Source organism: Pinus tabuliformis, chromosome X, assembly GCF_031772625.1.
Source record: "Pinus tabuliformis cultivar Carrire ecotype Pingquan chromosome X, CPIR1, whole genome shotgun sequence".
In the NCBI taxonomy this organism is placed as follows: domain Eukaryota; kingdom Viridiplantae; phylum Streptophyta; class Pinopsida; order Pinales; family Pinaceae; genus Pinus; species Pinus tabuliformis.
This window is the reverse complement of record NC_142308.1, coordinates 1,311,680,810-1,311,752,898: the sequence shown is the minus strand read 5'-3', so window position 1 is coordinate 1,311,752,898 and position 72,089 is coordinate 1,311,680,810.

Below are 72,089 nucleotides of genomic sequence, written 5' to 3'. Positions count from 1 at the left end.
TTGACGATAAATACAATGACAAGGAAGAAGTTCAATATGTTTTCAACATTAATCAAATCTATGATTTTCAAGAACATAATAATAATGATTTGGTAGAATTGTTCCTTTCTCAACCTGATGTTTCCGAAGAATTGAGAAATGACCAATACCATGCTGCAGATGAAATTTTGACACAAAATTTTCAGGAAACATGCACCATTCATTCTTTGCAAACAACATTTCACAACATTTTTCCTATCCAATCCATCACAAACACACAGAGTAAGACCATAGAGATTAGTCCAGGAAAAACTTTGAATATTGGCACTCGCCTAGACTCATCTCAGGAAGAGAAATTGATTCAATTATTGAGAAAATACCATAAAGCATTTGCTTGGGACTACACCAATATGCACGGGATTCACCCTGAAACATGCACTCACCATATTTATACCGATAGTAATATCAAACCAGTGAGGCAACCGCAGAGACGAATGAACCCCATGCTTCAGGATATTGTTAGAGAGGAATTACAAAAACTGTTGAAAGTCAATTTTATCTATCCTATCTCTGATAGACAGTGGGTATCCACATTGGTAGTAGTGCCCAAGAAAAATGGCAAGTGGCGGATTTGTGTTGATTACCGATAATTTAACAAAGCAATGCTCAAATATTATTTCCCACTACCATTTATTGACCAAGTGCTAGACACATTAGCTGGGAAATCATCATTCTCTTTTCTTGATGGTTTCAGTGGCTATAACCAGATCAGGATAGCCTTAGAGGACCAGGACAAAACCACTTTTACTTGTCCCTGCGGCACTTATGCTTATAATGTTTTGCCATTTGAACTTTGCAATGCTCCAGCTACATTTCAGAGAGCTGTATTAGCTATTTTTGCTGATTTAGTTCATGATTGTGTTGAAGTTTACATGGATGATTTTTTAGTGTATGGTGATTCATTTGAGCATGCATTAACGAATCTTGAAAAAGTTTTGAAGAGATGTATTGAAGCTAATCTGTACCTGAGCAACGAAAAGTGTTTTATGATGTTAAATGAAGGGATAGTATTAGGACACTATATTTCTTCTCACGGCATTAAAGTTGATCCATCAAAAATCCAGATCATTATCGATTTGCCAACACCAAAGACTCAAAAAGAGGTAAGAAGTTTTCTTGGGTATGCAAGCTATTACAGAAGTTTTATTGAGCATTTTAGTAGAATAGCTTTACCTTTGTTTAAGCTTCTAGCCAAAGATGCACCTTTCAACTGGAATGATAATTGTCAGCAAGCATTTGAAACACTCAAAGGAAAGTTATCAACCACACCAGTCTTAAAAGGACCTAACTGGAACCTACCATTTCACATCTTTACAGATGCATCTGATACTACAGTAGGTGCCTCATTAGGCCAAAAAGAGGAGTCTTGTCATTATGCCATCTATTTCATTAGCAAAAATCTAACACCTACAGAATTAAACTACACAGTCACAGAAAAAGAAATGCTTGCAGTCATACATGCTGTGAATAAATTCCGACATTATATAACTGGCTATGAGGTTTTTGTACATACTGACCATTCTTCCATTAAGCATTTAATGAATAAACCAGTAACTAGTGGCAGAGTTACCAGATGGTTGTTATTGTTACAAGAATTTAACATCACAGTGTTAGATAGACCAGGTAAGGAGAATCAAGTGGCAGATTTTCTTTCTAGACTGCAAAATCAAGGTGAGGTTGTTCCAGTTGAAGATTATTTTCCAGATGAAAATTTATTTGCAATTTCAATAGTGAATCCTTGGTATGCTGACTTGGCCAATTATTTGTCCACGGGAAGAACACCTCCATACTTTACTCCAAAGGAAAAGAAAAGGCTAGTCAAACAAAGTGCTCGATACTCATGGGTTAATGGCGATTTATTTTACACTGGTTATGATATGATTATTAGACGATGTGTAAGAAATGATGAAATAATTGATATTTTTAAATCTTGCCATGATGAACCATGTGGTGGCCATTTTGCAGCTAAACGAACAGCATTCAAGATTCTTAGTCTTGGATACTACTTGCCATCTATTTTTAAGGATTCCAAGAAGTACGTGAAGAGTTGTGATAGCTGTCAAAAAATGGGTAGGCCAACAGCTACAGATGAGATGCCACTTCAGCCTCAAGTACACCTAGAGCCATTTGAAAAATGGGCTCTAGATTTCATAGGACCCATTAATCCAGCTTCCAATGGTAAGAAGTACATCCTAGTATGTACTGATTACGTGACAAAATGGGCTGAAGCCAAAGCACTAGTCCGGGCAACTGAACAAACAGTGGTAAACTTCCTTTTTGAAGAAATTTTTGTAAGGTATGGAGTACCAAGGGAGATAGTAATAGATCAAGGTACTCAGTTTACTTCAAAGTTAGTTAAGGACATCACAGAAAAATATCAAATCAAGCACAGAAGAAGTACACCTTACCATACACAGGCCAATGGCCAGGTGGAATCCACAAATAAAACATTGGAAGGAATTATCACTAAGACCGTAGCAATGAACATAAAGAATTGGGGGGAGAAGCTCAAAGATGCACTCTGGGCTTATAGAATCACGTGGAAGAATACTACAGGATTTACACCATATCAATTGGTGTATGGCAAAGACGTAATGCTTCCTATTGAGTTTCAAATACATACTTTTAAGATGGTTGCAGATTTGGGAATTGATCTTAATGAAGCACAACAAGAAAGAATTCAGCAGTTGAACCAGCTGGATGAAATGAGGCAGCAAGCAGAGGAGACAACACTCCTCATGCAGAAACAAAGGAAGCAGTGGCATGATGCACATATCAAAAAGAAACAGTTCAAAGAAGGAGACTGGGCTTTACTCTTTGACTCTAAATTCAGAGATCATAAAGCCAAACTTACCACACATTGGATGGGCCCATATGAAATAGTTCAAGTTTATGAGAATGGATCAGTCCATATTATTACCATTGATGGAGAAGGTCACCCCTTTCTTGTCAATGGCCATAGGTTGAAACTCTATCATAAGCCCATCACCAAGGAGGATTTTCTTCAAACTGTATCTCAGCAAAGGGAGGTTGAGATATTGCAGCCTTCAGCTGTAGTATCTCTACCTTAGTTCATTTCATTTCAATTTAGAAATTAAAAAAAAATAATAATAATAATTAAAAAAAAAAAAGTTTAAAAAAATTAAAAATAATAATAATAATAATGGTTTAGATGTGAAAACCAGACTTTGGCACACTCTAACCCAGAATTCTTACTTGAAAACCAATTCTTTAGCTGGTAAGAATTCCTTTCCTTTTTGTTTCATGTTTGATTCATCGATTCAATAATGACTTGAGGACAAGTCAAAGCTTTAGTGGGGGAGAAGCATCAACATTTTTGTTTTTTCTTATCTCATCTCCTCATTGTAAATTCTCGAAGAGTTTGTTTCAGCACTTCAGTATTTCAATAAAGAAGTTGTTTTTGTCTTTGTTCTAATCAGAGGGACCTGTTGAAGCACTATGCAGTGGGACCTGTTCAGAAGACCATGTTACCAGCACCAACATTAGAGGGACCTGTTCAACAAACATAAAAGGGACCTGTTAGAGACTACTATCTCAAGTTACTTCAGCAAAGCTTCAACAAAGTTTCAACAGAGATTCAAAGGTTGCTCGTCACCGAGGCTCCATCAAACACCAAAGATCAAGGAAGTTGCACACATATAGTTCTTTTCCAGATTTCAAAGAAGCTGCACAAACATTCTCCAGATCTCAGAGGGACCTGTTGTATCCAAATTCATCTCAGAGGGACCTGTTATGGACAGCAAAGATTATTCATATCTGAACAAGAAAGACCAGTCCTACCTATGCATGCCAACTCAACTCTTGATCAACCAATAAAAGTGTAATGTATTGTTGTAATTTTTATTTTTAACATTTAAATTCTTAGATTATTTTAGTGTTAAATGTGATGACTATGACTACTTATGATCAATTTCAAAAACACCCACATATCCATCACCCTTGTCATATTCCTAATTCCTATCATTTCCCAACACTCTAGCCTATCCCCATACTCCTCCTACGATTTTTAAATCCTCTATTATACCACCCTCCCAGCCTTGTTATTAACTCCTTATTGTCCATCAAACCTTACTATCGGTCCAACATCTCCCTATTCGGCCAAGTACCAATGAGCAAGGGACAAGTGGTGAACTATTGGAAAGCCAAATGTTACACGATTTCATTCATTATTTTTGAATCGGCTAAGTTATAACATGATCGTTCGACCAAGTCGACTCATGCAAACAACTATCCGTTATTATACTCCAGTACTCCATACATGCTTACGGCGTTCTCATGATGGTACTCATACAACCCAGTACAGCTACTCCTCTGTCATTGAAATATGAATACGCTCTGTTATTATTATAGTGAATTGGGTCAAGTCGGTTGTTAAAATTCCATTTCATTCTCAGTTGTAAAAAGGGCGTTCCATACTAGCAATTCAAGTGCTGTGATTTCAAAAATAAAGGCCGAGAACATCAAGTGCTACGAAAGGAAAGCACAGTAATTGGGCTCACAAGTTTCCACCTCTGCCATAATTCAAGGACAGTCATCCCGTCACTGCTTAAGCCATTGAAGGAGTTGATCTCGAAGAACAAAGGGCGCCACCAGGTCAGTTGTGTGGAGTGAAAAGCAAAGGTAACAAACCAAAATACCCTTGTTAAATTAGTAAGCATAAACGAAGAGGGTTAGAGCAGGAGTTTCTCTATCAAAATGACTAATAGAGTAGAGCCAAACACATTTGATAGTTCTCAGTACCACGATGACTGTATTGCAATTTTAAGAGAAAAACAATGGCTACCCTTATTGGAGAAGTTTAATGGGAGCAATGAGGAAGTATCTAAACAGTTTGCCTTTACATTTAATGGGGAGAAAGCATTGATAGGCAATTTCTCATTTAGGATCTCAGAAGACACCATAGCACAATCCTTGGGGATCAGCCCAAAAGGAGAAAAATACTTCAAAACAAAACAATTCAAAGAAAAATCATGGACCCAATTCATGTCCAGGTCAAGGGTTTCATCTGTTAACTGGAAGAAGGGTGTCCCTAGGAGCTGGCTGATGCATCCATGGGACGAAATGGTGTATATCATTCAAAAATTTGTTATGTGTGAGGGTCGTTACAGCATAGTCTATTTATACCACATCAAACTCCTGTTACATTTAAAAGGGCAATGCACCATTAGTTTACCATATTTCCTCTTGCAGAGCTTGACCAAGATGTCAAAAACTATCCAAAAGCAAAAAGGTAATGAGGACAAAAGCTTGTATCATTTCGGGTTAATTAAAATTCTCATTGAATTTGAAGTGCAGAAAAAGGGAAATACATAGAAGGAATTTCTGGTTGCCAATCAAATCAAAGATGGAGAGGAAGAGCAAGAACAGCAAGAGCACTCAGGATTTATGCTTGACATTGATGAAGAGATCCCTGTGCGCAAATCAAGCAATGTCCCTCCACCCAATAGTAGTGTGAGGACGAGAAAGATGAGACAAGAAGTTGCCCAGAAAATGGAGCAAGATAAAATTTTCACTACATATACAAGAAGATCCAGGAGAGCACAAAAGACCCAGCCACAAGAAGATCAACCAGAATCAAATGCACATGCACCGATGGACATCGAGAGCAGTGCTCACTCACAACCTAGCCTAGAAGCTGAAATGGAGGTTGAGAGCAACAATAGGCAAGGAAAAGAGTCACCACTTACAATCAAGAAACAAAGGAGGCTGGAAAAGCAAATTGAAAAGTTAAAAGAAGAACTGATAAGGCCAACATGCTGGAGAAAGTCATTAAGAGGGAGAACAAAATGTTGAGAACTCAAAGTAAGAAAACCCAGCAGAAGAATGAGAAGCTTAAGGAGCAAATCAAAGAGCTCAAGGCTGAACAAACTAACATTTGCAAGTGGGCAACCAAATGGTATACCCAAAAGAAAGCCCTCAAGGAGAAATACAAGAGTTTGAAACATGAGCTCCACATTCAGAAAGATGCCCAAGCTAAGAAGAACATAGATGCATTATTAAAGCAGCAGAGGTACAAGCAGGAACAAAGTATAGAGGCAGCACATCAGGATTAGCATGAGGACATGCTAAGTCATTGAGCTTGGGGGAGATGTTGGTACCCTTCCATTACCATCTTTTTCTTCTAGAAACACCACCATTTGTCTACCTTTTTTCCTCCATAGACCCCTTATATCCATCGAAATTGATTAATTAATAGCATTATAGTTGTTAGTTTGCATTAAAGTTAATTTATGAATTTTTATATTAGAAATTAGGAATTTTCAATAAAAAGATTACAGGAAGTCATAACATCCTGTATATGGTTTATCATCTGACACGTGGCATGACAGGCAAGCCAAAGCAATGGATAGGAACGAGACCTGGAATGTACATGCATGGTGAAAAATCGATTCTACAGCAAATCAAAAGCTCCTGGTTATGCGGTCCACGCTGGTCAAACCCCAGACTTTTGGTTACAAAGGCAGTAAAAGCCATGGTTTCCCAAACCGGTTTCGTTTTGTTTTTTTTGGAAATCAGTTTAGATTAGAAATGACCAAAAATCATTCCATTGTAAAAGCAGAAACATCTGCTTAATGAATGTACATTCGATTCAGATAGGGACAAGCAGATAAAGACTACGTATTATTTTGTTTTCAAGAACAGTTACGATTATTATCTCTGTGCATCGTTTGAGAACATAACTCTTGTATGTGATTGCAATCTTTAGCACTTAAATATAGTCACAGTTTTACTCCAGTAGTGTTTATGCGTTAATACTCTCGTTGCTTGAGTTTACTTCAGTGTACCATTGAAACATGGATGGGGCCTGCGTGGATTGGTATACTGTTAATTTCATTTCCTTAGCAGTTTTTGAATTTGAATAGAATGCATAGTGTTTAGTGTTATTTCCATGTTTATGATTTTGTCGATTTGATTAGAAATTCTCACAAATGGTATTTATGGTGATAGCTTGAAGATTTTATCGTTAGATCATTGAACCATATCTTGTAAGAGATTTGATCCATCTTTATATTTTAAATCATCTCCATAGACTCTATTTTCATGCATTTAAACTTCAGTGTGCTTTTGATTTTTCATGAATGCTTAAGTGTTAACTAGATAGAGCTTTTGTGCATAGCATCCTTGTAAGAGGATTAAAATCTCAGTCTAGCAATACGTTGTATCCTTAGGACAGTTAGATAAGTTAGGTGATCTGAGTGTTAAAGTGAGAGGAAACATATCTTAACCTTCTGTAAAGGAGTACTGTAGCCTATCACAATAAACACTTAGTTAGGAATCCTTTATGTCTATAGACTTTAGACACATGCCTCGAAGTTTACTTACCCTGGTTGATAATAAATCTAGTCTAATCTAGCACCCTATATTGGCCACTACAATATGTCCTTCTATCTTGATAGTTTGAGGAGTGGTAATTCCAGCCAACGCATTACAAGGTATGGTCAGATTCATTTCTTCTTTATCTAGGGTTTGCTCCTGGAGTATATCCTCTTCTTTTGACATTTATTGTTCCTTTTCTTCCTCCTCTTCACAATTTATGTAGAATAATTTCTTCTCAGCACACTTATGACCTTTAGTGTATTTTCTATCACAACTGTAACAAAGCCCTTTTGCTCTTTTTTCTTCCAATTGTTGTGGTGTCAACCTTGTAGGTTGTGGAAGGCTAGGGGCAACAACACTTCCATATTTATAGTTGTGAGTGGTAGGCTTCCTGGTTGCCATAATTTTTCTTTCCATTTTTCTTGCTAACCTGAATGCTTTCTCCAATGAATCAAGCTCCCAAAGGCGAACCTCATGTTGGATATTATCCTTTAAATTCCCTATGAACACATCAATCCTATGCTCCTCTGGAATATCTTTTACCCTTATGTTCAATTTTTGGAAGTCCTCAATGTGCTCCATCATTGAACCCTTTTGTTTGAGATTTATCAATTGGCTAAAAAAGGTGTTGCTTTTTGTATCCTCATAATGTGCTATCATTTCTTCCGTAAAAATTGCCCAAGTGACAATTTGTTTACGAGAGCAAAGCCATCGATACCATACAAACTGATTTGGTTCCAAATATAAAGTTGCAATACATACCTTTTGTGTGTTTTGCACATTATGGAGATCGAAAAATTGCTCCATCTGTAGTATCCATGTTCGGTATCTTTGCCATCAAACTTCCTCATATCGATTTTTGGAACATGGTGGGTCTTCAATCCAACATTAGAGTCTATGAAATCATGATTAACATTTCTTTTGTTCTCATCATGAGTTTCCTTTACTACCCTTTCACCATTAGTGACCATTTCTTGTAGCAACTTATTCAAATTTATCTTCAATTCTTCCATCTTATCATCCATGCCATTCATCTTAGCGTCCATGCCATTCATCTTAGCTTCCATGCCATCCATATTAGCTTCCACGCCATCCATCTTAGCTTCCACGCCATCCATCTTAACTTGCATGCCATTCATATTAGCTTCCATGCCATTCATTTTGGCTTCATTTACCTTTAGTGAGAGTGAAATTTGTTGTACTTGGTCTTGTAATTTTGATATATCATGTTGCATTTCTTCCTCTTCTTCACGAGTCATGCTAGATATTTCAGGTTGCTTACTAGGTGTTTCCATTTTCTTTCTTTGGGGCATTAATTAATGCTAATAATTTTTCACTATTCCCTTTGAATTCCTTCAAACTAATTTTTCAAACCAATCTTATGCAAAATTTAAAAAAACTACACACATTTTTATCACTTTGTAAGAGCTCGATATTGAATCTGTTGTATCTCTATAACTGTGGACCTCGAATATCTGAAATATCGTCCTACGATAGCCCTTTAAGTCCTCTTTTTAACCTTGCAAGTCTGATCAAGATTTGATTCTCCAAGGAAGAGTTATGCAAAATCTCCCATGGTGACCTGATTATAGACTAGTTCAATAGAGCAAACTTGTATGACGTGCCACGTGTCACTATTTCAACCTTAGTACTTGAAACTAATACACAGAACACTACAATTCGTCCTCTTTCTGAAACTTCTTACGAAATTTCAATCTAATGCTCAAAACAAAAGTTATGATGATTTCCCCAGTCACCTGTTTGGAATGTAATTAGGGAGTCTGCAAAAACCCTAACTTCCTCAGATCATATCTCCACTAATATAGCGAGACAAGCTCTGAAATTTGGACCCAAAGTTCAGAATGATTTCAGCTCAATTGGGTTTTTTTTGTAGCTTCTGAAACTTCACAGAAAAAGAGATAGCGAAAATTCCACAATGACCTGTTTGGAGCAGTGAAACCCTAGAATCCAAAGCTTTGATACCAAATGTTAGGAAACCAGCTCACAAAAAGATAGATCAACGCCTTAGAATTCAGCCTCTTCGAGGGGGCAACATCCTTTACATTACACAAATGAACAATTCTTGGATGATACAAATGACTAAACCTCCCTTCTATATATAGGAGTCTAGGGGGTCACAATATAATCAAGCCAACATAACAGTAATAACATAAGGGCACAAAAATAACAATAGTGGGTTTCTATGGGGCATAATAATAACAATATGGGGACAATAGGGGCACAATAATAACAATAAGGGATACAATGACAATAGTAATGGGGGAATCACTAGTATTATAGGGGCCTAACACAAAGACATTGAGAGATAGAGGTGGAGAGAGAGAGGGAATGATAAGGGAGAGATGAAGATGGAATGAGGAAGAGAGGAGACAAGGGAAGGGAGAGAAAAGGAGAGGATAGAGATAGGGAAAGAAGGGGAAGAGAGAGACAAAGAGACATAGATATGGATGGGGGAGAGAGAGAGAGGAAATAATGATAGAGGTGGAGGGTGGAGAGAGAGAGTGTGTGATGGGGGGAGAGAGATAGAGGGAGGTGTGAGAGAAAGGTAGAGAGAGGAAGGAAGAAAGAGAGGAGAGAGAGAGGGGGGGAGAGAGATGGATTTGGAAGGGGAAGAAAGACATAGAGAGAGAAATGAGGAGAGGGATAGGGAGATAGATAGATATGGAGAGAGAGTGTGTATGTTTTGCAGGTGAGAAGGAGAGACGAGGGGAGATAGAGATATAGATGGAGGGGGGAGAGAGGGAAGAAGAGAGAGGCAAAGAGAGGGAGGGAGGGAGAGAGATAGATATGGAGAGAGAAGGGGAAGAGAGAGGGAGGGAGGGAGGGAGGGAGAGGGGAGAGAGAGAGAGAGATAGATATGGAGAGAGTGTGTGTATGTTTGGGGGCTGAGATAGAGATATAGATGGAGGGGGTATAGAGAGAGAGAGAGAGAGAGAGAGAGAGAGAGATATGGAGAGAGTGTGTGTATGTTTGGGGGCCGAGATAGAGATATAGATGGAGGGGGTATAGAGAGAGAGAGAGAGAGAGAGAGAGAGAGAGAGAGAGATATGGAGAGAGTGTGTGTATGTTTGGGGGCTGAGATAGATATATAGATGGAGGGGGTATAGAGAGAGAGAGAGAGTATGCAGGCTTATATAGAGATATAAAGAAGGAGAGACATAGGGTGATAGAGATATAGATGGAGGGGGAAAGAGGGAGGAAAAGAGATAGAGAGAGAGAGAGAGAGAGAGAGAGTGACATGTGTTTAGGGGGTTGAGATAGAGAGACAAATAAGGAGAGATGGAGGAAGGTATATATATAAATGGCAGGGGGAGAGGGAATAAGAGAAAGATAGAGAAATGGAGGGAGAGGTGGAGAGAGAGAGACAAAGGAGAGAGGGAGGGGGAGAGAGAGAAGGATAAAGGGAGGGAGATAGACACAGAATGGAAGGTTGAGAGAGAGGGAAGAAGAAAGAGACACACAGAGACAAATACAGACATAGAAGCTAGATCTAAAAAGTCATGAATATTTTGGTTTTAGATGTAGTGATTCCAGTGTGGTTTTTGATTTCTAATCCTATTTGATCGCTTGCACTAGATGCATTGATTTCAGTGTAGATGTCGATTTCTAATCCTATTTAATACCTTACACTAGATGCATTGATTTTAGTGTAGATGTTTATTTCTACTCCTATTTGATTGCTTGCACTAGATGCATTGGTTTCAGTGTAGATATTGATTTCTAATCATATTTGACCACTTGCTCTAGATGCATTGATTTCAGTGTAGATGTCAATTTCTAATCCTATTTAATACCTTACAGTAGATGCATTGATTTTAGTGTAGATGTTGATTTCTACTCCTATTCGATTTCTTGCATTGGATGCATTGGTTTCAGTGTAGATATTGATTTTTGATCCTATATGATCACTTGCACTAGATGCATTTATTTCATTATAGATGTCAATTTCTAATCCTATTTAATACCTTACACTAGATGCATTGATTTCAATGTAGATGTTGATTTCTACTCCTATTTGATTGCTTGCACTGGATGCATTGGTTTCAATGTAGATATTGGTTTCTAATCATATTTGATTGCTTGCAGTAGATGCATTGATTTTAGTGTAGATGTTGATTTCTAATCCTATTTTATTGTTTGCACTAGATGCATTGATTTTAGTGTAGATCTTGATTTCTAATCCTATTTGATTGTTTGCACTAGATGCATTGATTTTAATGTAGATCTTGATTTTTTGTTTGATCCAACTAGATGTATGATGTACATTAATTTCAAAGTAATTAGATTAATAATGTGCATTTATTTTAGTGTAAGCATATCTCTGCCCCCTCCATCTATATCTCTATCTCTCATTTTCTTTCCTTATTTATCTCTCTTTCTCACCCCCCAAACATACACACTATCTCTCCATATCCATCTATCTATCTCTCTCCCTCCCTTTTCCACTCCGTATCTCTTTATTCCCCTTCTCTCTCTCTCTACACTTCTCTCTCCATATCTATATCTCTTCCTCCCTCCCTATCTTTTCCTTTCTCTTAATACCTCTCTCTCCCCCTCCAACTACATCTCTATTTCACCCCCAAAACATACACACTCTCTCTCAGTGTAAGCACATAAACATATTCATGACATGAATTGATTTTTGTGTTACAGTAATTAAAACATAAATACAATACTTGAATTTTCATCCTAAATAAAATGTTCACTTACCTGAAATGTCTTCTTCCTAAAAATGTAAACTATTTTAATTGGTTACATTCTTATTATTCCCATTTTCCATCATTCAACATTGTTAATCACTTTGGATTCAAACGCGGTAATAGAAAATAAGTAATAGGTGTGACATTAAGAACAACAGAAGAAAAGAGTTTCAAATTGATCGCAATGAAGATTGTTTGTAATTGAATATATTATTATTATTCATATTTTCTATCATTCAACATTGTTACATTGTTACATTGTCACTTTGCACTTAAAATTTTTATTTCATCATTTTTCATCATTCAAGTTACTAGGAGTCTCTCTCATCTCAATAAACTGAGGTAAGTAAGAAAAGTTAAATTGAATTTACCAAATGAATCTTGGACATATTTAGTATATTTAAAATGATCAAAATAATTAGATTTTCAACAAATTTGGTATGACCGCACACGAATGAAACTAGCCTAGATCCATCTTAACCCTGGATCTATCAAGCATCAGAGGGATCAAATCTCTAGAGGTGCAAACCTCTTTTTTGAGTGCAAAACTTGAGGAAAGATTTTCACCTCAAGAAATTTAATCCCTCTTCGTGCTTGATAAATCCAGGGTTAAGATGGATCTAGGCTGGTCATAAACCAATTATGACATAAGGTGAATTATGACATAGAGTGAGTATGAGGGCATGCATTTGAAGTGAAAAGAATGCATGTATCATTAGGGAACATGTTAATGATATATCAAAAGAAAGTTAGATATTAAGAAAATTAATTAAAGTTAATTAGATTATTATTTTTAATTTAAATTATTTTATTATGTAGTTTAGTGGAAAGGTAATTTACCTATGAAAATTATATTTTTAATTTACCTTCTAGTTTGTCTAATTTTTTGACATATGTCATGATATGAGAGTGGTGAGCCCTGGTATTTCACCAAGGATGTTGCAACTCCCAAGGGCTTCTCAACTTAAATTATCAACTTGGGGTTCGTACAAACATAGAGGTGACAATGATATATGCACAGTAGGTTAGGTTCTACTCATGTCACCCTCAGTCATGAGATCAAATCAAGGTGTTCAAAGACCACTCCTTTAGAAAACTACAAAGAGAAAAACATGTCACAATTACAAAGAGATGAGCATGATTCTAACTACAGAAGTGAAAGTGCCATTCATTCAATGTAAATGTTGAATTGAAATTGCATGAAAGGAAAAGGCTAGTCTAGTTGCATAAGTAAACCATGTTATTCTATTTGCAAACATAATCAATGTAACAGTCTACTTGCATGAATCATTTATCTATTTTCACTTGCTTGAAAATGAGAAATTCAACCTTCAACACAACTATAAAAAAAATGCTAATTCTAATTTTATTTATTGTCTTATGTTTGTAGTGAGCAAAAAATGGGGTTGGAGTAGTCTTAGAATCTTCCTGGATCATGAAATCAAGGCTTGTGGGCCATTATTAAATTTTAATACCCAAGGGTCGAAATATGGAGTGAATCTGGTTGAAAAAAATGCTACAGGAAGTGCTACATGAGACCCTGTATTGTTACAGGAGGCCTTGTTTTGCTACAGGAGGCCTTGTATTACTACAAGAGGCCTTGTTTTGCTATAGGAGGCCCTGTTTTGCTACAAAATGGATGTCCAAGAGCGTTTTGCAGACAGGAATGGTGTCTTGAAGGTAGAAGAAGGTGGATGTAGAAGAAGATGATTGAATGGTGTGGGAGCCCCTTGGCCAAGCCTAGTACCCCTCAGAGGTCTATCTTACACCAAAGTTTGTGCCCACGATGTCCTCCATTTACCTTAGCAGAGTGATCTCGGTGGCAGAGTTTGGAGGCAATGTGAGGTGTCTAGGAGGGAGATGGAGTGGCCTAGGTCGACACAATCCCTACAAACCAGTAAAACACATGCATCAAATCATCACTGTTAAAACAAAGTAAATTAACATGGAAAAGATGAGTTGGATTTTATTAAGATCTAATCTACCCTACAACACAACTCCAATTTTCAAACCAATGTTGTTAACTTCTAAGTTACAAAAAATAAATATGCAGTAGGATTGTAGTCCATGGAGTTGTGGAAGGGAAGCAGGGCTTATGTTCTTCATTCTAACCTCTGCATTGGTTTCTCTGATAGGGTAAAGTTCATTGATCCTATTTTCAGCCATGGTTTGGGTAAGTGAGATAGGTTTTCTTCCCCTATGGGTTCTTCGAAATTGTCAGGTTGCTCACCTATAAGGTCTTCTAGCTCCCCTATAGTTAGAGAAGGAAGTTCGCAGTCACCAAATAAGAATGAAGGTTGAATTCTTGAGGGGGTGGGGGTTTTTGGTAAGAATTTCCCTTGGTTATCCCTACTCCTATGAGGCATGAAAGAACTAGCTTTTTTAATTTTTCACTTTTTTTAACATAATAATACTGATGCGGAACAGAGAAAAAACAAATAAACTCTTAAGCAGAAACAACCCTGATCCAGGTGGATATTGGTGGCCACCCACTAATTCCACTTGTACCCCCACCATTATTTCTTTCAGTTTTTTAGTTTCCTTAATTGTAGCATAGTTTACTATTTTTTTCAGTTTTTCGGGTCCTGAACTTCCGAAGCCGTTTTGAGGCCCTAAACAACGTTTTTTGGGAAAAATGGGAGCAACATGGGTCCATGGACCATTGTTTCTCACTCAAAACTTGTAGTCCTTGGATAGATCTTTCTAACGAGGTATTGTGCGCATCAAACGGAGATCGTATGCCAAAGTTACGACCCCGGGAAGTTGATGTACCAATTTACCCAAACGGGGCCCATAGTTTGGCGCTTCATCTCCTAGGGTTAGGTTTTTGGATGTTTAGGGTTTTCCATTGTTTCTCAACAATAAATAGCCCTTCAAGCCTCATTGTAAGATAGTTCAGAGGCATGCAGCCGCCACATCTCTTCTTAGAGATAAGCTACTATCACCCGAGCTAGTTTATTTCAATTTTTGTTTGTAAGCATATTTCAGTATTTTACATCAATGAAATGAAGTATTATTTTTGTTGCATCTCTGTATTTATGGTCATATCTGTAATTTTTTGCATTCCTGTCTAAATCTCGATCAGTGGTATCAGAGTGGTCTACTCTTTCTCTGTTTTTCTTTGCATGTCCCCATCGAGGTTGAGATATAAGGAGTTAGGGCTTGAACTGTTCGAACCTTTGCAAGACCAGCCTCGCAAATCCCGACGACCTCCCATGGCTGATGAAAAGAAAGACAAGGGGGCAGGAGATCCTATCATAGTTTTGCTCGAAGAGGCCCTCGAGCAACAAAGGAATGCGATGATGGACAATTTTGCCACAGATCCTTCAGTGGCTACCCAGGGGCAACACATCTACTTCCAGCAGCTACTCTGGAAGCGCCACACCCTTTAAGGTACAAGTTAACTTTGACATTCCCATATTTGAGGGTCAGATAGATGCAGATGTTGTAGATAAATGGTTAAATTTGTTAGAAGCATATTTTTCTGTTCATGATTTTTCCGACCGGGAAAAATTTACTTTCGCTCTTCTCAAAGCCACCCCCATGTCAAGGAGTAGTGGGAAACCTACTGCAAGCAGAAGGATGAAAGTACGACCTCATTGTTTTCAGCTGCACCCACTTGGAATTCATTCTGGAATGCCATCAAGGAGCAGTACTACTCTATCAGAATCTATGAGGATAAATACATAAAGTGGACCACGCTACAACAGGGAAGGGACCAAGACATGTCGTAGTTTACCAATATTTTTAATACCCTTCACACAAAGTTGGGTATCAAGGATTCTGAGCTACATTTGGTACTCAAATACCGTGGCTTCCTACACAGGTACATCCAGGACGAGATGGAGTTCCTGGACATCTCCTTGCTCGGCACGGCATACCAATACGCTGTCAAGATCGAGCAGAAGTTTAAACAGAAGAAGCGAGACTTTGGATCTGTGAATCTGTTGTGACCACCAACAACCCCCCTCCTTCTTTAGTATTAGAAATAACACTAAAGAAGTGGGGACCCTTAGTAAAAAATCCAAAAAATTTTGTAAAAATTTTTGTATTATACTCCTCAAAAAAAATACATCACACGGAGAAGAGTGAAACATTTCATTATGAGCACAATAAAAAATTGCGAGGAAGCGACGCGAAATTCATCGCATCGCATACATTAAGAAGCGCCCATAAATGAAAATCTTAAGAAATCTTCGATGGCCGATATGCGACATCGCATATTGCAACGTCGCATAAACAGCACACAAATAACTTAACAAATTGCAACGATCTGATCTGCGATCTTGCGATAAATGCGATCTTGCGATGTTGCGACCTGCGATCTTGCGATGCTGCGACCTGCGATCTTGCGATGCTGCGACCTGCGATCTTGCGATGCTGCGACCTGCGATCTTGCGATGCTGCGATCTGCGATCTTGTGATGCTGCGATCCTGCGATTTGCGCGATTCTGTGCTAAACTGATCAGGAAACTCTACGATGACACATCTTGATAATGCGATAAACGAAATGCTGCGATGCGAGTCGCAGAAATCACCCATCGCAAATTTTCCTCGTCTCAGCATTCAAGAAAAGCTGTCCCTAAACCAGAAATTGGGCGCGCGCCTTAAATAAAATTAATGAATGTACGCCAAGGTATTCATGAAGGACAGTTTTGTGTTTTTCAAAAAGTTAGTTCACTATGAGGTGTCATGATTTTATACATTCGTAAAGCTTAAAGCTTTCGTGTCAAAATTTATTATCATCACTCTTTTCCTTTGCGTGAAGTGCAGGAATAAAAACAGGAAACAACATGAAGCAATGTGCAGGAAACATCTAAGGAAAAAGGGAAAGCGTCAATGCTCGGAGAACAGAGAAAAGATGCCCTCATAAACGGATACCGCATGCAACAGAAACGCAGATTTCAGAGTATTACTGAACAGATGCTGATATCAATAGGCGATTCGACACTCAAGGTCAAAAGCTCACAAAAGCAGCGTGCTTACAAAATTCTGAAGCTTATGCCCGGTAAAGGAAAAAGCGCTAAAGGCGGAAAACGCACCAGAAAGGCCCGGATCAAAGAATGGAGGCAGTTTTTGGTGCGCGATTAGCGCCATCGCTAAGAAAATTGTTCAGAAAGCAAAGTCCCTAACTTGCTTAGTCATCCATGAGTCCAGAAACCGAGATAGCAAAAGCAGAAGTAATTTAAGAGGAATTTGGGTTGTTACCAAGTATATACGCAGTAAATTCGCACAGCCAGAAGATGATTCCCAAAAATATCTTCTAGTTTACTAAAAAGTGGTGCCAGCGCTTGCCGTTTCTATTTTCATAGCCCAAGCAAAAGCAGAAGACAACCAGCTGACTCTTCCCAGACAAATGTTGCATGCTCGCAAACACTAAGGAGCAAATACAGAAATAGTTAGGAATTAGATTCAATTTTTAGAAATAAGTTTGCTTAGATAAAGGGCGGTCATTTAAACCGTATCCGAAATTTATGTAATTAAGTTATTTAGTTAGCAGTATTTAAACCCTTCTCATGCATTTAGAGAATGGTCCAGAAATTTGTCAAAAACTTGTCCTCAGAACATGCACTTCTGCACCCTCAGAGGAGGTTTTGATGAATGAATGGATCAAGGTTTATCAATGTTTGCATTTGATATCTGCTACTGATGTTCCACTTCTGTACTCTTGGTAGATATTAGAACAAGGAGAGATAAATCATTGTTGCTTGAAGCTTATGAGTAGGACCAGTCATAAATGGTATTTTTATCTCTTGACCATTTATGCTTATATTCTTAAAGTGATATATAGTTTTTAGTTGTTTATATGTTATTGCATGAATGTTTGAGTTACCATTTGGCACTTTTGTACGGTGGAGTCATTTATTTATGTTTGATATATGAATAACTTATTATGCGATATGCTGTTCACAACTGTTTTGCCTAACTTTTTATGCAAAGTGGTTCATCTTAATTGATTTCCATTTTTATGATAGCTGAATGATCTTTATTACCAGTTATTATTTGAAATCTCTTTAGATCGCATAATAGAAGAAATACATACCGGGTTAGCATAGATTAGATGTGCTGTTTTCATTAGATTACAATAGCATAGAATTAGATTAAAGTAGCTTAAATTAGAACTCTTAGATCAGCATCATCCAGCTCTGCACACACACAAACCCTTAGATTGGGAAACTGGTCCCATTATCCCCAGTCGGACCCGCTATACCAAACGGATAAGGAGCTGCCAACCAAGGTCCGGACCGGGTGGGTATCCCCCTTGTTGTCGACCCGATTTTTGGGGCTTCAACAGAATCCAAAGCAAGGGAAAGGTGCCCCCAAACCGTTGAAAAAAGCACAAAGCCAAGGCGGGGTGGCCCAGGACAACCCACCAAAGCCCTAAGAAAATAACAACACCGCAAAGCCGAAGAAGGACACGGGAAAGTGGTGTGAGTTCCATAAGAGCTCCATTCACAACACAAGTGAGTTTCGGGCCAAGCAGTCACTGGCGGCCAAGCTCAAGTCTTCGGAATCAAATTCATGTTCTGGTTCTGAGTAAAAACCCGATAAGGGGAATGACAAAAGGAAGCAGATTATCGATGCAGAGCCCAACGCCATTATTGCCACCACGAAGATCTAGAAGGAGGAACCCAAAGATCCAGAGGAGAAGGAGTGCCTCTTTCACTCCCAGATGTGGGTAAAGGGTTCCCTGCTACAGTTCATTGTTAACAGCGGGAGCCCAAAGAACCTCATTTTGGCAGAGGTCGTGAAGCGGTTGGGCTTACCAACCACAACACATCCACAACCATACACCATCGGGTGGCTTCACCAAGGTCGGGATCTTCGCATGAGCCAGCAGTGTCACCTTCCATACAACATCAAGCCCTTCACGGATAAGGTATTGTGTGACATTGCTCCCCTTGATGTTTGTGATGTATTATTAGGCGAACCATACATGTGGAAGTGACATGCTATGTATGAGTCAAGGCCTCGTGTTGTTATTGTTACTTTGGGAAATAAGTTGTACAGGATACCGAAGGTAACACCGCCTACCGTCATCTCTTTGGTTACTGCAAAACAATACAGTAAGCTCATTTCCAAAACCGGAAAATTTGTTTTACTGATGATATGCCCTTAATGAAAGAAGAAGACGGTGGCCACGACTTCCAGACAGGGCCCCTCTGCACAACAACAACAAATGAACAAGGTTGTGGAGGAGTACAAGGACATCTTCACCTCTCCTGTAGAGGTGCCTCTACACTGTCAGGTCAAGCACTCCATCGATCTGACCCCAGGTGCACCACTTCCCAATGGACCAATCTATCGGTGCTTCGTTTTAGAGAATGACGAAATCAAGAGGCAGATTCAGGAACTGCTACAGAAAGGTCACATCCGACCGATTTCATCACCATGTGGGAGCCCGATCGTGTTGGTATAGAAGAAGGATGGGACTTACAGACTTTGTATTAACTATCGGGCGTTGAACAAGATCACTGTCCAGAATAGGTACCTGATCCCACAAATTGATGACCTTCTGGACCAACCGAAGGGAGAAAAATATTTCAGCAAGATCGATTTGAAGTCAGGATATCACCAAGTACGAATTGAACCCTCCACTGTGTGGAAGACTACCTTCAAAGCCAAAGATAGCCTTTTCGAATGGTTGGTTATGCCTTTCGGGTTGGCGAATGCTCCTACAACCTTCATGAGGCTGATGGATGACATCTTGCAGCCATTCACCAACTTATTTGTAGTGGTATACTTTGATGACATCCTGATATTCAGCCAGAGTTGGGAAGAGCACCTCCATCACATCCAACAGGTTCTCCAAACACTGCGGCAACACAAGCTATGTGCCAATTTGGAGAAATGCACTTTTGGCATGACCCAAGTTCAGTATCTGAGATACATTATTAATGAACGGGGAGTGCATGTGGATCCAACCAAGATCCAAGTCATTCAGGATTGGCTAGATCCAACCACTCTGACAGAGCTCCGCAACTTTCTAGGTCTTGCCAATTTCTACCGCAGGTTCGTGTTGGGATTCTCTCATATCACTTGGCCCTTGAGTCAAGTCACCAAGGGAGGATCGAAAGAAAAATTCTTTTGGTCTGAATCTCAATAGAAGGCATTCACAGAGTTGAAACATCACCTCTGCTCAGCACCACTACTCGTATTACCAGACTTGCAACACCCATTTGAGTTCGAAACATATGCCTTTGACTATGCTATTGACGCAGTCCTTACTCAACACGAGCATCCAGTGGCATAACACAGTGAGACACTTTCAGACACAGTCCGGAAGTATCCCACTTATGACAAAGAGATGTATTCCATTGTGTAGGCCTACCGACAATGGAAGCATTACATTTTGGGGAAGGAAACGGTCATCCACACAGACCACCGGCCCTGCAGTTCATATAGATGTAAGGGAAGTTGCAGAATGATCGCCATCAAAAGTGGTCCACAAACCTGCAACAGTTCCATTTGAATATCAAGTATAAGAAGCGCAGCACCAATAATGTTGCAGATTGCCTCAATCGACCACCGATCATGGCATTAACTATCGTGCTCAACTCTTGTGGGCACGAGACTTCTGATTGGCCACTTCTCTACAAAAGTGACCCAAAATTCGGCCACACATACCAGACACCCTTGTAGGGTCAGCATGTTCCAGATTTTCACCTCCAGGATGCCCTGTTATGCCACCTGGGTCACCTTTGTGTTCCTTCAAGCAAGCATGCCAAAATGATTTGGGAAAAACACTACAGTCGAGTTGTTGGGCATTTCGGGGTCGAGAAAATGGTGGCAATACTGTAGAATTATTTCTATTGGCTGAATATTCGACAAGATGTCGGGAAGTACATCATATCCTGCACTGCCTGTTCTATTGCCAAACCAACCATCAAGAAGCAAGGCCTTTATACTCAGCTGCCTACCCCTAGTCGACCTTGGGAATCCATCTCCATGGATTACATGTTGGGCCTTCCTTCTACTAAGCATGGAAATGAGTGTATTTTTGTGGTCGTCGACAGGTTCTCGAAGATGGCCATTATGGCGGCCTGCAAGAAGAATATCACAGCAGAAGCCACTGCTAAACTCTTCTTTGAACGAGTGTGGGTACACTTTGGGATCCTACAGTCTATCATCTCATAGCGGGACAGCAGGTTCCTCAGTACATTTTGGTCCAGTCTCTAGTCGATGATGGACACCAAACTCACTAAGTCCATAGCCTTCCATCCCCAAACTGATGGCCAAACAGAGGTTGTCAACAGGATGATCATACACATTCTACGCATGTAAAAATCAAAGCATCCATGCACATGGGATGAGATCCTCCCCTATATTCATCATAGATATAACTGGACTCCCCACAGCTCGACTGGACACAACCCTTTTCAGTTGGGCTTGGGATTCCAGCCACTATGTCCCGTTGATGTGGCCATGCCATTTGCAACTACTCAGAAAGATTCAGCTCATGTACAGTCCAAAACAGATAAGCAAAACATCTTCATTGAGCACATCCAACATATCTGCCAGCAGGCCTATGACTTCTGGAGAAATCAAATGCCAATTACAAGCAACGACATGATCAACATCAGGTGCCACACAAGTTTCAGGTGGGTGACAAAGTCTAGTTGCATTTGCAAAAGGAATGCCTTACCGGAGCCTATAGGAAACTCAGACCACTCCAATATGGTCCTGTTGTGGCCTCAAAATTCTACTACCGAAACATGGGGAATAACCACCCGGTCCGAACCTTAAGACAACTCCTTTTCTATTTAAAGTGGTGGCTCCGACTGGGGATAATGGGACCAGTTTCCCAGTGTGGGTTTTAATATGAGAGTGGGTGGTTTATGAGTGCCTTGCGATAGAATAATGATAATCTAAGCGATCTATTCTAAAATGCAATTCCTCTAACTAACTTATTCTAATATAAACCCGGGTGTTCTTGTGTGATATGCGATCTACAAGGATATCTATTTAGCATGTGATAATAAAGATTGAACACAACTAAACAGAGATGATAATGTAAAAGATAATTCCTTTGACTAAATAGTTAGTCAAAGGAATTTATAAAATATATCACATATATGATGAGTTATATATGAAAATCACAACTTCAACTAGGCATCATACAAAAGTGCAATTAACGCTTAACAGAAATAATAAATCTCACATATAATCCATGAAAGTAAAGTTTTGCCACTAATGAAATGTATACAAAATAAATCATACATGATAATAGTACGATATGTGTGAAGTCCTGCTCATTTGAAAAATGACATAGACCAACTTCTTTCTTCACATCAAATTTTCTCCCAAGAATACAAAATTGCATCAACAAAGAAAAGTATTTTGATATCTAAAAGAAATGATCATGTTCCATCATTTCACCAAAGCATTCACAAACTTACAATAGTGCATTCTTTGCAAATGTTTTTGATAAAATTCTGGACCCTTCTCTAAATGCATGAGAAGGGTATAAATACTACTCTAACTAAAAGTGAAAAAATAGATTATACAAAATTTGAGGAGGTTTCAAACAACCTTCCTCCTAACTAGGTAACTAACTCCAAAAATAAACAGAGCCTAAATAAACGAAACTAAGAGGATGACTTGCTATCCACTAGCTTGTCCTTTAAGTCGCAAATATCGGTCATCAGTTGAATTTGAGGAGGTGGCTCGAAATGAGTATTGAGTTGTTCGGTGAAGATCGCATCGGTGAGCGGTGGAAACATCCTTTGAGTCGTGTGAAGGGAACAGTTGAGAGTCATAATCTAGCTATGTGGCTTAACTAGATATTGCCAATATGACTCCCAGTTGGTCATAATCAGTTTCGCAATTACCTCTCTCTCAATCCCCGCCTTCTCTTGCCAGTCTTTATACAGAGTAGAACGATGTTCACTGATGAGATTGGTGGTGAACAAGATGTGGTTCACTGCTTTGACGATGTTCTTTGATACTCCCACTGCCCTTGTGACTGCTAGTTCAGCCTGTTTGATTCTGGCATCCCAATCTGTAAAGAGAATGTCCTTATGAGTTTCTTCAATCTCGGGTAGATTGGCCTTCTTTCCATCTTCTGTTTCCTACCACTCAATGAACTCAAATATTCTGGTGTTTAAATCATTAAACTTCGTTCTCTGGTCGATTGCCTTGTCTGTCAGCTGTTCACAAGTAGTCAAATAGGGAGTAATATGCGACATATTTTAGCAGAAATACTCTTGTTGTCTCATTAGAAGGGAATTTTGTTGAGAATGCAACAAGATGATGGAGCTTAGTGGAAAGGAGTCGCCTTCACTAAGTGGGCCCACAGGAAAATTATGGCGCAAAGTCTATTTTTAGACTATGTCTATTTTTAGACATATGGATCATGGTCTATGAGTTGCAGGATGCTATTTATGGATGATTGGTCATGTTGGGAAAAATAGATGGACTTCTATTTCTGGTTCACAGCAGGAGTGATCAAAGTCTATTTTTAGACTACCAAGTTAAAAATAGAAAAGTCAAATATTATTGTCTCGTAATAATATTTAAACTATAAACTTTATCTTATTCTCTTGGAGCACTTCAGTTTGAGCTACAGATGTGGCACATGTAGCTGTCAGAAGGAAATACGCTTTTCTTATGAGTCAGTTGAGCTATTGCATGCAGGACATCAGTTAGAACTCATGCATGTGAGTTCTGTGGAGTTGGATGTGGAGTTGATGGAGTTGTGTTCAGTTTGACTTGGTTAAACTAGTTGTAATTAGTATAAATGCCAATAGACTAGTGATGAGTGATGTGAATTAATTGATTAAATTAATTCACTAATTATTAACTCATAATGCAACTAAAGAATACATCAGTTAACTCAGTGCATGTATAGTTCAGCGGAGATAGGTGTTAGAGGTTGAGATTTCTATCAGTTGTGACTATAGTTGTGCATGAGGTCTTGCACAAGTAATGTATTGAGTATGCCCATGATGATTGCCCAGTATATGCCCAGTAGAATAGCCTGTGCTCACGTGATTTCCAGTGTGAGTGATTCTCAGCAGGTATTGTGCAATGGAGGCAGGGAAAGCAGCGGAGGAGATTTGAACCTGTGACTTGTTCAGATCTGAGCTAGTTTTGTGTGTAACAGGTGGAGATAGTGCTGGATACTTGTGAGGAGTATTTTACTATGTAATGTTACATGTTCTCAATCATTAATATACAGATAGTGTGGGGTTTTCAGATGTAAGCTTTCCCCGGGTTACATACTGTGTTAATGTGTGCATGCTATTGATGTTTCATTGTTTTTGATGCTGCTAAATTGATGATCAACGTAGAGGAGGTTATGTATTGTGCATGTATTCCACAATAGTGTATAATCGGGATAATCTCTGTTGAATATGTGTTTATTATTCAAAATATCTACATGGTATCAGAGGTGTTGATCATCAGATCCACTATTCAGGAAGTGTTTACATTCTATTTCTTCAGGCATAGTCTGTAATCGGGCCAGGTAGGCTCTGGATTCATCCTTCCTTTGGAAGGTGAGATATCCGGTAAAAGCCCATACACTCAATCTCTGTACGAGAAATGCCTTGTTCTCACAAATCTTAGATCGGAGGTGGTTGAGTTTGGAGCTGGTGGAATTCGAATTTGTAGCAGTGTTTTCTTGGTATCAACGTGGCAATGTCTTGCAACGGATTGCGATTGGAGTATGCTCTTGAGGGCAGCTCAAACTATAGTGCAAGGAAGGACAGGATGGAGGCAGTGTTGGATGATAATGGGCTAAAGGATTTCATAGAGGCTGATGTCCCAAAGCCTATTGATGCTGCGTAGGTTGATGCTTGGCACAAGAAGACAACAAAGTGTCGAAGGATTCTGTTGGAGGGCGTGAAGGATCACATTATGTCCAGCCTGCATGGAAAGGCTTCTCCATACTTGATGTGGAAAGCGTTGACAGATATATTCCAAAGCAAGAGTGATTAGAGGAAGCTAGCGCTCAAGGATAAACTTAGAAACATCAAGTGTGAGAAGGGAGACAGTATGCCCAAGTATCTGACGAAGTTCACTCAGTGCAGGGATGAGTTGGGAAGTGTGGGGGTGACTGTCGATGATGAGGACTTGGTGAGCTTGGCTCTCCTTGGTCTTTCAAAGAGTTGGCATTCCTATCAGGACTCTGTCAATGGTCGGGAGAAATTGCCAGGATGGGAGAGACTTTGGTCAGATCTTGTGCAGGAGGAGATCAGGCGGAATACCAGGGACGGATCTTCATCAAAGGGACCTGATGAAGAAAATTTTGCTTTGGCTGCCAAAGCAAAGAAGGGGAAGAGCAAGAAAGCTTCTCAGTCTGGTGCGAAAGGCAAGAAGTAGGACATGTCCAAGGTGAAGTGTTTTCACTGTCACCAGCACAGACACTATGCCACTAATTGTCCGCAGAAGAAGAAGAACAAGCAAGCTGCTGGATCTGCAGCAGGAGAGGCTCTAGCCTCGCAGTTTGAGCTTGATTTTTCATTGATCGCATGCTTGGTTTCAAGTGTGATGGGATCGGTGTGGTTCTTGGACAGTGGTGCGTCTTTTCACATGACAGGAGATCGAGATTTGTTTTCTGATCTGGAGGACAAAGATCTTGGAGTGCACATCGAGATGGGCGATGATGGTAGATACAGTGCGACCAGTATCGGTACCATTTCCTTTGAGAGGGAGTCTGGTAAACCCTTCATATTGAAGGAAGTGATGCATGTTCCAGGATTGAAGAAGAATCTTATCTCTATGGTGATGTTAGAAGACAAGGGATATGATGTTGTTTTCAGCGAGGGAAAGGCTTTCCTGCGCAGCAAGACAACTGGAGAAACCCGGAAGATAGGGGTTCGAGTGAGGAACCTTTATCAGTTGCATGTAGATGGATGCGCAGCAATGGCATGCAAGGCAGAAGGATTAGTGAGCCGGGATGATGGCGAGCTGTGGCACAGGAGATTGGGTCACCTTCACCATGGAGCCTTGAAGATACTACAGCAGCTCACTACAGGGCTTCCTAAAGGCACTCTTGCGCAGTCAGATCAGTGTGAGGGGTATACTTTGGGAAAGTTTGTGAAAGCCACCTTTCACGAGAAGGATAGTCGCGCCACAACGATCCTTGAGAGAATTCACACATATTTGTGTGGACCTCTCTCAGTAGCTTCGACAGCAAAGCACAGGTATTATGTGATTTTTGTTGATGATTTCTCTAGAAAGTGTTGGATCTTCTTCATGCAGAAGAAGAGCAAGACATACTCAAAGTTTTGTGACTTCAAAGCACTGGTCGAGAAGGAGTCGGGGAAGAAGGTGAAGGCTCTTAGGAGCGATAATGGTGCTGAATACATCTCTGGCGAGTTCAAGGATTTCTACAGTGCAGAAGGGATTCGAAGAGAGCTCATAGCTCCCCATAACCCACAGCAGAACGGGGTTGCTGAGCAGAAGAACAGAACGATCATGGGTGCTGCACGGGCGATGTTGCATGATGAGGGCCTACCCCTTCACTTGTGGGTGGAAGCATGCAATACAACAGTTTATGTGCAAAACCGTTGTCCTCACAAAATACTTGGCATGAGTACACCCGAGGAGGCTTATTCTGGTAAGAAGCCTGATCTTTCTCATTTAAGGATTTTTGGTGCTAACGTTTACATGCATGTGACGAAGGATGCCAGGAAGAAGTTGGAACCGACCGCAGAGGTTGGGATATTTGTGGGGTACACTGATACGCCCCAAAACTATCGTGTGTATTTGCCAGATAGTGGTAAGACTGTTGTGCGACAGGATATAAAATTTCAGGAGGAGAAAGCCATGAAGTGTTCGCTTGAGAGGGAGCTACACTTGCATGCAGATGAGGAGCTATTAGTTCCTAAGGATGAGCTTCAGGATGTGGATCAGCCACAGGACAAGGTTCATGGAGTGGAAGAGACCACTCATGCAGTGCCAACCATCAGAGGGCGAAAGCGCTTGACAGAAGCTGAGTGACTGGCTCAAGATGCAGAGAAAGTTGTAGGACCACCTACAGCCCAACACAGGCAGAGACAGTCACCTGATCAGTACACTAGATACATGGCTCTTGTGAGCAAATGTGTTGTGACTGAGCCATCCTCTTTCGAGGAAGCTGTGGAGGATCCCGCATGGGTAGGTGCCACGGTGGAAGAGTATGATTCGATTGTTAGAAACAGTGCATGGGAGATTGTTCCTAGACCGGAAGGGAAATCAGTGGTGGGTTCAAGATGGATCTACAAAGTTAAGCAGGCAGCTGACGGGAGTGTGGAGAAGTACAAGGGAAGATTTGTTGCCCGAGGCTTTTCACAGATAGAGGGGATCGATTATGAGGAGACCTTTGCACCTGTCGCGAGGTATTCTTCCATATGGACGATTCTTTCTCTCTCAGTGCAGATGGGATGGCACATTCATCAAATGGATGTGAAGACTGCGTTCCTCAACAGAGTCATTGAGGTGGAGGTGTACATTGAGCAGCTCAAAGGTTTTGAGATCTTCAGCAGCGAGTCGCATGTGTGCAGGCTCAAGAGAGCGTTGTATGGGTTGAAACAATCACCACGTGCTTGGTACACACGGATAGACAGTTATTTCACCAGACTTGGATTCTCCAAGAGTGAGGCGGATCCTAACCTATACCAGATTGTGGTGGAGGGTAAGTTGCTTATCATTGTACTTTATGTAGATGATTTGATTCTAATGGGTGATGAGCTGTTGATACTTTCATGCAAGGATGATCTTGCTAAGGAGTTTGAGATGAAGGATTTGGGCCTCCTTCATTATTTCCTGGGATTGGAAATTTGGCAGCACAGTGATGGACTATTTGTTTCTCAGGGTAAGTATGCTCGGGAGATACTAGAGAAGTTCAAAATGCATGGCTGCAAGCCTGTTGATACTCCTCTTCCTCGAGGTTGGAGGAAGGAGGATGCCACTTCAGCAGAAGAAGTGGATGCCACTGTGTATGGACAGTTGGTGGGGTCGCTTATGTATCTGGTCAATACACGACCCGATATATGTTATGCTGTTAACCAGCTTTCACAAGCTATGGTTAAGCCAACCAAGCTCTTCTGGAAGGCAGGCAAGCATGTATTGCGTTATTTGAGAGGCACATCGAGATATGGTTTGTGGTACAGATAGGAGGATGAGGTGAAGCTATGTGGCTTCACGGATGCAGATTGGGCAGGGAGCCCAACGGACAGAAAGAGCACATCAGGAGGGGTCTTCAGTATCAGATCGACAGCAGTTTCTTGGTACAGCAGGAAGCAGAGATCCATGGCAATCAGTTTAGCAGAGGCCAAGTATATGGCAGCAAGTTTGGCTGCATGCGAGGCTATATGGATGAGGAAGATCCTGGTCGGTTTGTTCGGTTCTTACTTGGAGCCTTCTGTGATTTACTGTGATAACCAGAGTTGCATTAAACTCTCGGCTAATCATGTATTTCATAATAAATCTAAGCACATTGACATCAGGTACCATCATATCAGAGATTGTGTGCAGCAGAGAATCATGTTGCTTTCATACATTCCAACGGAGGATCAGGATGCTGATATCTTGATGAAGGCGCTCACTAGGAGCAAATTCGAATACCACCGAGGCAGGATAGGGGTTGTTGATAATCCATATCTTGTTGAGAGGGAGTGTTGAGAATGCAACAAGATGATGGAGCTTAGTGGAAAGGAGTCGCCTTCACTAAGTGGGCCCGCAGGCAAATTATGGCGCAAAGTCTATTTTTAGACTATGTCTATTTTTAGACATATGGATCATGGTCTATGAGTTGCAAGATGCTATTTATGGATGATTGGTCATGTTGGGAAAAATAGATGGACTTCTATTTCTGGTTCACAGCAGGAGTGATCAAAGTCTATTTTTAGACTGCCAGGTTAAAAATAGAAAAGTCAAATATTATTGTCTCATAATAATATTTAGACTATAAACTTTATCTTATTCTCTTGGAGAAATTCAGTTTGAGCTACAGATGTGGCACATGCAGCTGTTAGAAGGAAATACACTTTTCTTATGAGTCAGTTGAGCTATTGCATGCAGGACATTAGTTAGAACTCATGCATGTGAGTTCTTTGGAGTTGGATGTGGAGTTGATGGAGTTGTGTTCAGTTTGACTTGGTTAAACTAGTTGTAATAAGTCTAAATGCAAATAGACTAGTGATGAGTGATGTGAATTAATTGATTAAATTAATTCACTAATTATTAACTCATAATGCAACTGAAGAATACATCAGTTAACTCAGTGCATGTACAGTTCAGTGGAGACAGGTGTTAGAGGTTGAGTTTGCTATCAGTTGTGACTCTAGTTGTGCATGAGGTCTTGCACAAGCAATGTATTGAGTATGCCCATGATGATTGCCCAATATATGCCTAGTAGAATAGCCTGTGCTCACGTGATTTCTAGTTTGAGTGATTCTCAGCAGGTATTGTGCAGTGGAGGCAGGCAAAGCAGCGGAGGAGATTTGAACCTGTGACTTGTTTGGATCTGAGCTAGTTTTGTGTGTAACAGGTGGAGATAGTGTTGGATACTTGTGAGGAGTATTGTACTATGTAATGTTACATGTTCTCAATCATTAATATACAGATAGTGTGGGGTTTTCAGCTGTAATCTTTCCCTGGGTTACATACTGTGTTAATGTGTCCATGTTATTGATGTTTCATTGTTTTTGATGCTGCTAAATTGATGATCAATGTAGAGGAGGTTATGTATTGTGCATGTATTCCACAATAGTGTATAATCGGGATAATATCTATTGAATAAGTGTTTATTATTCAAAATTTCTACAAATTTAATTCCAAGGCCTCTTTGATGAACTCCTCAGTAGTGGGAACGTCCTTGTATCTTTCCATGGATTGTTGCATTTCCTAGAGTTGCATGTTTTTGGCCGATATATCGGCCTGATGGCTAATTTTTAAGACCTACATGTCTTGTTGTAATTGCTTTAGTTGCTCCACTACCTGTTTGTTTGCGCTTGCTTTCTCTGCCTCAAGTTCTTCTTCGAGCTGTGAAATTCTCTCCTCTTTCTCATTTAGTAGAGTAAAGACTTTAGTAGCCTTGTCCATAGTGGCCGATGCGTATGCTCCCATGAACTGTGATAATCTAGTCAAGTTCTCGGCCAAACTGAAAGGAATGTCCTTCCAGACCACGTCCATGGGCTCGTTCCCAAGTGGGAATTCAAGTGCATCTACCCTTCTCTTTTTCCTCTACCTTCTAACTGCAGCCTTGTGGAGATGGCTATAGAACACATCAATTGGAGGTATTTTAGTCACTCTGAGAACAATCTCCGATGTTGGTAAAGCAAGGATGATTTCGGTATGCTGGGTCATTGTTTCTTGTTCCTTCATAGGTGTAGATTGTTTGTCGGCAGACTTGGGCTCTGTATCCTTTTGATCATGTGGAGGAGTTTTGAATTCCTCTGTTTCTTGGGCATTTGAGGCTTTATGAGTGCCTTGCAATTTCCAATTAAACTGATCCCACCACTACTCCAAACTACCGCCATTGGTGTCTGAACTGACTTCCATAGCTAGGGTGCTCATCACTTGCTTCTCAACCGACTTTTTGCTGGACTCAGCCGTGTTGTCGGCATCTTTGGACTTCCATGTGTCTGGTGTCTTCTCAGTGTTTACCTGAGAGTCTATTTGAGAGCTAGGGCCTCCACAATCAATAGTGATGCTTGGAGTAGTCTTATCCTCAGGTTTCAATAGTTCCATTGGGATCACCCAAAGCCTCTCCTCTCTGAATTCCTGAAATCTTTGAAACTCTTCAGGTTTCAAATTTGCTTTTGCCCATTCAAACGCTTATTCGAAGGATACAACTAACTGTAACAAATCCTTAAAATGATTATCATCATGATTGTATGGCTTGAGTTTAAATCCAATAGTGGCATTGTATGCCACTTTATTTGGATAAAATTGACTCTTGGGAAACATATGAAGCCTGAGGGCTTCCATATGTGTTGATTCCTTAGTGGCATGAACAAAATTAGCTAAAGCAAAAGAACCACATTTGACAGGGAAAATGGGCCATAATGACTTCTTGCCATCTTTTAGAACTTTAGTTAGGCCCTTTCCCACAGTTTGGTATGCAATCTCTCTCACTAATAACTTATCAAAAACATAGAGAGGAAGGATGTGTGGATCAGTTGTACTACCAAAAACCCTAATATAGGTGAACCATTCTTCAATAAAATACTTGCCAATAGTAAGCAGGTCTGATGCAGCTTCTTGGGAGAACCTAGGGGTTTTTTTATCGAAAATCATTTGATGTAGGGACAACGCAACAACATGGAATACCTTATAGAAATGAGGTATGTAATGTGACTCCCATATTTGTTTATGACTGAGATGGATTGGGTAAGGATCTTGTAAGGTCCATTTCCAACCCATGGTTGGAAATGTTGTGCAAAAACAGATAGCATCCATAATGTAGGCACTAAAATAGAAGGGAGGGAGGTTATTTGAGAAGGAGGCTTTCTTCTGTCGATATTCGGTAATGGTGGTGGCTAGGTTGTCAGATAGGATGGAATTCCAATTCATGATATGGGAATTAACACAGGCATTAATCAGAGGAATCCATTCAATTGAAAACTTAGTATTATTGGGTAGCTCATAAAATCTACATAACATGGCTACTGCATAGTTGTAGGGGTTCGCCAAAGAGGCTGTAGCATACATACCCAATTTTTCATACTTGAATTTGTTGTCCAACACCCTCCAACCCTGAATTAGCTTCAAGGGGTCCGAATTCTTCTTTGTGAAGTCAGCCACAAATGTATCGACATAGATATCCTAGGGATCAGGTATGTGGTACATTTTCTTCAGATCCTCTTCTCTGAACGGCCCAATGAGCTCCACCTTTGAATTCTTGAACTACCTATCTTCAATTATAAGGTTTTCAATCACCCACCTAATCATATATGTATAGGGGAGGATTTTAGCCCTTGCTCCTATCCTATGAAGGAATGAACAGGAAGCATCTCTACATTGGAGTTCTGAAGGCCTTTTGGAATCAGTTGTTGCTCTCGTAACAATGATTTTAGGACACTCATCCTCCAGCCTATTGTAGATTACTTCCCAAGTTGTTGTGCCTCCGGCAGCGTCACAAATTGTATCAGCAAAGATAGGAGCCATCTCTATAAACTTAGCTTCAACAATGGTCTGTTTTCTCTGTTTCTGCATCACCTTTCTAAGGGACATGTCTTTTGTTGCTTTCTTGAGATAGACAAGATATATCAGCGCAGACGATATCTAGCAATTAAGATTGAAAACTTTTATGAAATGACTTTGGATCGTGAGAAAGTTTTTAATGAGATACTCGATTATAACTACCCATAACCAGGAAAATGATTATCCTTCCTCGGGCCGCTAAATATTTAATAACCTATCAACTCATTTGTTTTAGCATTTAAAACATAATTATTCCACACATTTTGTCAGACTTAATCACACATCGCGGTCTTAAAAATGATACAGTATAGTGTTACCAGATATTTTAAGCGAAATGCAATTGCAAGATCATAATATCACATTTTGCAAATCATTTGTGGTTGTTCTAATGGCATGGTCAAATTTTTGCGAACTATGCGAAGTGCGAAATGTGATTGCGAAATGACCAGGTGATGTTATCGCAGCGGGAGGCCTCATCACATATCGCATTTTTGTAACGGTTTTAACATGGTCATGCGGAAAAGTGTGATTTTGCAATTGTGATATGGATTTCATCCTCAGTTAGTTTTGCAAGGTTTTGCTAGGAATTTTCTTAGAGTTAGGGTTTTATTATCCTAAGCATAAAAATTTAAAAGGGCCCCCATTTACACTTCTAATCCTAGCTATTGTTATTTATAAATGGGGGGGTTGTTTCGTAGTACAACAATTGGTGATTCACTTGGGAGAACCAGTTATCTCTATGTAATTTTTTTTTTGAAATTTCTAAAAACTTTCAAAGTAATTAGGGTTATAAGAATAATGATTACATGAGTTATAAGGTAAACAACATGTCTTTCAAATCGTCATTACTTGCTCAGCTTATTTACTTAATTACTTGACTCTTGTAATGCTAGAAGTATAAAGATTTGCATCAGCCAATAAAGTTTAAAGAAATATAGTAGATGTCTTTTGCAGATTAGTTTTTTGTAGTTTACTCATTTATCACAGATAGAGCCTCTACTACTAGCAGGCATTCATAGCCTCGACAGGGTTATCTTTTAACCAACAATGATTCATTATCCCATCTGTATGAATTTTCAAATTTCAAAATGATATTCACTTGGATTGAATCTCACTTGGACCTTGTCCTCTTTTTCCTTTTTTGAATGTAATTTTTCTCTTTTTGGTTTCTTAAAAGACATTGTCTAGGCGTGGTAACCTACTAATGACAATGTCATTCACTGGTTGTAACTAAACTAAACAAGCTGGCTCTTGATGAGACCCCTTGTCTTCTGATCAAGGAGACCATTAGCTATTACCTTGTTTCGTATCCAGTATCAGTAATATCAGTTTAATCACTTCCCTATGAACATGGTAAACAAGCTCGTAATGAGACTTTTCATATTTTAAGTCTTTTATATTTTTAGAATTAAACTCTAAAAAGGGAAGTTTTTAACAAATGGGGTGGATCATTGGCTCTTTTGGGAGTTTTGGGTGATAATGATGAGTTTTTAAGATGCTGATCTGCAAAAATATTTACTAGGTTAAAGATCCTTTTCTTGATTGATAACAAAACCTTCATATTTTATAAAGATAAGAGTTTGTTTGTAAAATAAATGTTTTAAGCAAGATCAGGTTTTTCCAAAGAAATCAAGTTTACTTTAGCACTCAAATGTGCTAATTATTCCTTTTAACTCTTACTTTCTTATAAAAGCGAAAAAATAGAAATGTTACCAAAGATTTTATTTTGAAAAGCCAAAAGTAAATACTATTTGACCATTATTTTCCTAGAAAGAAATATGTTACAAAATTGGAAGAGGCTATATCTTAGGATAAGTATTTTTTCAAAATTTTCCCATTGACAGGCAAAGAATCATTTTTACCTGACAAGTCTTGTAGAAGAAATGTTAATTGTCCAATTTTTTCAATGATCTAAAAAGGGCCAAGCCATAGGCTTTGGAATTTGGTATGTCTACCTTTTTCCCTGTGTGCTTTGTCCCATTTCAGAACTAAGTCACCTACTTCAAGATTTTTATGACTGGCAAAAGTTGTATCAAAAGAAGCTTTAAGTAATTGTTGATGATGGAAGTGGGTTTCTTTAGCCTTTTCTCTTTCTTCTTCAAGCTTGAGGATTTGAAATTGTCTGGCCTGGAGAGAAGATGAAGGGTTTTCATCAATAAATTGCACTAGGGAAAGAGATGGGATTGCTATGTTTGTGGGAAGAACAACTTCTTTTCCATAAACTAAAGTAAAAGGAGAAGAACCAATAGAGGCTTTCTGAGTAATCTTGTCTACCCATAGAGAAAATGTTAATGCTTTATGCCAATTCCTATGATTTTGATCAATAGTTCTTTTGATAATTCTAATGAGGTTCTTGTTTGTTGCTTCTACTAATCCATTACCTTGAAGATAATAATCGGCTGAATATTTCAACTTGAAACCTTGTTTAAGAGCAAATTATACCATTGTATTTCCAAAAAAGTAAGATGCATTTTCAAACATTAAAGCTGAGGGTAAGCCAAACCTAGTAATTATGTACTTATAAATGAAGTTTGTGATATTTTATGTATTAGCTATCTTTAATGGGACAACTTCTACCACTTAGTAAAGTAATCAGTAGCTGTAAGGATGTACCTATGTTGTTTGAAAGAGTTAGGAACAATCTCACCAATTATGTGTAATCCCCATTGTTCAAATGGTTGTTGGATGTTAACTGGTTGTAAAGGGAATGTTCGCCTTCTTTCTCTTCTAGTTGTGGTTTGACAAGTTTTGTACTTCCTTGCATATTCATGTGCATCTTTAAAAATTGTTAGCCAATAATACCCTGCATGTAGGATTTTGTGGGTCGTAGCATTTCCTCCAAAATGTCCTCCATCTCGTCAATCATGTAATTCATGCATGCCCTTCTCGACTTCAGGTTTCTCTAGGCATCTCAGCAATACTGATTCATAATTTTTCCTAAAAAATACATCATTGACTAGCTCATACTGATTTGATTTCAATCTTAAAACTCGCTCTGTTTTATAATTAAGATGCATAGGAGCATATCCATTTTTTAGATAAAATTTCAAATCAGCATATTGTGATTGGGTCTCGTTGAGGATTACCTCTGATATTTGAATTTCATTACCTTGATATTCTTCTGATGTAATTGGGAAGCTCCCATTAATATCCTGCAAAAACCTTGGCCCCTGAAAATTTTAGCTGGTCGAATGTCTACATCATATTCTTAGAGTACAGTTACCCAATTAGCTCTTTTCTCCCCTACTTCTCTTTGGATCCATAGTTGTCTTACTGTAGGGTAGAGTACAATTATCTTCATATGGGTTTTAAGAAGAAAAGGTCTGAAATGTTTCAGAGTTTTAAAAACAGCAAATTCTTGTTTCTTTACAACTGAATAATTTAATTCAGCACCTTGTAAATTAGAATTGAAAAAGGAGATAGGTGCCTCAATATTTTCCTCGTTCAGCTATGTAAAAAATGTTGCATATGATGTATCAGATGAGAAAGTATATAATACAAAATGTTTGAGAAAGTGTGGGGTTGTTAATGAGGGAGCATTAATAATATATTTTTTTATCAACTCAAATGACTCTCTTTCATCCTTGTTCCATCTGAAAAATTTGCTTAAAGAGGTAGAACAATTTGTGAAAAATCTGGGACAAATCTTTTTACAAAATTTATTTGGCCTAGGAATGATTGCATGTTTTTCATGTTGTGTGGAAGGGGAATTTTTTCAATCCCTTGGACTCTATCAGGATCAATGTAAATTCCTTTCTTGGATACTATAAACCCAAGGATTTTTCCTTCTGGTAAAGCAAAATAAGATTTCTTGGGATTTAAGGAAATGCCATATTTCTTGCATCTTTCGAAAATGTGTTTTAGGTCAGCTAAATGATTGTTCCTATCCTTGGAATAGACTGTGATGTCATCCAAGTAAATAACCACTGATTTATTGATTAGACCTCTGAAAGTAATGTCCATAGCACGTTGAAATGTGGCACCCACATTAATGAGTCTGAAAGGCATCTTCTGATAGGCATATGTTCCCCACTTGGTCCTGAATGTTGTCTTTAATCTGTCATCTGGATGGACAAGTATTTGATTATATCCTAAGAATCCATCTAGAAAGGACATTAATTCAGAACCTACTACTGATTGTAAAATCTATTCCATGGTGGGCAAGGGAAAATTATCTTTCGGGCAAGCTTGATTTAGGTTTCTAAAATCAATACAAATCCTAATATCTCCATTCTTTTTCCTTATGGGTACCATATTTAATACCCATTTAGAATGTCTAACAGGGAAGATTATTTTGGCTTTCAAAAGCTTGTTCAATTCATATTTGATTTGACTTTCAAGGTTGGGGTGAATTTTGCGAAGCTTCTGTTGAACTGGCTTTTCATTTGAAGTCATGGGTATGGTGTGTTGAATTATAGAGGCATCATAAGTTTTGAGATCTGCATAATCCCAAGCAAAAATGCCTTTATATGTCTTCAACAACCTAATGAATGATATTCTTTCTTCAAATGATAGGCCTAGACCTAGGTTGACATTTTGAGGTTTTTCGTTTGACCCTAGGTTTACTACTTCAAATCTCAAAGTAGAACTTTGAGTTTTGGAGTTAGTACTTTTCTTAAATCTATCCTTTAGATCATAAAGATCTTCCATTTTAACCACGGACTTTGGGATCGGGTTATGATCATGATTAAGTTTGATTTCTAGATCATGCTCATGTTCATCTATGATATGTTCTTCATACAATCCCTCTGATGTAAGGAAATTAACTATATTTGCATCGTTGTTGAATACTCTCCAATTTGTTACATTGTCGGGGATTGATGGCCTAAATATTAATTCTATTGAAAATTTGTCTGGACTAAAATCTTCTGAGGGTATAAGCCTGGATGCCACATTTGCAAGTAAGTCAGCACTTGCATTTTGTAATCTAGGGACTGAAGATATGTTGAAAGCAGAAAAATGAGAAGTCAATTTCTGAGCTAAAGATTGATAGTGTTTAAGGTGCCCAGAGACACAATGAATTGTATTTCTCACCTATTTCACAATTATCTTTGAATCACCATAGACTTGCAGGTATTTGACATTAATACTGATGGCTTTATACAATCCTTGGATTAGTGCTTCATATTCAGCGACATTGTTAGTGCACTGGAATTCAAGTCTGCAGGCTAGCATGGTTTTCTCTCCTTGCGGATTGATCAAAATGCATCCTGCACCTGCGCCATCCTCTGATTTAGAACCATCAAAATAGAGAGTCCAAAACAGAGAGTTGTTAGAAACTTTATCTACTAAATTTAGACACTTCGAAGGATCTGTTGTGAAAAAATTTCGATTTGAGAGACTACAACGTTATCTAAAAAAGGAGACCTCTGAGCATTAAAGGATCCTAAAGAGTACTCGGTTGAGTAATTTCCAATGATATTATTAGTGAAAGCAACATGTTCATTGCTTCCGTCGAGGTAGGTAACTGTATATTTCATGAATTTCTCTCGGTCTGCCTTGATTTGGTTAGGCTTACCATTGCGTGGCAACCACATGTGAGACCAATCAGTTATGAAATAACCATGCAGGTTTTCAAACCAGTCTCTACTGAGAATTAAACCATAAAATTCAAGGATATCGACTACCAAAATATCAATTATTTGGGAAACTTTTGGATTAGAGGAAAGCGTAATTGAAACTGAGGCTATTTCTCCAAGGACTTCAAATTTTGTCGTATCTAGCTTAACTATGTGCACTACAGATTTTTGAGGTGTAATGTTCAATTTGGTACACACTTCCCTTGGCATTCTATTTGAGGAGGCTCCTAAATCAACAAGGCAGTTGTTAATGTTTCTGTTGAAAATTTCATAAGTGACCAGAAATAGAGGAACATAAGAAATAGACCTATCACCAATCAGAACTAGATTTGAAGGATCTACCTTGTTTGAGGATGAGGGAGGTTTTCCCATATTGTAGGTAGCTTGAGTAACTACAGCAGATGGCAGAGGAGATACTGGAACTGCTTTCAATTCTCTTAATAAAATCTTCTGCTATTGTTTGAGTTTAGTGAGCTCATGCAGCGAGATGTTAGCTCTAGTCTTTTTCATGTCATCCACTATATTGTATTCAACCGTATCAGAGATTACCAATGTTTTTGAGGCATTTGGGGAATCTAGAGGGATAGGATCGGTTTGGCTAGTCTTATATTTCTTAGCAATTGTTTTCTCCTTTGCAGGAGTAGCAACTTTTTGCTTGTGATTTGTGATAGACATGTCAGGAGAATTTTTGCTTCTTGTAGTCACTGGCATTGCTTGTGCCTCTTCTTCAGTTGGGAGAATAAAATCCCACATCCCGTTTAGTTCAATCTCTTCTTCCATTTCGGCTTCCTCTTCGTTTGGCGAGTCTTCTTCTACCTCTTGGTCAGATTCAGCATTTGAAATGGTGTTTGGGGGTTGTGACGTAGAAGAAGGGTTCCTTTTGAATGATCGAAAAGGTTTCTTAGGAGCAGAGGATTCTACAACTTGTTTTTTAATTTCAACCATTTTGTTGGACATTGTCTTTAACACTTTCTGAAGACCTTCAAGATCGAAAGGGTATTTTGAAGCCTTCTTCTTAGAGTCATCCTTAAATGTCACTTTTTTGGTCTTCCTATCATCTGTTTGTGATCTCTTTTCCAAAGCTATGATTCTTCTTTCTACAGACAGGGCTTCTTTCATGTTTTCTACAAGGGTAGCCTTATTGGTTCTATCTACAAAAATTGCAATATTAGAAGGCAGAGATGATATATACCATTCTATTTGTACATCTACAACAGGTTTAGAGGTAGTTGGGATTTTGTTTAGCAATTTGTTAAATCTAGAGTTGAAATCTTTGATATTTTCATCTGGATTAGCTTTTAAATTAGAAAGATCATTGATCAAGGATGCTATGGTCCTATCATCACCAAATTTTGCAAGAAATACTTCTTGAAAAGTATCCTAGTCTCTAATTGAACCTGCTGGGAGGGAAAAGTACCAAGACCCAACAGATCCTTGGAAAGTATAAGGAAACAATCTGATTACAACATCTTCATGTGCAACCCCATTGAGATTCATGGCTAGCATAAAATTATTTAGATGTTCTTTGGCCGGGAGAGCATCATCAGGATTATACTTAGGCAACCATTTTTCTGGGTTTGTCGGGAGTGCATTTGGATTTGCAACTAGAACAACACCAGGATTTGTCCAAGGTTGATTAGCCATTACTTGAGTTGGGGACTACGAAATTGGGAAGGTCGGTCCAAAAGTAGGTATAGATGGTGAATAACTTACTACTGGATTAGTACTGATAATTGTAGTACTAATTGGAGAAGTGGATGTTTGAGAAATCATGGATTGGATAGAAGTGGATGGAGGAGTAAATGGATGGAAAGGTGATGTGATCTCACTAGTATCTGATTCAGATGTTGATGAAGTGACTTTCCTACGTCGTGGAGGAATGGGGAACTCGAAAGGGGTAACCCCAAGTCTCTCACTTTGCAGTCTAGTCAATACGCTAGTTTGTTGTAATAAGGAGGTAACACTCTCTTCAGATACTTCGAGTCTCTGTGGCTTCTCTGTAGAAATGGATATCTGTTCCAATTGTTGTATCAAAGAATGAACTTCGAGAGACTCAGGAGTGTATTCTAGGGAAGGTGGTCGCCTTACTACTTCAGGAGACGAGGGAGATGTTTCTACCACTTCAGACTTCTAATCAAGAGATTCTGAACGAGTTTGAGAAGGTGTAGAAATGGTGGAGGGGTTTTGACTCTTATGAATGTTTTTCGAATGATTTTTAGCCTCATCTGCCATTCACAGTTGAATGCCCTCCTTCTAGCGCCAAAATGTTGCAGCCTCAAAATTTTGCTGCCAAAACATGGGGGATAACCACCCGGTCCGGACCTTAAGACAACTCCTTTTCCATTTAAAGTGGTGGCTCCGACTGGGGATAATGGGACACGTTTCCCAGTGTGGGTTTTAATATAAGAGTGGGTGGTTTATGAGTGCCTTGCGATAGAATAATGATAATCTAAGCAATCTATTCTAAAATGCAATTCCTCTAACTAACTTATTCCAATATAAACTCGGGTGTACTTGTGTGATATGCGATCTACAAGGATATCTATTTAGCATGTGATAATAAAGATTGAACACAACTAAATAGAGATGATAACATAAAAGATAATTCCTTTGACTAAATAGTTAGTCAAAGGAATTTATAAAATATATCGCATATATGATGAGTTATATATGAAAATTACAACTTCAGCTAGGCATCATACAAAAGTGCAATTAATGCTTAACAGAATAATAAATCTCACATATAATCCATGAAAGTAAATTTTTGCCACTAATGAAATGTAAACAGAATCAATCATACACGATAATAATACCATATGTGTGAATTCCTACTCATTTGACAAATGGCATAGACCAACTTCTTTCTTCAAATCAAACTGTCTCCCAAGCATACAAAAGTGCATCAACGAAGGAAAGTAGTTTGATATCTAAAAGAAATGATCATGTTCCATCATTTCACAAAAGCATTCACAAACTTACAATAGTGCATTCTTTGCAAATGTTTTTGATCAAATTCTGGACCCTTCTCTAAATTCATGAGAAGGGTATAAATACTACTCTAACTAAAGGTGCAAAAATAGATTATACAAAATTTGAGGAGGTTTCAAACAACCTTCCTCCTAACTAGGTAACTAACTCCAAAAATAAACAGAGCCTAAATAAACGAAACTAAGAGGATGACTTGATGTCTGCTAGCTTGTCCTTTAAGTCACAAATATCGGTCATCGGTTGAATTTTAGGAGGTGGCCCGAAATGAGTCCTTAGTTGTCTGGTGAAAATTGCATCAGTGAGCGGTGGCAACATCTTTTGAGTCGTGTGAAGGGAACAATTGAGAATCATAATCTAGATATGTGGCTTAACCAAATACTGCCAATATGACTCCCATTTGGTCGTAGTCAGTTTCACAATTACCTCTCTCTGAATCCCCACCTTCTCTTGCCAGCCTTTATACAGAGCTTTTAAATCAGGCATTTCTTTCGTATTGCCTTCCTTGATGAGATTGGTTGCAAACAGGATGTGGTTCACTGCGTTGACGATGTTCTTTGATACTCCCACTGCCCTTGCGACTGCTAGTTCATATTGTTTTATTCTGGCATCCTAATCTGTAAAGAGAATGTCCTTATGATTTTCTTCAATCTCGGGTATATTGGCCTTCTTTCCATCTTCTATTTCTTGCCACTCAATGAACTCAAAGATTCTGGTGTTTAAATCATTAAACTCCATTCTCTGGTTGATTTCCTTGTCTGTCAGTTGGTCACTAGTAGTCAAATAGGGAGTAATATGCAACATCTTTTGGCAGAAATACTCTTGTTGTTTCACTAGAAGGGAATTTAATTCCAAGACCTCTTTGATGAACTCCTCAGTAGTGGGAACTGTTATCACCCAAAGAAAATCTCCTAGGTTGTATCTCAGAGATGCTCGGGAACATTACAAACTCAACATAATGTTGGAAATGGATGAATGGAAGGAATGATGCATATTCAAGCCAGATAACCACTTCTACGATGCTTAACCCTAGACATGGGTGAACACCCCCAGACCACAAGGCTTTAGACCACCAACTACTCACAGTTTGAGGATTGAGGTGAAGATGGAGAATACTAACCACACCAGCAGATGCACAAGACCATGTGATGGCCAGCTGCAACCAGTAAAAAGGTCTGCAAATCTATTTCTTAATGCACAGATAGGATGACAGCTCTCTGGCACTAAAATAATAGAAACCTGCATAACACATTCAATGATACATACTAGATTCTAACACAGAGGTGGGATGACAGCCCCTCAAATGCTAAACATCAAGAGCACATGAAAAATGCATAACAGGCACAACCTAGAATAGAGAAGAAGTGGAAAGTGAGCAATTAACAGCAAAAGAAGCTTGTATTAGCTGAAAATGAAGACCAGACACTGCAGGTATCACAGTAGTTACAGTCTCCAGAAGTTGAACCTTACATCAAAACTACCACCATCAACCCTATTATATTCTGTCTTCTAGATATATATAGAGTTTGTTTACAAAATGCTCTGTTATCCTAATGCGTGGAGGGGTCATAATGGACCACCAACCACCTTAACTATCTGATATGGGTATCTGCTATAATCTGACTGCTTTAATGAGCAAAATTTGCCTTTTGAGATACTCTGTTGTCCTTTTCTGTGCAGGTGGAGTGCCATATGGAAGAAGTTCCATATCTACTAAATGCTGAAATCTGCCCGAGGCTGTTCTTTTTCTTCTTAGACATCATGCTCTTGAATTCAGTTGTTGAAGAATAACTACACAGGGTACTGGATTGTGGCCTCCATTGTCCTTCAGAAGCATGGCTCAGTCAAAGGTGGCAAAGACTTCATGGCAGGTGTACGAGTGGATGGAGGATGAACATCAACCGTTGGATCGCAGTGATCGATGGCGGGGATCATTTTGCGGAAGATATCGGGAGATATGAGGGCAGGGAGATTGTGGGCCATTGGATCTTAGGCGGGGAGATCCAACAGTCGTCGGGCGACGAAGCTGCGCGAGGGTTAGCGAGCGGGGGAGGTGGTTTCGGTGGCGGGCAGTATTCCCGCACCGCTTATGGGAGGGAAGCGGTAAACGTACATGGTCACGCGATCCAATATAACAGCGACACGTGGCAGATGGGACCAGTGGGAAATCACTTTCCCACTGGTTAACGAGTGTGCAGGTTACGGGAGCGAGAAGCGCGAATGCCGTCGGATCGTGCGGTAGACGATTGGATGGCGGAAGATAAACGCACATGTTTATTGATTGATGTGACAAGGAAAGGGCTTATAAAAGCACTCAGTTGAGTTATCAGGGTTATATGATGTTTATACTCAGCACCCGGGGGCTTGGGGAATATGGGTTTATAAATAAATTTGGAGTAAAACAAGGATAAGGGGGGTTATGGGAGTGTACAAAAAATGAAGGAGGTGGAGGAAAAGGACTGCTAAGGGCTCCCTGATTGCTAAAAACACACGGCCATGCAAGTATTTTGACCCTCCAAATGCGCAAGTACATAGCAGAGCTAACATTGACTCCTTCTGGGGATGAGATCCTCCCTGTGAGGTCTCAAGAACCTGCAGATCAATGCCTTCCTGATGAAAACAAATTAGCAAAATTCCGCGTGTTCCATTGGGCATGGAGTCTACTTTGCTTACACTAAACTGATAAAACAAAATATTTACAACTTTAAGGCCAAAAGACTTTAAACAACATAATTTTTTAGAAAACGCCCATTAACTAAGCCATCAAAAACTATTTCTCCCCCCATACTTTTAAGTATGAAGGTGTTGTTCCCTTGAATCTGAAAAATGATGAAAGGCCCTGTCCAGAAAGCATCAAATTTCCCATGATTGCCCTTCTTTTCTTTCAATGCATCCCACTTCAGCACCAAGTCTCCAACCTAAAAATTATCTGTCTTTGTCTTCCTGTCAAAAGCATCCTTGATCTTTTTCTGATGTGTTGCAGCCTTTTCAACCAGTTGTTCTCTAATCTGATGTACCTCTGCTAAATCAGTGATCATTTTTGCCATGTCTTCCTCCTCATTCGGCTCTTCTTGAAGGAATTTTGCCACATGGAGAGTTAACTGAATTGGGAATACAGCCTCAGTGCCATATACTAGTCTGAATGGAGAATTCCCTGTGGATTTCTTAATGGTCACTCTGTCAGCCCACAGTGCATACTTGAGCGTAGAATCCCAATTCTTTTTGTTTTCCTCTAACAGCTTCTTAATTATCCTTATTAGGCTTTTATTAGAGGATTCTGCTAGACCATTGCCTTAAGGATAGTAGGAGGTGGAATGAAACAATTTAATACCCATTGAATCACACATTTCCACCAATTCTTTTGCCCTGAAGGCTGCTGCATTGTCTGTGACTAATTTATGTGGGCAACCAAATCTGGTAAAGATATTTTCAATTAAAAACTTCATGACCACATTATGATCAGCCCTCTTGGTAGGGATTGCTTCAATCCACTTTGTAAAATAATCAGTGGAAACTAATATCCATCTGTGCTGGCCACTGGAATCTGGATTGATTTCTCCAATGAAGTTTAAGCCCCACTGTTGAAAAGGTCCTTTTGCATGTATTGGTTTTAAGGGCAGGGACTTCAACTACTGCTTTCCTTCAAATTTTTGGCACCTGTCACAAGATTTAACAAATGAAAATACATCAGAAAATAAAGTGGGCCAATAGTACCCAGCTCTGAGGATTTTGTGGGTTGTAGTTTTCCAATAATGATGCCCTCCACACATGTTGGAATGAAATTGCTGCATGACTTCTATTGACTGTTTTTTGTCCAGACACCTCAAAAGCACTCCAGATGGATCCCTCCAATAGAGCAGATTTTCATGGATACAATATTTTGTTGACCTAAGCTTAACAGTTCTGGATTGACTTGTGCTTAAGCCTAGAGATATTTCTAGCTTTAGCAAGATTTAACTACTACAGAATACCAATCACAAGAAGCTATATTCTTGGCCACTGACTATTTTCTCTCTAGTTCAGCTGCTTCCTCTTCTTCATCTGTTTGACCAATTTCTGCAATTGTGCACAGGAAATCAATATCCAATGATCTGCAATTTTCTTCAGCCAATAACTTGGCAAGACCCTGACCTCTGACCAGCTTGGTGGGCTTCAGTTCTATATTAAATTCAATCAATTTTGCAATCCATTTAGCCCTTGTTCCATCAATATCAGGTTGAGTTAAGACATCTTTTATTGCAGCAGAGGGTACATATGCAATAATCTTGGAATGCAGAATGTAAACTCTGAAAGCTCTCAAAGATTTGATGAGAGCATATGCTTGTTTCTCAATAATGTCATACCTCAGTTCAGCATCCCTTAAGTTTTTGCTGAAAAATGCCACTGGATGCTCTGAGCCTTTTTCATCTGCTTGCAATAAAAATGCTACAAGGGTGTCTTCAGAGGCAAATGAAAATATATGGAACTACTTGCTGTAATCTGGGCTGCTTAGAGTGGGAGCTTCCACGATATCTTTCTTAATGGACTCAAAAGATCTTCTTGCTATATCAATCCATTTGATTTCTACCCCTTTCTTCAACATGGAGGTAATATGCTTCACATATTCAGTAAAATTCGGGAGAAACCTCCTTACAAAGTTAATCTTGCCCAGAAAGGACTGGATATCCTTCTTTGATCTCGGGACAGACAAAGTTTGTATAGCTTTGACTCTTTCTGGGTCAATTCGGACACCTGCAGCAGAAACAACATGTCCTAATAGCTTGCCCTCTTCTAAAGAAAATTGTGATTTTTTAGGATTAACTGAAATCCCAAACCTCCTGCACTTCATGAACACCTTTTTCAAATGCCGCAAATGGTTTTGATGGGTGATGGAGTATACTCTTATGTCATCAAGGTAGATAAGGACAAATTTATCCTTTTCTCCCACAAATGCTATATCCATAGCTCTCTGAAAGGTGGCTCCAGCATTCATCAGCCCAAAAGGCATCTTAGCATACATAAAAGTGCCCCAGGGTGTGGTGAATGCAGTATTCTCTTGATCATCTGGATGCACAGCAATCTGATTAAACCCTGAAAATCCATCCAGGAAAGACATTACTTTGGCTCCTGAGACTTTTTGCAGCAAATGCTCCATCTTGGGTAGAGGATAGTTGTCTTTCTTGGAGCATTTGTTTAAGTTTTTGAAATCAACACAGAGTCTGATTTCTCCACTTTTCTTCCTCACCACAACTAGGTTGGATACCCATTTTGAATATCTGACAGGGACTATGATTTTGGCAGCCAGCAACTTTTTAATTTCCTTTTCAATCAGAGGAAAAAGCATAGGATTTATTGGTCTCTGCTTCTTTTTGAAAGGTATGGTGTCTTTCTCCAGAGGGATTTTATGTTGAATAATCTTTTTATCATAGGTTTTCAAGTCACTATATTCCCAGGCAAACACATCAACAAATTGCTTCATTAAATTGCAATATTCAGCATTCCGGTCAGCAGATAGATGAGAAGAAAGGTTTATGAATCTAGGCTGACCTGGACTCCCTATATCATGCTTACAAATTGCAGATTGATCTTCTTTTTGTGCAGCCTTGTAAGGCACATCATTTTGGTCAAACGGTCTTTCTAAAGGAATTAAACCCTTAGGAATATGATTGCTGGGCAGTTGGACAATGCTATCTTTGCCAATTTTGTTTCTAAGTTGGGCTTGGGGGCTTTCTTCCAAGGCTTCATTCTCTTGGTCAATTTTCATTTCAGAGAATTCATCAATGACTTGAAGGAACCTATTTAATTCATCATCATCATCAAAACCTTCCAATGCAGGACATTATTAGGCAAGGATGGCCTATACTTCATTTGGACTTCATAAACTAGTTTGGGAGGCATGGGAGGGATAAACATGCTAGCAGACACAGCGAGGGAATCAGCAAGCTAATTTTCGGCTCTAGGGATATATGAAATACAGAAATAATCAAAGGAATCTTTGAGTCTCCATACCTCATCTCTGTATGCTTTCAGCCTTGGGTGCTTTGCTTGAAATGTTCTATTTACTTGCTGAATGATCAAATCAGCATCTCCAAACACCTTTATATTCCTGATTTCTCTGTCTTTTGCTGCATTAAGACCCAATAGTAGAGCCTCATACTCTGCTATTTTATTAGTGACTTGAAAAGCCAGCTTAAAAGACAGCTGTGTGCTTTCTTGTTTTGGAGATATCAGCACCACCCCTGCTCCTATAGTCTCCCTGGAACATGCTCCATAAAAGAACATCTCCCAAACCTGACTTCCTTCCTCTCCTTCGGCCTGAACTATTGGTTTCTTAAGCTGCATTGAGGCCTTCTGGGATTCTTCTATTTGGAGGATACATGCTCCAAAATCAGTGTCCACAGCATATATGGGATGATTAGTAGGATTCTTCTCATCACTAATGATGTATGCCAGTTGTGCTTCTCTGTACAATCTCCTGCTTTCTCCTCCAAAGATTGAGACAGTGGCATAGGATAGATCATTCTGTAATGTCCCACCTAGTCTCTTAATCCACCCTCTAGACAGCAACATGCCAAACTTAGGAGGGACATCTGCCACCACAATATCCATCATTATACTCTTCATGGGCAACTGAGTTAGGGTAATGGCCAGGTCTTTGATTAATCCTAGGCATTTCACTTTCCTTGAATCAAAAGAGAACAAATCATGATATGGCCTAGTGATATCAAGGCCTAACTCTTCCATGACAGCTTTAGGCATCAGATTGTGGCTAGCCCCTGTGTCTAGCAAGCAGTTGTGGAGGATTTTGTCATGAATGGTCAAGGAGACATAAAAATATGGAGAATTATTATCAGCAGGTTTAATCATGTGGCTAAGCACAACTGCAGGATTGTCATCTTGCAAATTGACAGAGTCAGTGGAGGTTTGTGTGGTTTCCAGCTCAAGGGCTTCAAGGATAGGCTTTCTAAATATTTCTCTCTTTACCAAATCTACCATAGGCACAGATAATTTTATCTTCTGGACTTCTGACTCAAAGCTGAAAGAGGAAGGTAACTTATCATAACCTCTTACCTCTTGAACTGGAGCTTTGAGGATGACTGGATCAGCTGTTGGTCTTTTCTGCCTGATAATTTGTGACTCTATTTGGACAGCAGCTCTTTGGGCAGGATTCTCCTTGACATTTTTTGCATTTGACCTCATATTATATCTTTGTTGTTCACCAGTTTGCAAAACAACCTCTCTGTCCCACTCCTAACTTATTTGGTCCTGCAGCAATGGTTCTTCATATGTAGCCAATGTCAAAAAGGCAACACTGCCTTTATCTTCCATACAGTGAATTTCATCCTCATCTTCAAATTGTTCCTCCTCCATGACTACATTCTGGAAAGGAGCTTTAAATTTCTGTTCTTCATTTGGTTCTTTTCCCCTTTGAATGATTTGCAACTGTTCATTTGCTCTTCTGAATGGATTTGGATTTCTTGGAGCAAATGTATTTTGCTACCTTGTCTTTCCTGAGTTCTGCTCAACCTTCAGCTTAGATATTTTAACAGTCAATGACTCTATCATCTTAGTCATTTTATCTAATTTGGGTTCTGAAGATGAGGCAGAGGAAGAAGAAGCCTCACCTCTCTGCCTCCTTCTATCAGCATGACTTTTTAGCTTTTCTGCAGCGATAATATTAGATTCCACTTCTAGTGTTGCATCCTGCATATCAGCTAGAGTGGCACATCTTCTTTATCTCAATAACAGGCAGAAATCAGAGTCAAAAGCATTGGCATAGGTGAGTTTGGCAGAAGTGGGGGTAGGCTTTACCTCAGCTGGTATCTTACTATACATACAGTTAAATCTTTTATTAAAATCAAGCAATGATTCCCCGTTTTCCCTCTTCAGGATTCCAAACTCAAATGGTAATAGAGAAGATCTTTTCTATCTCCCCATTGCTTCAAAAATGCATCATCCAATGCTTCAATATCTGTTATGGATCTATGGGGCAATTCTCTGAACCACTTTCTTGCTTCTCCATCAAGACTCTGGACAAAAACTCTCATCCACACATCATCTTCACTGATATCTAGGTTATCTGCATAACTATAAAAAGCTTCAAGATGTTCTTCAGCTGTTACCCCTTTTGTACCAATGAATTTGGGCATATATTTTGATACTCTCCAGCAGGCATAGCATTCAAAGGAGCAGGCAAGACTAGGGGTCCATACCTAGCAGCAATAATTCTTTCCATCTTCGTGGGAGCTTGTTGGCCTGCCATGGTTGGGATATGTGGAAGGATGTTGGAAAATTGAGTAGTTTGAAGCACTATGATGGATGGCAGAGACAAAGGGATGTTCTGGACTGTATGGGAAACTTTCTTTGGACTAAGATTCAAAGGGGAACTAACTGAGCAAGGGGCTGTATTAATCTTTGAAGGAATTTCTTTACTAACAGTGCTGGGCTCTAAATCTTCAAACTGTATATCTTCAACTATAACTTTATCTTTTAGATGTGCATGAGTTTTCTTAGGCTTACCTGATCCTGATGCCCCTTTCTGTGATGTTTTCTTCAGTTTAACAATCCTCTCAGGGTCAGGCACTGGAACAGCTAGAGATTTCTGAGGATTTGTTCGAGTATGCCTCACAAACTGAGCCAGAACTGTACTGTTGAGTCGCCAAAGGTTGGTCTTCCTCCAGTGGAGTCGCCAGATAGATTATTACAACCAGAAATATGCCTAGACCTTGTCTATCATCAAAATCTAGAACTGTGTCGTTCTCCCAAGGAAGCTGAGCTTCAATCTCCTCTCCTCGGCAACGGCGCCAATTTATGTTATCACCCCAAGAAACTCTCCTAGGTTGTATCTCAGAGATGCTCGGGAACATTACAAACTCAAAATAATTTTGGAAATGGATGAATGGAAGGAATGATGCATATTTAAGCCATATAACCACTTCTACTATGCTTAACCCCAGACATGGGTGAACACCCCCAGACTACAAGGCTTTAGACCACCAACTACTCACAGTTTGAGGATTGAGGTGAAGATGGAGAATACTGACCACACCAGAAAATGCACAAGACCATGTGATGGCCAGCTGCAACCAGTAAAAAGGTCTGCAAATCTATTTCTTAATGCACAGACAGGATGACATCTCTCTGGCACTAAAATAACAGAAACCTGCATAACACATTCAATGATACATACTAGATTCTAACACAGAGGTGGGATGACAGCCCCTCAAATGCTAAACATCAAGAGCACATGAAAAATGCATAACAGGCACAACCTAGAACAGAGAAGAAGTGGAAAGTGAGCAATTAACAGCAAAAGAAGCTTGTATTAGCTGAAAATGAAGACCAGATGCTGCAGGTATCACAGTAGTTACAATCTCCAGAAGTTGAACCTTACATCAAAACTACCACCATCAACCCTATTACATTCTGTCTTCTAGATATATATAGAGTTTATTTACAAAATGTTCTACTATCCTAATGCGTGGAGGGGTCATAATGGACCACCAACCACCTTAACTATCTGATATGGGCCTCTGCTACAATCTGATTGCTTTAATGAGCAAAATTTGCCTTTTGAGATACTCTGTTGTCCTTTTCTGTGAAGGTGGAGTGCCATATGGAAGAAGTTCCATATCTAGTAAATGTTGAAATCTGCTCGAGGCTGTCCTTTTTCTTCTCGGCCATCATGCTCTTGAATTCAACTATTGAAGAATAACTGCACAGGGTACTAGATTGTGGCCTCCATTGTCCTTCAAAAGGACGGCTCAGTCAAAGGGGGCGAGGACTTCATGGCAGGTGTACGAGTGGATGGAGGATGAACATCAACCGTTGGATTGCAGTGATCGATGGCGCGGATCGGTTTACGGAAGATATAAAGAGATATGAGGGCAGGGAGATCGTGGGCCATTAGATCTCGGGCGGGGAGATCCAACGGTCGTCCGGCGACGAAGCTGCGCGAGGGTTAGAGAGCAGGGGAGGTGGTTTCAGTGGCGGGCGGTATTCCCCGCACTTCTTATGGGAGGGAAGCGGTAAACAGACACGGTCGCACGACCCAATATAACAGCGATGCGTGGCAGATGGGACTGGCAGAAACTGCTTTCCCCACTGGTTAACGAGCGTGCAGGTTACGAGAGCGGGAAGCGCAAATGCCGTCGAATCGTGTGGCAGACGATCGGATGGCGGAAGATAAACGCACATGTTTATTGATTGATGTGACAGGGAAAGGGCTTATAAAAGCGCTTGGTCGGGTTATCAGGGTTATATGATGTTTAGACTCAACACCCGGGGGCTTGGGGAATATGGGTTTATAAAGAAATTTGGAGTAAAACAAGGATAAGGGGGGTTATGGGAGTGTACAAAAAATGAAGGAGGCAGAGGAAGAGGACTGTTGCGGGATCCCTGCTTGCTAAAAACACACGGCTGTGCAAGTATTTTGACCCTCCAAATGCACAAGTACATAGCAGAGCTAACAAGAACGTCCTTGCATCTTTCCATGGATTGTTGCATTTCCTGGAGTTTCATGTTTTTGGCCGATATATTTTCAAGCCCTCCATGTCTTGTTGCAATTTCTTTAGTTGCTCCACTGCCTATTTGTTTGTGCTTGATTTCTCTGCCTCGAGTTCTTGTTCGAGCTGTGCAATTCTCTCCTCTTTCTCCCTTAGCAGAGTAGAGACCTCAATAGCCTTGTCCATAGTGGCCGATGCGTATGCTCCCATGAACTGTGATAATCTAGTCAAGTTCTCGGTCAGACTGAAAGGAATGTCCTTCCAGACCACGTCCATGGGCTCGTTCCCAAGTGGGAATTCAGGTGCATCTACCCTTATCCTTTTCCTCTGCCTTCTAACTATAGCCTTATGGAGAGGGCTATAGAACACATCAAGCGGAGGTATTTCAGTCACTCTGAGAACAATCTCTAATGTGGGTAGAGCAAGGATGATTTCAGTATGTTGGGATGGTGTTGCTTATTCCTCCATAGGTGTAGATTGTTTGTCGGAAGACTTGGGCTCTGTATCCTTTTGATCATGCGAAGGAGTTTTGAATTCCTATTTTTCTTGGGCATTTGAGGCTTTGGGAGTGCCTTGCAATTTATGATTAAACTGATCCCACTCCTGCTCCAAACTACCGCCTTTGATCCCATAGCCAAGGTGCTCATCACTTGCTTCTCAACCAACTTTATGTTGGACTCAACTTGTTGGAAATAATACTGAGGGGGGGGGGGGCGTGAATCAGTATTAGCAAGTCAATAACTTTCCATTCCCATAATCAGATTTATATACGCTACTTCAGTTAATGGAACTTGCGTGTACACACAACTGTGTTTAAGGCAACTACCGTATATCCAACAAACTTATCATTCAGTTAATTCATCATATGTTGATCTTTAATCAGTGCATCAGAACTTCATTAACCATATAAACAATAACCAGGTGTAGTAAAAATAGAATAGACCATCACACATAAGAAACACACATGAACACCAAGATTTAAGCTGGAAACCCAATGCGGGACAAAAACCACCTGCTGTTGTCTTCTTTTAATATAAGAAAAACCTGTTTACAATATTGTACTGGTGCAGACTCATACCAGTACGCAGGCACCCACTTCAGAAGGCTACAACCTTCTCTTGTTCTCCAGATTCTACTGGAAGGGAGCTACAACTCCCTCACTCTTGTACTAGCCAATATGTTTACTAGTACATATGCGCCGGCCTACTAAAGGCTCCAACCTTCACTCGTTTTCCAACTACTACTGGAAGAGCTACAACCCCGTAGCTCTTGTACTGGCCGATATGTTTAACAGTACGTAGGCACCGCCCTACAAAAGGCTACGACCTTCTCTTTTCTTCCATGGACCATGTTTCATAAATTTTCAGACTAGATACTCCTGGATCACATCACCATAGACTGAAGGCCATGTTTCATCCAATTTTCATACTGGACCTATCAACAACATTGAAGCTCAAAATCTATCATCACTGCAATACAACCATTGCATTAACCAATCATTAAATACTCAATCATCAATCTGTGAATCACCCACAACTGAATCAGACAATCACCAGAACACAGAGCAGAACCCAGAACTCTGCAACAACCACTAGAAGCATCTACAACTTCAAATATCATATTTCATAATGTATTTTCTACTCTGATGAGCCGAACCAGCGTGTATACATGCTTTTGCCAAAGCGAACCCGTGTATAGATCTGCAAATACTAACTTAAAAACCTTCACAGCTATTTCAAAATTCAGTCATACCCAGATCATAACATTTGTAGAATAAAACATGCGTCAGTATTCAGATCTAGACTATCCATGATCAAACCACATAATGATAATACATTCCAAGCCTTAAGATCCCAATCCATCATCCATCATCATCCACATAGGTGCATACTTGGTTCAGATCAAGCTAAGCATCACAAACCCATAACCTACATACTGGATCTCACACTTGCACACCCTGGCCTAATGATCTTCTCCTCTTTTTATAGTTTTAGGCCTTTCTCAATACCATGGACCAAAACCACTTAGGACCAATACCTTGGACCTAATACCTAGGGTCAATACCTCGGACCAGATACCTTGGACCAATACAATGGACCAAAACATAGTTTTCCAAGATATACACTCTTTTCCTTCTGTGAAAGTGCATGTGTACTTTATACGCACCTTTTGGTCTAGTAACCCGTGTGTATACGCTCCTTTGTCAAGGTGAACCTGCATATACCTCTCTTTATTCATTCTTTGTAGTCTGATAATTAATTCTTTGCTATTGACCTGCTACACTATGATATGTCATCTGAGTGAGTTGCCATCAAGGACAACACCTGTATCATAATGCCAACAATATCCCCCTTTGGACTTGATGGCAACAACAACACCAAGTCACTCTCCCCCTTTGACATCAAGGGCAAAGGGTGGACCAAGATATTCTCTCCCTTTGACATACATTATGTTGTTCATGCTCTGATTGAGTCTCCCCCTTTGTACATGCTGAGATGCACTAAACCATTCATGCTCCCTCTGAGCATATGTAGAGTCTGCAAAAATATTTCCAAAAGAATGACTCAATATCTCAACTATGTGAGTATGACCTTCCTATTGCCAATGACTCATACAATACATCCATCTCCCAACCAAGTGGAGATATACCAAATGTTTATACATGACTTTTATTACAAAGACCAGCAATCTAAGCAAGACCATGATAGTCATCAGCAACTATCATACACCATATATGATCTGCACCATAAGAATCTGTCCATAGCATCCAAACCTGTAACCTGCAATACCATTCTCTTGGCCAACCAACAATAATATTCCACTTAAGTGATCATCCATGAATCTGATCTGAATACCAACAATGTGACCCCAAGTATCATCTGAGATAGCACGATGTATCATTTAGCCACATAAGAATCATCACCAAAGACTTTTAACCATAATGCCAACAATGCATTATTTGAAGCATATGCTCCCCCTGAACCTGTTCCATATGTTCACTGTTAGATCTAATCATGCATATATCAGCAAGAAGTATCAAGGCATCATCATCAATTAGATATACATCAAGTTAACTTGTGAGGATCAAAAGTACTTATAAATAACATCTTATGAGTACCAACACATTTCCACACATCATCAGCAGATTGTAACCATCATCAAACAGAGCAGATAATTGACTGAACCATATCAAACCCCTTTTCCTGAGTCTGTCCCACTGCTTTTCCTCAAACTAACATATACGCAACTGTGCAGCTTCGAACTCGCGTATATACGCGACTTGTCTTCATGAAACTTGCGTATGAGATTTAGAACAATGAGGTTTCACACTTTCAGCTCCCCCTAAGTCTGTTATGTCTGTACACTGTGCCATGCCACATTTTTCTGACTGTACTTCCTTCTTCTTCCATATCTTCGACTGTGATGATGTTTTCTCCTTTTGGTATGGTGCCCAAAATCTTCTCCTGCATTCCTTTGCTATATGTCCAAGCTTGTTACATTCATAACATCTTACATGTTTTATATTCCTTCTATAGCAGTCAACGGCTTTGTGACCAAACATATTGCAAGAAAAAAAATATCCCTTAAAGTACCTGGAACATGATGATCTTTCTATGTGATGGTCTTGAACCATTCTACTTCTACATCTCGCCACAACATGTCCAAGATTATGACATACATAACACTCAACATTATTCATCTGAGAAAATAATCGACTATCACTTCCATAGTTAGGAGTAAAAGATTTTCTTTGAAGACTTTCTTTCCTTGGTTGTTGATGGGGTTGACCTTTTATCTCCTTGTTGAGAATTTCAGGTTTTGCATTAGAGTTCCTTACCTCACCCTGTAAGCTAGATTCACCTTCAACAGATTCATAAAAACCAATACCATTTTTGATAGCAGGAGATCTTTGACTACTAAGAATATCATCCAGAATCTTAGTACTGTCTTGAAATCGTAAGAGTTTATCTTTTTCTTCTAATTTACTTTTTAAGATATTTACCTCAACCTGATGTTGTTCTTCCTTTTCCAGATGTTGCTTCTTCAAGATTTCTTCAGCCTTTCTTCCTTCTTCCAATTGTTGCCTTAATTTGAGAATCTCATTTTCTTTTTCTTTATCTTCTTGAGGTAGTTCTTCATTCTGCTTATTTTTTAATGATATCACTTCATCCTGCAGCATTTGACATACTCTGAAGGCACACTCCAGCTGAGCTTTTAATCTGGTAACTTCTTCTTTGAGGGCACACTCCCTTTTGTTAAATAGATCTTATTGATCTATGATTTTATCTGATGCTTCATTTGCTTGTTCATCTTGAGGTGATTTGGAATCTGAATCCTTACTTCCATCTAACGGCCAATTGTCTCTCCTGCTATCACTGTTCCTTTGAGTTGTGTTCTTCTTCTGAGGTGCTTTCTTCTTTAGCTTCCTTCCCATTGTTCTACAGATCTCCTTCAAGCGATCAAGCTTCTACCAAAGGACCTGCTCTGATACCAATTGTTGGAAATAATACTGAGAGGGAGGGGGGGTGAATCAGTATTAGCAAGTCAATAACTTTTCATTTCCATAATTAGATTTATATACGCTACTTTAGTTAATGGAACTTGCGTGTACACGCAACCGTGTTTAAGGCAACTAGTGTATATCTAGCAAACTTGTGATTCAGTTAATTCATCATATGTTGATCTTTAATCAGTGCATCAGAACTTCATTAACCATATACACTGTAACCAGGTGCAGTAAAAATAGAACAAACCATCACACATAAGAAACACACATGAACACCAAGATTTAAGGTGGAAACCCAATGCGAGACAAAAACCACCTGTTGTTGTCTTCTTTTAATATAATAAAAACCTGTTTACAATCTTATACTGGTGCAGACTCATACCAATACGAAGCACCCACCTGTAGAAGGATACAACCTTCTCTCGTTCTCCAACTTCTACTGGAAGGGAGCTACAACCCCCTGGCTCTTGTACTAGCTGATATGTTTACTAGTACGTAGGTGGCGGCCTACTGAAGGCTCCAACCTTCACTCGTTTTCCAGCTACTACTAGAAGGGAGATACAACCCCCTGGCTCTTGTACTAGCCAAAATGTTTACCAGTACATAGGTGTCGGCCTACAGAAGGCTACGACCTTCTCTTTTCTTCCATGGACCACGTTTCATAAATTTTCAGACTAGATACTCCTGGATCACATCACCATAGACTAAAGGCCACGTTTCATCCGATTTTCATACTGGACCCATCAACAACATTGAAGCTCAAAATCAATCACCACTACAATACAACCATTGCATTAACCAATCATTAAATACTCAATCATCAATCTCTGAATCACCCAGAACTGAATCACATAGTCACCAGAACACAGAGTAGAACCCAGAACTCTGCAACAACCACTAAAACCATCTACAAATTCAGATATCATATTTCATAATATATATGCTACTCTAACTTAAAAACCTTCACAGCTATTTCAAAATTCAGTGATACCCAAATCATAACATTTGTAGAATAAAACATGCGTCATTATTCAAATCTAGACTATCCGTGATCAAACCACATAATGATAATACATTCCAAGCCTTAAGATCCCGATCCATCAACCATCATCATCCACATAGGTGCATCCTTGGTTCAAATCAAGCAAAGCATCACAAACCCATAACCTGCATACTGGATCTCACACTTGCACACCCTGGCCTAATGATCTTCTCCTCCTTTTATAGTTTTAGTCCTTTCTCAATACCACGGACCAAAACCACTTAGGACCAATACCTTAGACCAAATACCTAGGGTCAATACCTTGGACCAAATACCTTGGACCAATACCATGGACCAAAACTTAGTTTTCTAAGATATATGCGCTTTTCCTTCTATGAAAGTGTGTGTGTACGTTATACACACCTTTTGGTTTGGTAACCCGCGTGTATACCCTCCTTTGTCAAGGTGAACCTGCGTATACCTCTCTTTATTCATTCTTTGTATTCTGATCATTAATTCTTTGCTATTGACCTGTTTCACTATGACTTGTCATCTGAGTGAGTTGCCATCAAGGACAACACCTGTATCATAATGCCAACACAACTGTGTTGTCGGCATCTTGGGACTTCCTTGTGTCTAGTATCTTCTCAATGTTTACCTAAGAGTCTATTTGAGAGCTAGGGCCTCCACTATCAATAGTGATGCTTGGAGTAGTCTTATCCTCAGGTTTCAATAGATGCATTGGGATCACCCAGAGCCTCTCATCTCTGAATTCCTGAAATCTTTGAAAATCTTCAGGTTTTAGATTTTCTTTTGCCCATTCGAACGCTTATTCGAAGGATATGGCTGACTATAACAAATCCTCAAAATGATTATCATCATGATTGTATGGCTTGAGTTTAACTCCAATAGTGACATTGTATGCCACTTTATTTGGATCAAATTGCCTCTTGGGCAACGTATGAAGCCTGAGGGCTTCCATATGTGCTGATTCCTTAGTGGCATGAACAAAATTGGCTAAAGCAAAAGAACCGCATTTGACAAGGAAAATGGGCCATAATGACTTCTTGCCATCTTTTAGAACTTTAGCCAGGCCCTTTCCCACAGTTTGGTAGGCAATATCTCTCGCTAATAGCTTATTAGAAACATATAGAGGAAGGACGCGTCGATCAATTGTGCTACCAAAAACCCTAATATAGGTGAACCATTCTTCAATAAAATACTTTCCAACAGTAAGCAGGTCTGCTGCAGCTTCTTGGGAGAACCTAGGGGCTTTTTTATTGAAAATCATTTGATGTAGGGGCAACACAACAACATGGAATATCTTATAGAAGTGAGGTATGTAATGTGACTCCCATATTTGTTTATGACTGAGATGGATTGGGTAAGGATCTTGTAAGGTCCATTTCCAACCCATGGTTGGAAATGTTGTGCAAAAACAGATAGCATCCATAATGTAGGCACTAAAATAGAAGGGAGGGAGGTTATCTGAGAAGGAGGCTTTCTTCTATCGATATTCGGTAATGGTGGTGGCTAGGTTGTCAGATAGGATGGAATGCCAATTCATGATATGGGAATTAACACAGGCATCAATCAGAGGAATCCATTCAATTGAAAACTTAGTATTATTGGGTAGCCCATACAATCTACATAACATGGTTGTTGCATAGTTGTAGGGGTTCGCCAAAGAGGCTATAGCATACATACTCGATTTGTCATACTTGAATTTGTTTTCGAACACCCTCTAACCCTGAATTAGCTTGAAGGGGTGTGGATTCTTCTTTTTGAAGTTAGCCACAAATGTAACATCATAAATATTTTGAGGATCAGGTATATGGTACATTTTCTTTATATCCTCTGCTCTGAATGACCCAATGAGATCCATCTTTGAACTCTTGAACTGCCTATCTTCAATTATTAGGTTTTCAATCACCCACCTGATCATATCTGCATAGGGGGGGATTTTAGCCCTTGCTCCAATCCTATGAAGGAATGAACAAGAAGCATCTCTAAATTGGAGTTCCAGAGACCTTTTGGAATCAGTTGTTTCTCTCGTAATAGTGATTTTAGGACACTCGTCCTCCAGCCTATTGTAGATTACTTCTCAGGCTGTTGCGCCTCCGGCAGCGTCACAAACTATATTAGCAATGATAGGAGCCATCTCTGTAAACTTAGCTTCAATAATGGTCTATTTTCTCTGTTTCTGCATCACCTTTCTAAGGGACATGTCTTTTGTCGCTTTCCTGAGATAGACAAGATATATCAGCGCAGACAATATCTAGCAATTAAGATTGAAAACTTTTGTGAAATGAATTTGGATCATGAGAAAGGTTTTAATGAGATACTCGATTATAACTACCCATAACCAGGAAAATGATTATCCTTCCTCAGGCCGCTAAATATTTAATAACCTGTCAACTCGTTTGTTTTAGCATTTAAAATGTAATTATTCCACACGTTTTTCCGGACTTAATTGCGCATCGCGGTCATAAAAAGGATACAGTATAGTGTTACCAGATATTTTAAACGAAATGTGATTGCAAGATCGTAATATCGCATTTCGCAAATCATTTGTGGTTTTTCTAATGGCATGGTCAAGTTTTTTGTGAACTATGTGAAGTGTGAAATACGATTACGAAATGACCAGGTGATGTTATCGCAGCGGGAGGCCTCATCACATATCGCATTTTTGTAATGGTTTTAACATGGCCATGCAGAAAAGTGTGATTTTTCAATTGCGATATGGATTTCATCCTTAATTACTTTTGCAAGGTTTTGCTAGGAATTTTCTTAGAGTTAGGGTTTTATTATCCTAAGGATAAAAATTTAAAAGGGTCCCCATTTACACTTCTATGCCTAACTATTGTTATTTATAGATGGGGGGTTGTTTCGTAATACAATAGGTCCTTACACCATTACCAAGACTGTGGGAGACAATGCATTTGAGCTTAGCATTCTCCCATTCCTTGGCCTGCACCTAGTGTTCAATGTGGACCGCCTTCGTCCATACTTCCACCATTACTAGACACATCCGACATTGCAGAACAACTCACACCAACAAAGTTAAATCCAAATTGAATGGAACAAGCAACAACTAATTGGATCATGGACACACATATCAAGCACACTCACCAGCAGAATATCCAACTATATCGAGTTTTCAAAGTAGACCAACTCCTTCAGCAGGACAAGTGGCTCACCAGGGACCAAGTTCAGCAGAAGTTTCCTCATCTCATGGAGGAACTCAATGCAATGTGGACCATTGTTTCCTAAGGGGGGAGGAATTATCTAGGTGTATATTGGTGGCCACCCGCTAATTCCACTTGGACCCCCACCATTGTTTCTTTCAATTTTTTAGTTTCCTTAATTGTAGCACAGTTTCCTAAACTTACAGAGCTGTTTTGAGGCCCTAAATGAGATTTTTTGGGAAAACTAGGAGCAACATGGATTGTTGGACCAATGTTTTTCACCCAAAAGTTTTAGTCCTCAGATAGATCTTTCTAACAAGGTATTGTTCACGTCAAACAGATATTTTATGCCACAGTTACAACCTCGGGAAGTTGATGTACCAATTTACCCAAAGGGGGCCCATAGTTTGGCACTTCATCTCCTAGGGTTAAGTTTTTGGATGTTTAGGGTTTTCCATTGTTTCTCAACAATAAATAGGCCTTCGAGCCTCATTTTAAGACAGTTCAGAGGCATGTAGCTGCCACATCTCTTCTCAAAGATAAGCTACCATCGCCTGAGCTAGTTTATTTCAATTTCTGTTTGTAAGCATATTTCGGTATTTTACATCAACGAAATGAAGTATTATTTCTGTTGCATCTCTGTATTTATGGTCATATCTGTAATTTGTTTTGTTCCTGTTTAAATCTGGATCAAACACCTACTTAGACACCTCCCTGAAAGTGACGCCAAAAAGTGATGAGCCCTAGTATTGCACCAAAGATGTTGCAACTCCCAAGGGTTTCTCAAGTTAAATTATCAACTCGTGGTTCCTACAAAGTTAGAGGTGACAATGCTATATGCACAACAAGTTGGTTTCTACAAATGTTACTCTCAATAATGAAATTAAATCAATGTGTTCAAATAACACTCCTTCATTCAACTACAAAGAGAAAAACATGTCACAATTGCAAGGAGATGAGCACGATTCTAACTACAAAAGTGAAAGTATCATTCATTAAATGTGAATGTTGAATTGAAATTGCATGAATGGAAAAAGGCTAGTCTAGTTGCAGAAGTAAACCATGCTATTCTATTTGCAGAAATAATCAATGTAACAGTGTACTTGCATGAATCATCTATCTATTTTCACTCCATTGAAAATGAGAAATTCAACCTTCAACACAACTATGAAAAAAAATGTGAATTCTAATTCTATTTGTTGTCTTATGTTTGAAGTGAGCAAAAAACGGGGTTGGAGTAGTCTTAGAATCTTCCCAACTCATGAAATAAAGGCTTGTGGGACATTATTCAACTTTAGTACCCAAGGGTCGAAATATGGAGTTAATTTGGTTGGAAAAACCAACACTACAAGTCTGATATTGCTACATGAGGACTTGTATTGCTACAGGAGGCCCTATTTTTCTACAGGAGGGCGGTCTGAGAGCTTTTTGAGAATAGGAATGGTGTCTTGAAGGTAGAAGAAGGTGAGTGAATGGTGTGGGATCCCCTTGGCCAAGCCTAGTACCCCTCGAATTCTATCTTGCACTAAAGTTTGTGCCCATGGTGCCCTCCATTAACATAGCAAAGTGATCTCGATGGCATAGTTTGGAGGCAATGCGAGGTGTCTAGAAGGGAGATGGAGTGGCCTAGGTGGATGTAAAAAGGTGTGCCCACTCCTACAGTTCAACACAATCCCTGCAAACCAGTCAAACACATGCATCAAATGATCACTATTACAGCAAAGTAAATTAGCATGGAAAAGATGACTTGAATTTTATTAAGATCTACTCTACCCTACAACACAACTCTAATTTCCAAACACGTTTACATCTTTCGCTCACTGCAGATGGCACGAACATATGCCTTGACACACTTGCTAGAGTGGAGAGACAGCCTTGGGCAATCCTTTGCTTTCGAATTGTTGGTGTTTGTGGTTTCTGTGTGGCCACTTATACAAAAGCGGTGGTGAATTGGGGGGATTAGCAATTGGATCAACCATCGCAATGAATGCAGCAATATCTGGACCAATCTCTGGAGCTTCAACAAATCTAACAAGGACAATAGGATCTGCAGTGACTGGAAACAAATATACAATTTGGATACACATGGTGACATCTGTAATCGGTGCGCTAATAAATGCAATGACTTATATCATGATTCAAGCCCCAGCAAATCAATGAACAACATAACAGCTTAGATATTTCTCGCATTCCCGAATCTTCCAGCACCATATTTGAAGACCACTTCTCTCAGTTAATCGCACCTTCCAGCAACAGCCACTCCAGGAAAAGAGGAACGATTCACCAAAATCATTCCCTCTTTCAACACTCAGTTTCAAATTAATTCCTAATTCGGCAAACTGTTAATAATCTTCCTGTATTTTAATTGGCTATTGAAAAATCCCCAATTTGTAAATCGATGCCTATATAAACTGCCTGTAGCGATAGTCAACTTAATCAATCAATTAATTACAGTAAGGAAGGAAATCGACCCAGCCAAGGATAGTGCGCATCACAGGAAGGCACAGAAGGGAAGAGGAGTTGTTCCAATGTAGCCTCACACAATTCATCAATTGTGGATCACTCCTGTGGTCTTGCTAGAGTTGAGTGATGTCTGCATAATGTAAACATTGTTTTCAGTAATCAATTGAAGCAATTTCCCAGCATGTTCTCTTTAATTATCTATTGCATCTAATGACTTCGATTTCTGTGTGAACTAGGCACTCAAAGAGGATGCGAGTTGACTGGGTTGGCCGCCAGACCAGCTCGACACTACTCTCATATTTTAGATTAAATAGCATCCAAATTATTATTTGTCATGTGAAAGACTTAACTATTTCAAGTCTCTTTTCCTTCTTCAAGTTAACATTATTTAAATTGCTACAGTATTTTCCCTTGATCTTTAAACTTCATTGATTTGTTGCATTAATAAATTATTCCTATTTTTGCTTATGCTTGGGATATTCCTCCAGTAGTTCTTATTTGCAAGATCCACTTATGCATTGATAAACTGTAATTGATTTATACTCCGGAATATGAAAACGATGTGAATGGGTGTGGTTTTGAGGCACTGACAGATCCATTTAAACCTATACTTACAAAAACCAATATTATTTGGATGTCGCGGAGCCAATATTAATTAAAGTAAATTGTGTCATTTACTTCCCATTAAACTTCTAGAGAGTTTGCAAGATTTATTTTCAGGGCAAGGATAGATTTACATTAATTTAATTGCTTTCATAAGTTATTTATGCAGCATATTTACTTGACGATGCTTTCAAGTTAACCTTACACAGAATTAGTGCAGGTAGAATTAGTGCAAGCATAATGGTTTTGAATTGCTTTTGAATTTATTCCAGCATTTACAGTCTTTTTGTTATTTTGTCGGCACTGCTTGATTTCTAGTTCAGTTTTCCTTTTGTTCGCTTGTAATTAGAATTTCCTTTCGCATTGTTAATTGCCTTTTATTTCCCGCATGATTTGATTGTGTCGATTGATGTTTTCTTGAATTCTCTTTAATGCGGGATTTCATTTATTAATGAGATTAATACGCAAGATGGACTATCATTTATTTTGCAGGTTGTCAGGGGTTTTCTCTGGCATTTCCAATGCTGCGTCTCAAAGTTCAAGAACTTTCCGGATTGAAAAATTAAATTTTGGTACATTTATAGACCCTATACTGCACCCAACATTTTGGCGTCGTTGCTGGGGAGGCGCTTAGGGGATTGACCTTGGTAACCTAATGTAGTTTGGTTCTCTCTTTACCTAGTTTTCTTGCAACTTTTATTTGCTTTGAATTTGTTTCTTTCCTGCATTCTTTTTAAGATTTTTTTCATTTCTTGAGTGTTGTAAGAACCCGCCCTTTTATCTATTCAATCACATGCTAACAATATATACCAACTAGCTTGTAAAGATGAAGAAATGTTATTTCGAGGCATTTTTTTAATGAAGAGTTTTGAGGCTAATATGAATCATTCAATGCACCTATTTCACTGATTAGTTTCCAGAACATTCAAAGAAGGAGTCACGAAGTAGTAAATGGAGAACCTCTTTTAGTTTGGTAAGAAATGGAAAACATTGTTACTTTTGAATTTCCTATCAAAGATCTAGGAGTGGCTGAAATGCATGATATTTCCCCATCTGCACTACCAAAATTTCATTGTTTGGAAAATGAAGACCCAGATACATTCTTATTTGAGTTTGACGTACTTTGTAGAGGATATAGTTAATGTACTAATTCTCAAAGGTTGCAAGTGTTTCCTCTTACTCTTAAAGGAGAAGCTCTCCGATGGTTCATGAGCCTTGGTGGGAACTGCATTCAAACATGGGAAGACATGAAGAATGTATTCTTGGAGAAATATCAAGACTATTTCTAGGTCGATGAAGATATTTTTGGAATAAAACAAACGGAAAATGAAATCTTGTAGGATTATGTGGAGTGATTTAGATACAACATCCAAAAATCAAAACATAAGAATTTGGTAAAAGAGACCTTGAAAACACTCCTACTCAAAGGAATCAAAGATGAATTTTTAGAACCTTTAAATCTGATAGGAGCAGGTGATGTTTCTCACTTACCATATGATGATGTTTGTAAATTATGCATTAGTTATTCAAGAGGAATCTCCAAGATCGGTAAGAATTCTAGAGAACTTTCTTCTCAATTTTTGGAATCTACTACAAAAATAGGAGCTACAAAATCTTTTCTAAATTTACAATTGGATGATTTGCAGGAAGAACGGAAGCAGTGTAAGGAGGATCATTCAACAAATTATTTCCCATCACTGTCGGGGTTTCAACAGGTATTTAAGGAATCAAGTAAGGAAATAAATTGACCACCAGGTATAACTCAAAACTCATCATCATTTAATACTTGGAGTAATATTTATTATCCCCAGCAGGTTCCTCAACACATATACAACCCCACAGTTCCATGGCAGACTTATAATCCTCCTTTGATTCAATACCCCACCATATTCCTGCAATGGCCCTCTCCCTCGAGCTAGATATTCCCACAGCCTCAAGCATGGTTTGCAGCCTCCTCTCTAGGGAAATTCCCCATGAAAATTCCATTACCTGAGCCACAACAGTTGCAATTCCCATCCAATATACCACCATGTTATCCCTCTCTATGGTCCCAACCATTTCTGCAACCAAACCCTAATTTCAACAATCAAGTTGCACATCAATTTAAAACACATATTTTTCCTACTCACTCCCCTATCAAATGTAATGTCATATCTTTTAGAGAGGCGAGAGGAGTGAATCCAGAAACTTCCCCTATTACAACACATCATTTACCTCGGGAAGAAACTTTAATCCATAAACCATTAGAGCAGCAATCTATGATTAGAACTTGTTCGAAAACTGTTGTTGAATCTCACAAAGAAGAAAACCCTAGAGTTTCCCTTAACCATCCTTGTCAATCTAAAGAGAGAAATCTTCAAGCTATGGAAGACCTATACAAGTTGGAGAACCATGAATATGTGTGTCCTATTGAATCATGGTTCCAAACAATTGTTAGTACACCCCATTCCCTCATCATTCAAAAACTCTCAGTACCATATCAAGTAAGTAAGTTGGTTTCTCATACTTCGATATGCGTTAAAGTGTGCATTTTAAACCTGAGTGTGAGTATTGGAAGTATGCCTTCACTTAAAGGTGATATTTCTTTCTTTAAAAATAGGATAGGATAATAGGAGAATAATGAATAAAAATGCATAACAACACTCATGAGCTTGTGATTCCCTAAAAGCAAAACTTTTGAAATTTCTATTATCATGCACTCTCATGGTAAGACTTGTCAGAAGAAATTTACACTTAATACCTCATATTTTAAAGTGACTTTGATTGTTGATCAACATGTCAGTCAAGGATATTGTTTTAAGTTACATGTAATACTTTTTCCTATTCTAACAAACTATCATCCAGAAAATCTTTTCAAATTCCTCTTCGAAGGGACCAGTGAAAAACCTCCTATGGTGGACCACGCCTACAAAACTATAATAAGCTTTCATAAAGAACCATGACACGATCAACTCAAGGAATATTTTTGGTCATTATCCAAGATGTTTTTTAAATAAGTTCTTAGGGTAGCATGACCAACCGGTAAATAATAGTAATTAAAAACTTTTCATGCCATCCTGCACTCTTAAGGAGTATATTTGCTTCCCCACCTATTAAGTAACCCATCTGAGGTTAATCACAGTCAAAGTTTTTTTTTAAAATAGACGAATTAATTGAGGGATAGGAGGTCTCATTGCAAGCTGACCTACTATGATCATGGGTCCTAAGGAGAATGGCATTACCGCACTGGTCACCAAGCCAGGGTAATGGCTTTCAGTTGAAAAACTGGAAGACAAGAGGTCTCATCGCAAGCCGGCTTGTTCATTCTTGTTAGTTCTCATGAATGGCACTATCGATAGCTGGTTACCAAGCCAGGACAACGGCCTTCAATTAACTTCTAAAAAGAGAAAAAGTAAAATATTCTTAAATGACTCTGAATCTATATCTAATAGGTGGGACAAAAGCATTTCATAAGGTTAAAAGGTACCCCTATCGAGACTATAGATGCCTGCTGGCAGCAGGGCCATGCCTGTGGTATTAAAGTTGACTCTACACTATAATCTACTTGGTTGTTTTTGCTTTCTGTGAACTCACTATCAATCTCTTTGAGAATGGCTTTAAAATCTTTTTATTGTTATACCTTGGAGTTCTATCTTTTTGGAATGATTTTAATGGATGCGGGACCCTTAGTGCAGATAATTTATTGTGCCTAGACAAGAGGAGCTTCAACTATACATGGATAATGGTAAAATAATTATTGTGGGAAGGTATTGCTATGTCCACTTTTAACACCATGGATTTGAAATCATGTCACTCATAACTATAATAAGGATTTCAAAGTGTAACTTCTTATTAGGGATACCTACGATATATCCTTTTGGAAATTTTAAAAGTTATCTTTTAATAACACCATCCGTGCAATTTAGTTTTTCATGACAGTTTTCATTTTAGGTTTTCTTGAAATCAGTTTAAGCAAATAAAGAGTCAAGCAAACACTCTGTTTTAGAGCAAGCTTTATCTAGCGCAGGAAAGGTGATCACGAAAAACTGCAGGAACATCATTTTGAAACACCTACAAATATTCTAATTCTGTTTTATGTAAGGAAGTAACAACACCAGCTTTCCTTGCATGAGGACATGCAATATGGTCAGCATGGGGGGATGTTGGGTCTCCGATTTGTCCTATTTTTTATCTATTTCTCTCATGTTTTCGATTCGAAAAATGATTATTTTTTAAGAGTATTTGCTACTTCTTTGTTTTAATAAGATTAAAATAGCATTAATGAGAGTTTAATTAAGGCTTGTATGTTGCAGGATTAAAGCTGGTTTTATTATACTTTGGGACGTGCCTGCACTAGTGCATTCACATGCCTACACCATTTCACTTACCTTCCTACACCATGCATTGGGATTCCTGCACTAGTTATAGTGGGCTTCCTGCACTATGAAGGATTCCTGAACTACATTCATGTTCCTGCACTATGAGTCCAATGATTCTACGTTGCTGCTCTTAATTGCTTCACCAGGGCCCTACTCGATGAGGAAGATTGTGAAGCATACAATTCCTAGATTGTTAGACGGAGTGTAGGGAGTACATCTTGTATTTTTGGAAAGACAGTTGATTGTAATTACCATGGGCAAATATACCTAGAGGTTCACGACAATGTTGATATCTACGAAATAACCAAGAGAATTATCTCTAGTTTTGAATGATGTTCAAATGAATTGCAACTAGAAGCATCAAACCGTGTATAATCTTAACAATAAAACCACTGTGTTCAGCACATCCTGGGCATCCACATTTACATCTTTCGCTCGCTACAGATGGCACGAAGACATGCCTTGACACACTTGCCAGAGTGGAGAGACAACCTTGGGCAGTCCTTCACTTTCGAATTGTTGGTGTTTGTGGTTTCTGCGTGGCCACTGATACAAAAGCAGTGGTGAATTGGGGGGATTAGCAATTGGATCGACCATCGCAATGAATGCAGCAATATCCGGACCAATCTCAGGAGCTTCAACAAATCCAGCAAGGACAATAGGATCTGCAGTGACTGGAAACAAATATACAATTTGGATATACATGGTGACATCTGTAATCGGTGCACTAATAAATGCAATGACTTATAACATGATTCGAGGCCCAACGAATCAATCAACAACATAACAACTTAGATATTTCTCGCATTCCTGAATCTTCCAGCACCATATTTGAAGACCACTTCTCTCAGTTAATCACACCTTCAACCAACAACCACTCCAGGAAAAGAGGAACGATTCACTAGAATCGTTCCCTATTTCGACACTCAGTTTCAAATTAATTCCTAATTCGGAAACTGTTAATAATCTTCCTATATTTTAATTGGATGTTGAAAAAGCCCAAATTTGTAAATTGATGCCTATATAAACTGCCTAGAGCGATAATCAGCTTAGTCAATCAATTAATTACAGTAAGGAAGGAAATCGACCCAACCAGGGATAGTGCGCATCACAGGAAGGCACAAAAGGGAAGAGGAGATGTTCCAATGTAGCCTCACGCAATTCATCAGCTGTGGATCGCTCCTCTGGTCTTGCTGGAGTTGAGTGATGTCTGCATAATGTAAACATTGTTTTCAATAATCAATTGAAGCAATTTCCCAGCATGTTCTATTTAATTATCTATTGCATCTAATGACTTCGATTTTTTTGTGCCAGGCATTCAAAGAGGGTGCAAGTTGGCTGGGTTGGCTGCCAGACTAGCTCGACACTACTCTCATCTTTTAGATTAAATAGCATATAAATTATTATTTGTCGTGTGAAATACTTAACTATTTCAAGTCTCTTTTCCTTCTTCAAGTTAACATTATTTAAATTGTTGCAGCATTTTCCCTTCAGCTTTAAACTTCATTGATTTGTTGCATTAAGAAATTATTCCTATTTGTGCTTACGCTTGGGATATTCCTCCAGTAGTTCTTATTTGCAAGATCCGCTTATGTGTTGATAAACTGTAATTGATTTATACTCCAGAATATGAAAACGATGTGAGTGGGTGTGGTTTTGAGGCACTGACAGATCCATTTAAAACTCTGCTTACAAAAACCTTATATTATTTGGATGTCGCGGAGCCAATATTAATGAAAGTAAATTGTGTCATTTACTTCCCATTAAACTTATGGAGAGTTTGCAAGATTTATTTTCAGGGCAAGGAAGGCGAGAGATTTACATTAATTTAATTGCTTCCATAAGTTATTTATGCAGCATATTTACTTGACGATGATTTCAAGTTAACCTTACACAGAATTAGTGCAGGTAGAATTAGTGCAAGCATAATGGTTTTGAATTGCTTTTGAATTTATTCCAGCATTTACAGTCTTTTTTTTTTATTATGCCGGAATTGCTTGATTTCTAATTCAATTTTCCTTTTGTTCACTTGTAATTAGAATTTCATTTCATTAATTGTCTTTTATTTCCCGCATGATTTAATTGTGTGGATTGATGTTTTCTTGAATTCTATTTAGTGCAAGATTTCATTTATTAATGAGATTAATACGTAAGATAGACTAGCATTTATTTTGCAAGTTGTCATGGGCTTTCTCTGGCATTTCCAGTGCTGCGTCTCGAAGTTCATGAACTTTCCGAATTGAAAAATTAAATGTTGGTACATTTATAGACCCCATACTGCACCCAACATAGATAAAGGTGGAGAGGGAGTGACAAGGGAGAGATAGAGAGACGGTGTGTGTGTGTGTGTGTGAGAGAGAGAGAGAGAGAAAGGGAGAGAGGAAGAGAGAGAGAGAGAGAGAGAGAGAGAGAGAGAGAGATATGGAGAGGGAGAGTGTATGTTTTGGGGATGAGAAGGAGAGACAAGGGGAGATACAAATATAGATGGAGGTGGGAGAGAGGGAAGAATAGAGAGGTAAAGAGAGGGAGGGAGGAAGAGAGATAAATATGGAGAGAGAAGGGGAAGAGAGAGAGAGGGGGGAGGGAGAGAGATAAAGGGAGAGGAAGAGGGAGGGGGAGAGAGAAAGATAGATAGATAGATATGGAGAGAGTGTGTGTATGTTTGGGGGCTGAGATAGAGATATAGATGGAGGGGGTATAGAGGGGGAGAGAGAGAGAGAGGGAAGAGATAGACATGGAGAGGGAGAGGGAGAGATAGATAGATAGATAGATATGGAGAGACAGTGTGTATGTAGTTTAATATAGAGATATAAATAAGGAGAGACAGAGGGTGATAGATATATAGATGTAGGGGGCAAGAGGGAAGAAGAGAGAGACAAAGAAAGAGAGAGAGAGAGAGAGAGAGAGAGAGAGAGAGAGAGAGAGAGAGAGAGCATGCCATGGGTTTAAGGGGCTGAGATAGAGACACAAATAAGGAGAGATGGAGGGAGGTATAGATATAGATGGCAGGGGAGGAGAGGGAATAAATAAGACAAAGATAGAGAAAGGGAGGGAGAGGTGGAGAGAGAGAGACGGAGTAGAGAGGGAGGGGGAGAGAGAGAAGGAAAAAGGGAGGTAGATAGACACAAAATGGAAGGTTAAGAGAGAAGGAAGAAGAAAGAAATATAAAAAGAAAAATACAGACATAGAAGTTAGATCTAGAAAGTCATGAATATTTTTGTGTTAGGGCAATTCAACCATAAATACAATACTTGAATTTTCATCCTAGATAAAATGTTCACTTGCCTGCAATGTCTTCTTCCTCAAACTGTAAACTATTTGTAATTGGTTACATTCTTATTATTCCCATTTTCCATCATTCAACATTCTTAATCACTTTGCATTCAAACGTGGTAATAGAAAATAACTAATAGGTGTGACAATAAGAAAAATAGAAGAAAATAGTTTCAAATTGATCGTAATGAATATTGTTTCTAATTGACTATATTCTTATTATTCACATTTTCTATCATTCAACATTGTTACAATGTCACTTTGCACTTAAAATTTTTATTTCATCATTCAAGTTACTAACAGTCTCTCTCGTCTCAACAAACTGAGGTAACTAAGAAAGGTTAAAATTGAATTGACCAAATTAATCTTAAACATATTGAGCATATTTAAAATGATCAAAATTATTATTTGTTCAACAAATTTTGTATGACCACACACGACTAAAACCAGCCTAGGTCCATCTTAACCCTGGATATATCAAGCGTCGAGAGGGATCAAATATCTCGAGGTGCAAACCTCTTTTTTGAGTGAAAAACTTGAGGAAAGGTTTGCAACTCAAGAGATTTGAACCCTCTCGGCACTTGATAGATACGGGTTTAATATGGATCTAGGCTGATCATAAACTAGTTATGACATAAGGTGAATTAAATACATATAGTGAGTGTAGGGGCATGCATTTGAGTGAAAAAAATGCATGTATCATTAAGGAACATGTTAATGATATATCAAAATAAAGTTAGATATTAAGAAAATTAATTAAACTTAATTAGATTATTAATTTGAATTTAAACTCTTTTATTATGTAGCTTAATGGTAAGGAAATTTATCTATGAAAAGTATATTTTTAATTAGCTTTTAATATGTCTAATTTTTTGACATATTTCATGATATAAGAGTGATGAGCCCTGGTATTGCACCAAGGATGTTACAACACCCAAGGGATTCTCAACTTAAATTATCAACCTCGGGTTCGTACAAACTTATAGGTGGCAATGTTATATGCACAACAGGTTAGGTTCTACTCATGTCACCCTTAGTCATGAGATCAAATCAAGGTGTTCAGATACCACTCCTTTAGTGAACTACAAAGAGAAAAACATGTCACAATTGCAAGGAGATGAGCATGATTCTAACTACAGAAGTGAAAGTACCATTCATTCAATGTAAATGCTAAATTGAAATTGCATGAAAGGAAAAAGGCTAGTCTAGTTGCAGAAGTAAACCATGCTATTCTATTTGTAAACCTAATCAATGTAACATCCTACTTGCATGAATCATATATCTATTTTCACTTGCTTGAAAATGAGAAATTCAACCTTCAACACAACTATGAAAAGAAATGTTAATTCTAATTCTATTTGTTGTCTTATGTTTGCAGTGAGCGGAAAATGGGGTTGGAGTAGTCTTAGAATCTTCCTAGATCATGAAATCAA